General features: G+C 36.3%; 3 protein-coding genes and 2 long non-coding RNA genes across 6 annotated transcripts; 4 read left to right on the top strand and 1 right to left on the bottom strand.

Moving 5' to 3' along the window:
• Positions 1 to 5,488: 5,488 nt before the first annotated feature.
• Positions 5,489 to 9,570, bottom strand: LOC113314214. Of its 2 annotated transcripts, none has more exons than XM_026562991.1 (5): positions 9,443 to 9,570; positions 7,655 to 7,924; positions 7,163 to 7,363; positions 6,869 to 7,069; positions 5,489 to 6,752 (listed from the first exon to the last, which is right to left on the bottom strand). In XM_026562991.1, the coding sequence occupies exons 1-5, from the start codon at positions 9,557 to 9,559 to the stop codon at positions 5,628 to 5,630; spliced, it is 1,914 nt and encodes a 637-aa protein (XP_026418776.1). In that variant the 5' UTR covers positions 9,560 to 9,570; the 3' UTR covers positions 5,489 to 5,627. The 2 variants fall into 2 exon arrangements, with proteins under 2 accessions (XP_026418776.1, XP_026418774.1); XM_026562989.1 differs by lacking the exon at positions 9,443 to 9,570 and adding an exon at positions 8,420 to 8,636.
• Positions 9,571 to 17,312: 7,742 nt separating this feature from the next.
• LOC113311518 lies at positions 17,313 to 18,641 on the top strand. The gene has a single exon (XM_026560349.1). The coding sequence runs from the start codon at positions 17,313 to 17,315 to the stop codon at positions 18,639 to 18,641; it is 1,329 nt and encodes a 442-aa protein (XP_026416134.1).
• A 96-nt stretch (positions 18,642 to 18,737) lies between these two features.
• On the top strand, positions 18,738 to 20,900 carry LOC113311517. The gene is made up of 4 exons (XM_026560348.1): positions 18,738 to 19,076; positions 19,163 to 19,221; positions 19,434 to 20,262; positions 20,682 to 20,900. The coding sequence occupies exons 1-4, from the start codon at positions 18,738 to 18,740 to the stop codon at positions 20,898 to 20,900; spliced, it is 1,446 nt and encodes a 481-aa protein (XP_026416133.1).
• A 21,769-nt stretch (positions 20,901 to 42,669) lies between these two features.
• LOC113309660 lies at positions 42,670 to 43,472 on the top strand. The gene is made up of 3 exons (XR_003340703.1): positions 42,670 to 42,732; positions 43,187 to 43,365; positions 43,462 to 43,472. It is a non-coding gene; the product is annotated as an uncharacterized LOC113309660 (long non-coding RNA).
• Positions 43,473 to 43,755: 283 nt separating this feature from the next.
• LOC113307868 lies at positions 43,756 to 44,738 on the top strand. The gene is made up of 3 exons (XR_003339357.1): positions 43,756 to 43,871; positions 43,962 to 44,100; positions 44,378 to 44,738. It is a non-coding gene; the product is annotated as an uncharacterized LOC113307868 (long non-coding RNA).
• Positions 44,739 to 55,064: the final 10,326 nt, after the last annotated feature.

Here is a 55,064-nt window from a genome sequence, read left to right as displayed (position 1 = left end):
CTAGTGTTTGTTCGTGAACGGGTTCGTATTGGTGATATTCGTGTCTTGCACATCCCTTCTGAACATCAATATGCTGATATTTTTACTAAGGGTCTTCCAAGACAATTATTTATTAATTTTCGTTCTAGTCTTAGCGTTTGTTCCTCTCCCGCTCAGACTAAGGGGGTGTAATAGAAGATACTTTGCATTATTTACGGTCACAGGATATTCTCCTTAATTGACCAAAACCATAATAATATATACGGCCATTATCTCTCGAAAGGGGGAAGGGTGTTTTACCAAAATTCTGACATATTCTTTGTTCTTATCCGACTCAACTGTATCTGATTCAATATGTCTGATTCTGACTCAGCACATCTGACTCGAAAATGATCAAATGATAATTTCAGGTTAAAGTTTGAATCTGGTGAATGAGTCAGATTATGAGCTGAATTAGACTTCGAGTCGTGCATTAGGAAATAATTTGAGTCGGACCTCGGCCGTGCATATTTGTGTTCTTATTCCAGTCAGGTTCCAAGTCAGATTCAGACATTGCAGCCGCTATGTTAACATCCTCAAAAATGGCACCCATTTTGAGGATGCTCGGTGTTTGGATGGACATTGCACCATAGATGAGTGCAGCAAGCACTGGGTGAGTATTTTGGAAAGTTGCATTGATCTTTGATAATTCTAATATTTGTCAAACTAACAGTTACAGACACCTCAAGACTGATTCAGATATTAACATGAAACATCATAATATAGGATTTACAATCATACTAATATGCGAGTTTCCATCCCTGACGGGCGCATATGTTACTAGCCTACTGCACTGCGCTATTCATTCTAGTTCCTACTGCTTTTTTTCTTACCATTTATGTACAAAAAGTTGGTCAAAATAACTGGTAAAGGAGAAGCTTCATTTTTGTGTTACTAACCTGCAAAGCATTTTCTAACCTCAACAAAACAAATTCCTTAAGACAGGTTCAGACAAGAAAATGTTCTTCTGTGTCGTCGTTGTACGAATAGCTTCTCGCTCAGACAGCGACGGAGCCAAAGCGATACAAATGGTGTATGATATTGATTATATTTGTATAATTTATTCAACTTCAATTGAAGTTGTACTACAATCAAAGTCAGTAAATTGAAGTATCAATATAATCAGTAAACTGACTTTGATAGTAGTAAAACTTCAATTTATTGAAAATGGTTGTTTCACCACTAAAGTTGATGATGATAAATGTGTTTTGTGTGATGATGATGTGCCTGAAATGATTGAAAAGTGTTGAATAGATTGTATTGCTTTGTGTGCATGTAAATTCAGAAATTAATTGAGTAATTTTTGTTTTTATGATCTTATAAAACCTAATTGTAGGGTGGGAATTCATCAAAATTTCTAGTAATTACTCCGAGTTACTGTTAATCGTGTTCATACATTTTAATTGGCCCCTCATGCTTTGTGAATGTGTCTTTAGTTTCTCTGGAAAAAATGAATTAGCTCATGTTCATTGTTTTTTGGTACTTGGCGAAACTATCATTTTGAGGGGTCTCGGCCGTTTGCATTTGTTTCAGTGTGCTGAGCGAGCTATCCGTCCCTTATGTACTATATGGTTGATCTCTTCCACGACCGACCCTATGTATTTATGTTTGTTGTTCCATGAATGCAGTGTGCCTGGCTTTGCTTTCTACCTGCACACATGACTAATACTGGGGTTGTAGACAAGAAATTTCGTCCTTTAGATCTAGGCAATTTTCCTCCCTGGCATATCACTGTTACTATTAGTGATGGGGAGACACGTCGTATCAACATCCCATGTCCTGAGAACAATGTGATTGGTCTTCCTTGCCTTTTTTCAGGTAATAGCTGGCCGTTATGAAGGATTGCTGCGTATGGTGCAGGGTATGAGAGATGTCATTACTAACATAGTTCAAGATTTAGCTCGATGCCAGCAGGATGCAACTCAGTTTTTGGCAGGATGCAACTTGCTTTCGCCAGGATGCAAAACGTTACTATCATGAGCTTGAGGAGTTGAAGTCCAGAATGGGTGGTAAGGTGGTGGTTTATTGGGACTTAATGGTATGTGCCTCCCTTTGGATTTTGTTGCAGATTTAATTTATTGCGGCCTTTTTAGACCTTTTTCCGCAAAATAGCACAACTGCTAGTTCTGTACAGTGGTGGCCAAAATCAGAACAGGGTAGTGATTTACCTTTAAATCCCAAAAAATAAGATGACTTAGTCCACCGGTTCAAGAATTCAGTCCACCAAGAAACCAAGCCCATTTTTTTTTCTATCTATCTCATATTTCCAGTGGTATAATCAATCTGAAAGGCCGAAAGATATTGGATCCGGATCACCCTGCTACCATTTAAATTACTCGAATTTTATGGGAAAGGTTGAATAATTTGGGTCTTTAACATCAACTTTTTGTCACTCTTGACATAGCAAATCTAGATTTTGTTTCATGGATGAATTGAGCACGGCAGGTTGTTAATCATCTTAAGATAGGAAGCTAAAAGGTATTTGTATAGAGTCGTCAGTACTCGAGTATACGAAATTAAAAGGTACTTATATCTAGTCGTCAGTTACGCGAGTACCTGCATTGTAAGTGGCAAGGCTTATAACGATTTTGCAAGATATATTCTACGCGAGTGCTGTAATTCCATATTCATCATACCGGTGCATTTATAAACTATCGTTAGGTCTTGTGCAAGGAATTTGCGTTCAATTTTCCGTGTTAGCTATTCATAAAAACAACTAGACATGCACTGGTTTAGGCGTGTCATTTTTTTTTAGCCACCCTCAGTTTGAAATTTTGGCTCCGCCACTGGTTCTGCACAGTACTGCAGAAACTAGTTCAGTTCTCATTCATTCCTTTCCCCTCCGCTCAGACACAAATACACACTCAGATATATTCTCGTTTTTGCAATCTAATTCTTCCGGACTTCACAAAAACTGTGGTCGTTTTGCTATCTCTCTTATTTTTTCCAGGCTGAACCAATCATATTTTTCTTCCACATTTTGCAGGCTCCTGTGTCTCCATCAAAAAAGAGGAAAGTGAAGACAGAGGAATCTGGCCCTTGTGAAACACCAGCAGTTTTTATTGAGAAACATGAGCATCTACCTCTACGAAAATCGAACGATAGGCCTGCCATCCCTGTTAAACTGGTACAGGAATCTGTTGAGATTATTAGTCCCACATTGTTGGGTTATCTTAGATCCTGCGGTTTATAATCTCTTAGGGCCTCTCCACTCATAACCAATTAGTTTTGAGTTGGATGCCCGTATTCTAACCGTTATAAAAAACAATATGGATGCGTCGTATGACTTACCCCTTACTAGAGTGAAATGTTCGCGACGCCAAGATATCCCCACAAATGCATCACTAATTTGTTCCGGGGTGAAAATGGAGAAGGTTGAATCTGTTGCAGGGGTTGTGCCTGTCAGGGAATCTGTTGATGCTACAATGACATCTACCTCCGCCAATTGCCTAACTGCTGACTGCACATCAACTATATCAACTTCTACAGATATGTCTCCTCCCCTCGCAGAGTCCACAAGTGTTTCTAGTCGAGTGGAAGACGAAGAGTTTGAATATGTGGAGAATTTCAAGATCCCAAAAGTGTATGCAGATTTGTACAAGAAAATCTTTAGTAAGTATGGGCATATGGCGACTACGAAGGTCATAAAGTCCAATGATGCTATACTACTTGCAGCTGTTACTAGCTTGTTAAAGATTGCCCGTACAATGGCACGGGGTGCAGATTTGAGTGAAGCACTGCTAGAAAGTTGGGAAGGAGACATCAAAGATGCAGAGACCTTGCAATTCAATGTTAAGTGGGTTCGTGAGAAATTGAACAGACTTAAGATCTATTTGAAGTTATCTTTAAGGATATACGAAGAACTTGAAAGGCGTGAACAAGTATTGGATAAAGAACAGGCGAAGTATGGTGGTCTGATTTCAAGAAAAGGCAAACTGGAGACTGAACTTGTAGAGGTGAAGATTAGTATACGGAAATCTGAAGCGAAAATTTCATCTGAGCGCAGGGGCGGAGCCAGAAACTATGAGGTGGGGGTGCCAAATTTGCCGTGGGATGCAACAAAAATATTTTAGAGGGTGCAAAAGAGTAAAAATGGGCTTATGTATAAACTTTTTTTTTCTTGTTGGGCCTATATTAGGCTTTGGAGCCCGCTCAGCAGGGTGCAACTGCCCACCCTTATAATGGGCTGGTTCCGCCCCTGGTCTGGGACTCTAGGGTGAACAACCCACTAATGGGTCTGACTTGTAATTTGAAACTGACTCGATTTGAGTTAGATATTTTTTTTAGCTTCCTTTGTGTCTTATTTGCGGTCTGACTCAACTTATACATCTGACTCGGAGGAGTCTGGGTCAAGTATCATTTTCTACCTAACTCATAGGCACATATTGAGGGTGGAGCCAAGATTTCTGAAATGGGGGTGCAACTATTCTTCTTGTGGTTGCAAAAAAGAATTAAGGTGTGCAAAAGAGTAAAGAAATGCTCGTAAATGCCAATGTTCTGAAAATCGGCCCGGACATCAAACCGGAAAAACTACTGGGTCGGGGTCAAACGGTTTAACCAGTGGTTCAACTCGGGTTCACTGGGTCACATAAATATAAGTTTTTGTCGATGCTTTGTTGTTTAAATGAATTATATATTATTTATTTGTTTAATCATTACCAAAAAACAATTGGCTCACTGGTCAGGGTATCTTGAAGGAGTAATAGATCATGGGATCAACTCTCCCTGCTCACATAAAATCATTTTGCGACAAAAGAAACGAATCAACCCATTCAAGAACCGTATAGACTCGGCTGGATCAAGGGTCAACCCGGACGGGTCACCAGATTTTCACAAAACAAAACGGTTTCTTGAAAATTTACTGGTCATTGACGGCCCAACCCGGAAAAGTGACTGATCATCGGTTTAATGGGTTGACGGCCCGGTTTTCAGAACACTGGTAAATACTCCTAAAATAAATATTTTAGGGAGTAGCAAAAAAAAAATTATTGGGTAGGCTTTGGAGCCAGCTGGTCAGGGGTGCAAAAAATTATTGGGTAGGCTTTGGAGCCAGCTGGTCAGAGGTGCAAGTGCACACCCTTGCAATGGGCTGGCTCCGCCGGTGCGCATGTCTGGTTCAACTCAAAAAGTTTTCTATAACTCTACTATTCAGTAATTTCTAAGTAAATCCAAACTTGATGAGCTAGATTCACATAAATCAGACGAGTCACAAAAAACAAACAACCCGAATGTATCTTGATTGATCTTGAGTATACTAATTGAAAATATTTTGTGCCACAAACCAATTTATGGGCCACAGGGTGCACATAAGCAGGTTTATGGGAGTTTCACCTCATAGGGAATGCATGTTGTTTACTGTACAACAATCACGCACTTATGTGACTTTAACACTCAGATGTGTGATTTCTATGCAACACAGTGACAAGTTCAAAAGACGACTCCAGTCTCAGACATGATAAAACTATTTCACGTTTACTCATATTATTTAGCATTTACAATCACAATAAGTTACTGTATCGGCAAACAAATTCCGATGCCTGACGATTTTACCAACATACTACAGAGGCATCTACAATCATTTTGTTAACCATCCAGCAGAATATGTATAATCAACTAAACAAGTTCCCCAGAATAGGTTCATACAAGAATGTGTTCTTCTGCGCAATCTTTTCTTGGATAGCTTCTCTCTGGGCTGCAATCTTTGCTTCAGATTTTCTTAAATTGATCTTCACCTCTGAAATTTCAGAATCGAGTTCGTCTTTTCTTGAATAAAGACCAACATACTTCGCCTGTGTTGCATCCAATACTAGTTCACGGCTTTCGACTTCTTTATCTATCCTTAAAGCCAACTTCCAATAGATTTTAACTCTATTAAATGTCTCACGAAGCCACTTAACATTAAACTGCAAGGTCTCAGCATCTTTGATGTCTCCTTCCCAACTTTCTAGCAATGCTTCACTCAAATCCACACCCCGTGCAGTTTCCATTGTACGGGCGATCTTTAACAAGCTAGTAACAGCTGCAAGTAGTATAGCATCATTGGACTTGATGACCTTCTTAGTCGCAATATGCCCATACTTATTGTAGATCTTCTTATACAAAACTGCGTACTCTTTTGGGATGTTGAAGTTCTCCACATATGCAAACCATTCATCTCCCACTTGACCAGAAACACTTGTGGACTCTACAACGGGATGAGTACTAATATCTGTACCAGTCGAACTAGTTAATGCTGTGGAGTCGATATTCAGGCAATTGGCAGAGGTAGAAGTCATTGTAGCATCAACAGGTTCCTCGACGAGCATAACCCCTGCAGTGGATTCAATATGGGGAGGAGTGATATCTATAGGAGTTGAACTAGCTAATGTTGCAGAGTCAGCAGTTGGGCAATTGGCGGTGGTAGAGGTTATTGTAGCTTCAACAGGTTCCCCAACGGACCCAAACCCTGCAGTGGATTCAACCTTCTCAGTTTGCACGTCAGAACAAGATAGTGCTGCACCTGTAGGAAAACCTTCGCCCCGCGCACGCTTCACACTAGGAAGGGGCAAGTCATCCGTCTCATCCATATCCTCTCCTATAACAGATTCCTGGACCAGGGGAACAGGGGTGACAGGCTTTTCATTGCATATTGGTGGAGGCAGGTGCTCAGGTTTCTCAATACAAGCTGTCTTTGTTTCACAAGGCACAGATTCCTCTGCACTAATTTTCCTCTTTTTCGATGGAGAAACTGAAGCCTGAAAAATGCGGAAAAAGAATTTGATTGGATGAGCAACGGACTATTTGCAAATGTGACTTTGTAGGTTAGCGGTAAGCAAAATTGTAAACTAAAACTATAGGAAAGAGAATATACCATCACTTCCTGAGGAACCGTCATATCACCACCCATGGTGGACTTCAACTCCTGAATTTCAAGGCGGTAGCGATTCACAATATCCTCCCAATAACTAGCAGTATTCTTCTGGTATCGATCTAAGTCCGAAAACTGATTGGTTATGATGCAGGTCATTCCGCTTACCATACATAGTAAAGCTTTATAGTTGCTCGCAATCACCTGAAAAATGAAATTAAAAAAGTTGCAGGTTTAGGATAATACAAGTACAGGAGAAGGGGAAAAGCTCTAAAACACAATGGAAGAAATTCATACTTCAGGAACATCCAAACCAAGGGGGAGACCAATAACATGTGTACCCTCTGAGTAAGGGATATCGATATGACGATTCTCCCCACCAGGAAGAGTAACAGTGAGCTGCCAAGGAGGAAACATGCCGAGATCTAAAGGACGGGAATTATTGTTTACAATCCCATGATTCATCATCTGAGCAGGAGGAAAGGAAGGCCAGGCACCCTGAATTCAAGGAAAAATGGACGCAAGTAACAATGTTAAAGGTCATGGAAGATATCAACATATAGTACATACGGAATAGCTGAACACAACATGCTAAAACCAATGCAAACCCTGAATAATAGAAGTTTTATCGAGTACAACAAAAGAAATGAATACAAGATTATTAAATTTTTTCGAGAAAAAATAAAGATACATTCACAGAGCAAAAGACAGGTTAATATGAAGTATGAACTGAAAATTATGAATGTGTTAACAATAACTCAGAGTAGTAACTAGAGAATGTTTACTTACTTGAGCCGGGGGTAGTGGTCTCACAGCTAGAGAATGGTTATTTACTTGAGCCGGGGATGGTGATCTCATAGCTATAGAATGGTTATTTACTGGAGCCGATGGTGGTGCCCACCCCTGATTTACTGGAACCTGGGATGGTGGTCTAATAGCTAGAGAATGGTTATTTACTTGAGCCAGTGGTGGTGCCCATCCCTGTTCGAAGTGTGGAAGAGCTCCACTTGGTGGCCGCATCTGCAAACATGGATCTGTTGGACTCATCATTCCATTGCTCTGAAAGACAGACCAAAGGATGAATAATAGAATCCAAATTTAGAAAACATAAAGGTCCAACATTAAGTAAACACCCAAGGACAAATTTCCTAATCAAATTCATGATATAACATGCACATTTTTAGAAATCCCACAGAAATCAACCTGCAGTTCCAAAGGATCATCTTCATACAAGAACTATTCCAAAACTTCAGTTTTAAATTCCGAATCCGTTTAACCGATAATATCAACTTCATACAAAACCCTACACAAGCTCAAAACCCCCTCTCTATTCAAGCTATAGGATTAAATCCAAATTACAAATCCATCAAACGGATCACTTCAACTACAAACGAATGCAAATTCACAAAAAATCAATTTCAGGCATGCACAAACTTGGATTATCATCCAACAATTTAGTATAAGATTAAAATCATATAATGAATCCGGTCTCAATCAAAAATTAATCTATCCAGAAACAAAAACAAAAAACCCTAAGAATAACAACATTCTCACCTGATTAGGTTTTGAATGAGAGATGTTTCCAGTCCATGGTGCTGGGAAACGTTCAGCAGAAAAGGTATAGTGAGATTGGGTTGGTGGTACTGGTGGTGGTAGTGATGATGGTGGCGGTGGTGGTGTTGATGGTGGTGGGTGTGGTGGTGGGACTGGTGCCCAGCAGTAGGGAGAGTTTTCTCTCTGCATAATTTTCTTTTTCTTTTCCTTCCGACGATTTTTCTTTTTTTTCATAAGACTACAGCGCACAACCCCCTTTTAACAGGAGATAATTCTAATCCACGAGAAAATAAAGAACCGGCCGAGTATATATATAGGAATAGTGGGAATTGCAATTAGCAGCAAATAAGGAAAGTACTTAAAGTCATGGTCTGACTCAGTTTCCTATTCTTAATCCAACCCAATTCTTCTACTCCTAAAAACGCCCACATCTTCTCTGTACAACTTATGGGCTATCTTACTTGGTGGTACACACACTTGACGCGTAGGTTCACGGACCAGCAATCTCCTCCATTCTCATCCTCCTTAGGCATAACCGAGTCGATAAACAACAGATCCAACGCTACACATAATGTGAAGAATATGGATATATTTATACTCCATGTGATGTGATGGCCCTATTGAAGTCTAAGTAGGTAATGATATATCACTAGTTATTGCAAATAAATGCAGCGCCTACTCGCGCTATGCTGAATATCCTTTACATCCAAATCAACACAGCGGCCTAGTAAATGCACCCATCCAATTTAACACAACTACAACAAATATGCTCCTTTCTTGGAGAAGTCAGATGAGGAATGTAAATTACACTATGTGCTAGAGGGCTCAACGCACTGAAAAACCAACACGCAAGACCGAGTCTGACCTAATAACCGTTTTATGGCATGCATACCATTTGATTACGAGCTATGTTTGTTTACAAGAAACACCATATATAGATATAGACACTCATTCATAGTCATATACTAGTACAAAAACACTCAATTTGTAAGTAGTAACCAGACATCGGTTGTTGTTATCTACCTGAGTTGCTGCTGCTGCTAGTGGTCTCATATAAAACAGCGGCGTTCCCTGTTTGAAATTCAAAACTGCAACATTCGGCAGCTGCATCTGAGAACATGTATCTGTTGGACCCATCATCCAATTACTCGATCCAAATTTACAAATTCAGAAAATACACAAAGTTAAATATAAACAAACACCCAATTTCCAATTTCCTACTTCAATTTACTGTAAAACCCATATCACAAACACGCTAAACAACTGATTTGTAAGTTGCTCACACTATCTCAAGATTTCAACTTCACAGATAATCAATGGTTTCAACTGAAACACCAACACCCATTCCCGAAACATCAATTTCACAGACAATTCCCCAAACATGACATCTTTTTCCTACATTTTTTTTTTCTAAATAAAAAAGGTGAGATTTTTTATTTTAATTTTGCAATAAAATTACTCAAGAAGCAAGAGTTTTTACCTGATTAGGGCTTGAATTGAAGATCTTTCATTCAATTCCTAGGACTGAAAGAAGAAAAGGGCCGGTGACGTTGTTCCTGTGGTTGTCGTGATGGTGGTGGTTGTGGTGGGATCCGAAATGGAGCCCTATTTCTCTGCATTTGTGTCAAGAAAGGGAGTTGGTTGAAATGGTGAGTAGAGCTCATCATCATCATCCTTAGTAGGAGATGATGAAACATAAGATTGTGGGTTTAGGACCTGGTGGCGGAGAAAAAGAAGAACAAAGAAGGTGGAATTTGAGGCGGTGGAGATGGAGGAAGCAGTGGTGGTGGTACTATTTCTTTGGAATCCATTTTGGTAAAGTTGGCGGGGAAATCGAAATGGTCCGTTTCTGTTTAGGTGAGTGTGGTTGCTGGTTCGAATCTCACCTCATCAAAGCTACATTACGAAGAGAATAAAGAGCAAAAGTTTTATTAAAGGCAAACTGCTTAGAATTCTCAAGATATCACAACAAGGTGCTTATTCATGTTGTTAAATTTCAGCACCAACAGATAAAAAGAACAAAATTTCAGCAGACAATCTAGTTTTTTTTTGGGTTTCAACTGTGTAGACGGAAAGACTAATAGAATAGCTGATCAATTGGCAAAGAAAGGAAAGAGAAGCGACATCACAACCTCTTGGACAGATCAAGCTCCTAGTTTTTTAATTTCAACAATAGCTTTTCACACAGTCAAAGGTTATGAAATATGCAATTTAAACAACTTTCTTATAACAATTTCTGAAGGGATTAATCTAACAGATTAAGTCACCGGAAATACTACTTATTCTGAGTTGGTAAATGATGAGACTGAATCAATATGATTATCAGCCTCTGCTCTCTATCACTATATATCTATTTTAAAAAAAAAAACAGCACCAACAAAAACTTACACGCAATACCATCCAAAATGAAATACAACTTTTATAAAAAAAATTTATCTAGAATTATCTCAAAATAAATGAGTTCTTACATAGCAGGCAAGCGAGCAACAAGCTGCGCCGCAAGCCCTTTTTGATTTGCAAAGCCTATCCTTTTATCAGTTTTTTTTTTTTTTTTTTGACTACCAATATTTCTTTTTTTAGGGCTATGTTTTAGTTGCTGGTAAATTAAAACATATAGAATCGAAAAACTTACTTAAAAGATTCTCAATATTTCGGTTTGGGATCACCTTAGGTATCAAGGAATATCTTTAACAATTAAGAATAAGATTTGTGCACAAATTCAAATTATGTCGACATCCATATCTTTCCTATCTCAGCAAACCCTAATTCCAAACTCACACAAAACTAAGAAGTAGTATGTGAATGAGATTTGGTTTTGCCTTTGGGACCGGTTCTACCATGAAACCTAACATAGGTTAAGTTTTGGTTCAACCAAGTCTCCAACATAGGCAGGGATCGGTTCCACCTTGTATCCTAACATAAGTTAAGAAATCAGTCATACCAATTTCTGAAATGGGTAGGAATCGGTTCCACCATGGATCGGTCCCAAAATAAGTTTTGGTGATACCAACTTCCCAAAATGTTTAAGGATCGGTTATTCCATGGTTCCTAACATAACTTAAGAATTGGTATTACCAGCTTAATATAGGTAAGGACCGGTTCTACCTAGACTCTCAATCTAAGTTTAAGAATCGGTTATACCAGCTTCCCAATATAGATAAGGATCAGTTCTACCTTGACTCTCAACATAAGTTTAAAAATCGGTTCTACCACATATCCTACCATAGGTATGATTCGGTCATAAAATATATTCATGAGAAACCGGACCAACATACCTATTGGTTTTCTTTCGATTACGAAACAAGTTCGTATATGTACTTTCTTTAAACAAATGTTATAAAAAAATTGTTTCCTAGGATGAAATCACACATATATCCCATACACAAAATCAAGTAACAAGTTGCATAGATTATGTTGATATCGTACTTACGAAGTTCAAAAGATAAGTGTTTTAGTTCGTAAATCGATATACTTCCTTGACACTTTGATCGTAATAATATGGCCAAGTCTAATGCTAGAGTTTCGTAAATATATAACTTCACGTATTATGTTTTCAATCAAATATGAGTTGAAAGTTACATTAGGAATAGAAACAAGATCAATTCAATATTACTAACCTCAAGTGAAAGAATGATGTCTTCATTATAGTCGATACTTCTTCACATTCTTCAGGTCTTCAGAGTAATACTTCTAAGTCTCAACATTCCTAGACTTTCAAGTCTAACCCAAACTAAGTTGACTCCAGTTTTTAATCAAGCGAATCTAGAAGAGTTTTCCTACTGAAATATGACAACCAACCTTTACATACCAACGCTTGGTGGGTTCAACTGAGCTATGCTCTAACACATTATTTCGTCCTATGATAACAAGAACTCCTAGTTTCAAATGAGTTTCATGTGGTCCTTGAACCTTCTCCAATTGTAGCTAACTTCCTTCCTTGCACAATTAAGTGCAAACTCACTTCTTTTGGATGATTCACCTAATGAGAGACAAATACAAAAAAACAAGCGTAATATACAATAATTTGCAAGATTATATGCAATTACTAGCATCGAATTGACATTAAATATATGAAATATGCACTTATCGGATGAGGATTCCCCAACATCCAATTCCTCACTACAATCTCTCATTTCTCCCAAAATCGTTCTTGTTCTACTCTCTATCACTTAACACAAAATCAAAATCTAAAGTTTAATCTTAACAAACTTGGGAGATACTCAGGGATAAATTAGCCATTACCAAAATTATTCGGATAAAGGGTTCTTCAAATTACTTCATAATAATTTGGAGTCCCTTTAACACTTGTCCTGGGTGTAAATAATAAAATTTTTGGGTATATTTAGTAATTCTTCAGGGTTCATTTATCGACTCTTCCAGGTGCTTTTAACACTTTTTCGGTGTACCTTTAGTAATTTTCTCTGGGGTGTAAATATCACTTTTTGAGCAACTTTTTCTGCAAGAGTTTATTTCTCCAAAAACACCAACACACACATAAAACACCATAATAAGTACAAAAACAAGCATTATCAATATATAGATTTGAGATAATTAAGACACAAAAATATGTCTATGAGTGCCTTCAGTTAAAATCCTACTTTCAATGTCATGTTAGGTTTTGTTTTCCAGGTCTTCCGAGGTGTTTCACTTGACGAACCGTGATGGCTTCGTTTGAGACTTTGGTCTTGGCTATTATCGAGTGGGTCCGAACACTATTGGTGAAGTTTTTGATTAGTTCATGTCGTTTTCGGATGATGACGTAGCTATAAGTTAGTCGGATCACATACCGTAGCTTAAGACAACTTTAGGAACATAAAAGGACTATTCAGACCGAATTGTAAAGATGAATGCGGACTGAAATCGTCAAGACTAATTAATACTTACTACCTCTGGTACACAGACATCACGTGTTGATTGTAGTTTTTCTAGGTCACTTCAAGCTAATATCATGTTGATAGACATACTTACGCGCTCCCCAGGTATTAAACTCTATTTTCGGATGTTATACATACTTAGTTTGAGATTGGGTACAAAATCTTACCCAATCTCAAATCTCATATGATTCCACATTTTTATCATACCTTGCCGATTAGTACTAATCGTTATCTTTTTAGATTAAATATTGTGACGACTTTTCATTTCTGAAAGTACCATTTATATATAGGGTCGTCACGGTATTCATCCTTATATTTTGACGACTATAATTTAGTCGGCAGGTTATGAAGTTAATACGTTGCCGACTAATCATGCATTTGTAAACACCTTTCTCTATATGTCAAAAATATTATAGTCGACACTATGATTTATTATTAGCCTGCCGACTATTTGTGGTCGTTATCTAGCAACATTGTCGACCCTACCGACTTTTCATACTTTCAGTTTCAGAAGTGTGCATTTCTTCTCAAATTTTCAGTATGAAATCACTCATCAACTTTATAATCCAATTTTTATAACTGTTCGGGTAGTGTGGTTGCATTCCCGTCACAAACAAAAATCTCAAAAAAAAATAAAAATCTCAAAAATCTTCTCACATAATCCATGAGTTCAATCTAACTAAAATCCGATTTCAAAATTTTAATCAACTAATTAACCAACTAAGTTAATTAACCTAATCAGTTTTATTAGTTAAGTAAGGTTAAATTAGCCATTTTTGAAAATATAAGTCCAGCATTGAGTTTTACCTCTAAATGACCGGACTTTGTCTTATTAGGTATACACCAATCCGACAAGGCTCTTTAGAACGTTAGCCTTGCTCCTAGATTTCCTATGGAGTCTTTCGCATTAGGCTGGCCGCTGGCGTCTGGCCTTGCTTTCTTATAAAAAGCCGGAAGTAGAAGGGCTTCAAATAATAAAAGGGTTAGAACTTAGAAGTAGTACTAGGTATCACCCGGCCTACGGCCGGGCTCAACCTCTTCGCGGCTAGATGGTTGATAGAGTTAACTGGGACGATTATGGAGTTTCCATCTGTAAACAGTAGTTCAACAGTAATTCATTATAATCTCAAAAAAAACCTAACGTACCACACCAATCAACAGAATTGTCTGATCTCCAAATTAAACAAAAGAATCAAAGTTGTGATACACACACTGAATTTTCTTCCATAGAAGTTGCCAAATAGCCAAACAACTCAAATATATTTACTATATTTTCGGTATTACTTTAAACTAAAAATATGAGACAACCCCTGTACCTCGACAAAGAATCCACGAATGAGATTAAAGATATGCCTCTGGTATGTTTCCCTATTAAGAATAAGGATCCCTATAACCAAAATGTCGAGAGCTTCTGTCTCCTCGTTTCAACAAAACTTTTTCCAAAAACCTTAGTATTTCCTTAGATCTTAGTATTCTTTAGATTAGATTTTAGATTTCCTTAGGGTTCTTGTTTTTCCTATTTCATTTCCTTTACCATTCCTTCCAACAATGAATTCAGAAAAGCGTTTTATACAAATAGATCGAATTTTTTTTAGATTTTCTTGTTCTTCAAAATCACCTTATTCACCAATAACTTTTTCAGAATTTTTTTCCAGTTGATCTTCTCATGGATCTCTTTCTTTCAATCTTGCCAAAAAGTTGCAGGAAATATTTTTTGAAGTTGCCAAAAATGGTGATGCTGGGAAATCACATTGGAAAGTTGAAGAACAAGGATTTTGGTTCATGGTGAATAACCATCAAAATGAACAAGGATGTTATCTGCATATTCATCTCTCTCAACTAAACTCAAGAAAACGCCCAACCTTCTTTTATGTTCCATCGGGACCAGTTTTTGAAGGTTGGTTTCCAATGGCTACTGCATTGGAAAGTTTAATTCAATTTTCGTTTACCATTAACCGAGCTACACCAATTCTTAAACCAAATCTTCCAAAACCTCCTACTCAGAAAGTTACCTATGCTCAAATCCTAAAAACCAAACCCAACAACACTTTTAAACCACAGGCTATTCCTATTCCTTCATCTCTCCCAAAGCAATCTTTCAATTACCCGAATCCATCCAAAAAATATTTTAGCTCACCTTTTCAATGTGACAAGTTCTCTGCTCGTCATTCGATCTCTATTAAAAATGCTAGAGAGGGTGAATATTTACAGATTTCTGCTTTGGATTCGAACATTATTGGCTCCTGGCAGAATGCTTTTGTACTATCTGCACCATCCTTGTTCAGTTCATGGTCTCAGGTTTTGAAATCTCTGGATCAAATTTTAGGTTTCAACACTACGTTGTTACTTATTAATTCTTCACAAGCTGTATTCTATGTTCATGATCTTTCTAGGGGTCAGAATTTACTGTTTTCTTTTGTTCATGACAACTTGTTATTTACAAGTAAATAGATGGAGTTCAGATTTTTGGGTTACTAAAACTACTGCTACAAGTACAGAGTTTAAGATTGAAATCCATGGAATTCCGTATCAACTATGGTCATCAGATCTTATGCACGCAGTGGGAAAAATATGTGGTGAGGTGTTATGTATGGATCCTACAACTCTAAATCTTGCAGACTTAACTGCAATGAAGATGAAGATCAGAAACAAGCATGGCATCAATTTTATACCTAGATCGGTGAAGATACACACCAAGCAGGGTATTTACACAGCTTTCATCACGGTGGTTAACAGGTGAATAGTTCGATCAAGGAATCATCAAATGTTCATGATCATCATGCAAAGGTCAAGCGTCCACCTACATCACGTAATTGGAGGAGTAAAAAGCGCCAGAAATTTGTTCAAGTATTTACTCCGCCTACACCGGCTTCTGTTACGGGGATTTTACAAAATTTAAATTTGAACTCGAGAAAGTCAGCTCATCATGGTAAGCGGGAAAAAAGGATTAGTAAAAGGAAATATTCTTTACAATTAAAGGCACATAGGCAAGACATCAATCAGCAATCAGTTAACACAATCCAAACACAACCTTCAAGCCAACCAATTCAACCCATCACCGAGATACCCATTCCTAATTCAACCCATAGCAACGTCTCAAACAATTTTTTCCCCCAAAAACCTAGTCCAACCCAAATCCCAAATATCCCCGTTTCTCCAAAAGAATCTGATAGTGCGACAGATATGGATATTGATGTTTTATCATCTCCATCAAAACCAGCCTTCCAACTTGTTTTAGAGGAGTTTCAATATTCATCACCACCAAGTTCTCACTCCGAGAATATCACATCATCGCAATTTATTCATTCTTTCTTACAACATTATCACCCACCAATTCCGACATCCTTGGCACCATCCATAAATATACATTCTCTTCTACCTAAGCCTATCTCTTTGCCACCTCTACTACCAAATCCTATTCCCTTATCTTCATCCAGCTACAAAGTCCCACTTTTGTTGTACCGTCTTGGGTTGTTGACGAAGTTAGTAGACTATTCATGTACGATCTTAGCTTGGGTATTAAGCTAGACTGCATGCCTAATCATTCCAAGAGTTTTTTTTTCTGAATATGGTTTCGTCTGAGGGTCCAGTGCTCAAAAATAAAAACATACTGCCATCAAAAGTAACAATTTGTATTCAGAAGAATTTTGTTGTACAAACTTTTTGCTGTGATACTTCTCATTCAACGTTATCTTTAAGAGAACCAAAAGAGAGATCTCCCCCTCTTCTCGGTTTTATGGATACTTTCATTATAAACATTGATGATAGTATAGAAGAGAAAGGATGCCTGCTCACGGAGGACATTAGCTCTTCATCCACACCAACTTATCCACCTGGATTTGAGCCTGTCATGGATGAAGAACTTTCAGATGACGCTAGTTCTCCTAATGTTTCAAATGGTGTTTACCTAAGAGGTTATTGTCTGAATGGAAAACACTTGGAGTAACACCTTCTTCTGCTGGTTGTTCTGCTACCAAGTCTAAAAGAAGAGCTGTGGGTTTACCTGTTTCCAAATGAATATGCAGATTCTTTCTTGGAATGTTAGAGGATTGTGTTCTAGAGATAGAAGAGTTGTTGTGAAGAAAGTAATACAACTTTATAAGGCTCACATCATCATTCTTCAAGAGACTAAGATGATGCACTGCACAGATTTTGATATTCAACAACTTTGTGGAAGTAATAACTTTAGGTGGACTTTCCAACAATCTGTTGGTAGTTCAGGAAGAATGATCATTTTGTGGAATAAGGATATTTTGGTTGTGAATGACTCCCTTGTAGGTGATTATACTCTCTCTATTGCTTGTACAGACATAGCAGATGGTTTCCAATGGATCTTAACTAATGTGTATGGTCCTAATAAACATCAAGAAAGATGTTGTTTTTGGGAAGAACTAGATAATGTGTGTAGATTATGGGATCTTCCTAGGTGTATTAGAGGGGATTTTAACACAGTTCTTTGTTGTGGTGAGAAAAAGAACTGCTCTAAAGTAACCAAGAGTATGAAGAGTTTTGCTAGCTTCATTGAGAAACATGAGCTAATTGATCTTCCTCTCAAAGGTGCTAGGTATACTTGGTCCAACAATCAATCTGTTCCTATCATGTGTAGGCTTGATAGATTTTTGCTCTCTCCTTCCTTTGAACTCAAATTTCCTCTTGCCTCTCAACTTGCAAAACCTAGACCAACTTCTGATCATATTCCTTTAATTCTTGATCTCTCTGATCCTTCTTGGGGACCTAGCCCGTTTAGATTTGAGATTCTTTGGTTTTTGGAAAATGGTTTTGTGGAAATATTGGAAAATTGGTGGAACTCTTTCTGTTTTGTAGGTACACCCAGTGAGATTTTTTGGTTAAAGCTAAAAGAACTGAAAGGTTTACTCAAGGTGTGGAACAAAGATACTTTTGGCCGTACAACAACCAAACTACAGAATATTTTGTCTGACATTCAAGTGATAGACAGTGTTTCTGAAAGTGTTTGCTTGTCACAAGATCAAGTCAATGCAAAGATTAGTCTACAAGCTGACTTTGAGAAAGTGACTCTTATGGAGGAGACTGCTTGGAGGATTAAATCAAAATCTAAGTGGATCAAAGAAGGAGATAGGAACACTGCTCATTTCATGAGAATTGCTGCTGCAAAAAGGAGGTACAACAGAATTAGACAATTGTACATCGATGGAGTTATGATATCTGACAAAACAATTTTGCAGGAACATATTGTAGCCTTTTATAGAACTTTATTCACTGAAGATATGCTCATAAGACCTGAATTAGAGGGAATTAATTTTGATCAAATCAACTCTGAAGAGGCAACCATTCTTGAGAGTAATTTTACTGAAGATGAAATTTATTGAGCAATCAAAGATTTGGGCAATGATAAAGCTCCTGGTCCAGATGGTTACCTTATTTTGTTCTTCTTCAATTGTTGGAAGTTCTTGAAACATGACTTAATGGCAGTAGTGCATGAGTTTTGTACAAGTGGAAGAATAGACACAAGGCATAATTCAACTTTTATTGCATTGGTTCCTAAAAGAGATAGTATTGAAACCATAAAAGATTGTAGGCCTATATGTTTGCTAACTAGTGTTTACAAAATTATATCAAAAGTTCTTGCTACAAGATTAAGCTTAGTTATGGATAAACTTATCTCACCGATGCAGTGTGCTTACATTCAAGGAAGACAAATTATAGATGGTACTCTCATAGCTAATGATATGGTAGATTCAAGAATAACCTCAGGTGTTCCTGGATTAATATGCAAAATTGATCTAGAGAAGGCATTTGACAGAGTTAGTTGGGTTTTTTTGGAAAAGATGTTAAAAAAGATGGGTTTTGGTGATCAATGATGTAAATGGTTGAGATTTTGTTACTCCAGCTTCTTTCTCTGTTCTTATTAATAGAACTTCTTTTGGGCACTTCACTAGCTCTAGAGAGGTAAGACAAGGAGATCCTCTATCTCTTCTTCTCTTCAACATTCCAATGGAGGGATTTTCTAGGTATTTAGACAGAGTTGCTGAATGAGTCAGTTCAATGGCTTTTCAAATGTGCAAAATGGAATTGTCATCAATAATCTTCATTATGCAGATGACACAATCTTTTTTCTAAATTATTCAAGAGATGAAAATAATTTTTTTTCTTCCTTGAAGTGCTTTGAAAATAAACACAGCAAAGACAAGAATTATTCCAATTGGGGATTGTCAAGACTTACAAGCTTGGGCAATGGAGTTAGGTTGCATTACTGATAAGCTTCCTTTTATATATTTGGGTATGCCACTTGGAGCTAAAGTAAATTACAAAGCTATATGGGATCCTATTCTCAACAAATTTTATGCCAGGCTTTCTCATTTGAGCAAAATTTCAGTTTCCAAGGGAGGTAAACTCACAATACTGAAAACTATTTTTTCTTCTCTTCCTCTTTACTACTTCTCTCTTTTTAAAGCTTCAGTCTCGGTCATAAATCGACTTGAAAAGAAAATGAGAAATTTCTTATGGGGTAGTTCTAAAACTTCTCATTTGGTAAAATGGAGTTTGGTGCTTGCTGATAAGAGTAGAGGAGGTTTAGGTGTTTTAAATTTGAGGAAAATGAACATTGCATTACTTGCAAAGTGGGTCTGGAGATTTGGTATGGAGAAAGATCAGCTTTGGTGCAGGATAATAGCTGAGAAACATTTCTCTATGTCTTCTTATTGGTTACCTGGTAGAGTAACAAATTCTTCTGGTATTTCTTGTTGGAAAATTATTGTTGAAACCAGTCAGCTGATCAAATTGAATGTTGCTATTAATATTCACTCCGGTTCAAGGGTTTCTTTCTGGTTTGACAAATGGAGTGGAGATGAGTCTTTATGTACTTCTTTTCCTGAATTGTTCAGATTAGCTAAAGATAAATATAGTTCAGTTGCTGGTCATATTTCTAATGGAAGTTGGGCTTTTGATTTTAAAAGAAGATTGCTGGAAGATGAAGTTATTAAGTTTGCGGTTTACTTCTTAGGATTGGTTCCACACCTCCAACTATGAATGGCTCACCATATACAAGAAGATGGACTTTGGGAAATAATGGAGTGTTCTCCGTTAAAACACTTTATTCTCAGTTGATTAAGTCAGATGGTGTTACCGATTTTCCTTTCAAGTTTGTATGGAACTGCAAAATACCACCAAAAGTTTGCTTCCTAGTTTGGTGTGCAGTGCATAGCAGACTCAACACCAAAGATATGCTTTTGCATAAGGGAATGGTACTAGACATTGACTGTGTTATGTGTGGAAACTTTGAAGAGTCTGCAAATCACCTTCTTCTTCATTGCAAGGTGGCTCATAAGTTGTGGTTAGACTTAATTCCATATAGTTGGTGATGGGTAACTCTTTATTCTCTGTATGATTTGGTTCATATTTGGCAGCAGGTTTACAATTCAGTTTACTGGAACATGATCCCAGCAGCTATAGTCTGGGTCATTTGGGTAGAACGAAATGCACGCACTTTTGAAGAGAAGCACATTTTCAAAACTGATTTGGATTTAATCATAGAAGCCAAATCATTGGTAACTTCCTGGGCAAGAGCTTTTGGTCATCAAAATGTTACGGTAGCTGACAATTGGGATGCAAATTTTCACCAAATGTAATTTAACTTTTTCAGTTTTCTTTTACTACTCCTTGTAGCTTTTTTTGTAAATTCTTCTTCTATTAATAAAGTCTCTCTCGTTCTATCAAAAAAAAAGATTAAAGATATGCCTCTAGGCCTCTTCGCATTTTTGGTCACGATCTAAAGTGAAGAAATGAGTACACCAGTATAAATAGCATGAATATAAACCAATAAGCACTACACATCCAATAAAATAACTTATTAAGAAGGGTTTTGAGAAACACATGATAACTTACTTAATCCAAGAACAACTTCCTCCTTAGCTACTTGCATATATTACGTACAGTTTTAAACAACAAAGATGAATTGTTAACAATCAAAACGTATTGAAAAGGTAATCGATGCACATTGACATAAATAAAACTAAGAAACAACAAAAGAATTTTAGTATCCTTTTCAGATTCATATTTGAATATTTGATCAAAGGATCAAAGTTGACTCATAGTGCATCGTTAATCAATGGTTCATTGGGCATGTTTTGGAATGGACAGTTTCAAAAGGTGAATCCATTTTGTTTAGTTTTTTACGGAGAGAGAAAGGTGTAGGGGTTAAATATCGCACCCATATGTATCATGCGAAAGGGTACCAATATGATGGAGCGAGCTGAGATCGCAGGTAGCATATCCTGGATGACGGAATCAATGACGTCATGAATTCACGAGTAAAGTGTGAGGCCAGTGCGAAGTTCAATAGAACGTGCGAGAAGATCTCATACATGGGTGCGAACACATCGCACGTCAGATCCGAAAATAGGGGCTTTATTAGATGTCCTCCACTATGTAAACTACTATATATAGGACCAACCACCCTTGTGTTGAGAGGGAGATCTTTTTGAGAGTTGAGATAGAACTATAGGAGAGATAAAGTTATTTACTCCCAAAATTAGGGTTTTATCTTCTTATTTCTTGTATTGATTTATAAACTTAATAAGATTCATAAATGTGTTCTTCAGGATGAATTCCTAGTTTGTTATATAGATTATTTAAGGGGTGTAGTAGTGAGGTTTATCACTACTACATTTGGGCGCTAGAATACAGCTCGGGGAAGAGATTACACCTGTTTGTAAAAGTTTTAAATTGATTTTTCGAAGATTTCTTATATTCTTGTTTTTGTTAAAGATTTTTGGTTGTTTTCGCTAAGTTTTGGTTTACAAAACAAATAAGTTCATAAGTTTGTTCTTGAGCAGTTGATGATTTCTAACCTTTGGAATAATCATAAGGATTCATCATAATATCTCAAGATCCGTTATTCCGCGGTTGTGAGTGATTCCCTAAGAAAATCCTAACAACTGGTATCAGATCTCGGGTTAGAGCTTTAGGTTCTATCGTAATACGATTGGAGTGGGAGTTATGGGTGATAATAACGAAAGTACGGTAGCTAGGGTTAAAGTTTTTAATGGGAAGAACTTTGCGTTTTGGAAGTCTCTGATGGAAGACTACCTATATGAGAAAGACCTTGCTGATCCATTGGGTGAAGTTGTGAAAAAGGGAGAACGCAAAGATGATGAATGGACAACTCTTGATCGCAAGTGTGTAGCCGTGATCCGTAGATGTCTAACGGAGGAAGTCTACAATAATGTACAACTGGAAACTAGTACGAAGGATCTTATGAATAAACTTGAAAAGTTGTATCAAAAGTCATCAGCCTCGGGGAAGATTATGTTGGGTGAATAATTATTTAATCTGAAGATGCAAGAAGGCGAAGCGATTTCAGCACATCTTGGGAAGTTTAAATCAATTATTTCTCAATTTTCAAAAGTTAGTATTACTTTTGATGATGAAGTTCAAGCTTTACGGTTGTTGTCGTCATTACCAAAGAGTTGGGAGACTGCAAGGACAACCATTACCAATTCTGCAGGGAGCAAGAAGTTGAATCTTGATGATGTGCAACAAAGGTTAATTGCTGAAGAGGAGAGAATAATAGAACAAGGTTATGGTTCTAGTACTTCAAGCTCGTCCTTAAGTATGCAAGAAGAATATAGAGGAATGAGTTCAAATAGGAACAACAACAAAAAATCCATAAGGAAGTCTAGAGGAAAGTCTAGGGGGATATCTCAATCCCGGACTAGAGGTGTTGTTGAGCGTTGGGCGTGCAAGAAAGTAGGACACTACAAGCGCGATTGTTCGGAAAACAAAGGTGCTAATAATAGCGGAAACAAAGGTAATCAAGAAGAGGTCAACGTAGTTGCATATGCGGAACCGGTGAACGTCCTTGTTGATAACAAGAATGTGATTACGGAAGGGTTTCTACTACTCTCTGAGGACAAGCAAGATGAGTCATGGATTATAGACTCGGGAGCTTCTTTCCACGCGACAGGTGATAAGAGTATTATGATCTCTTATAAAGAAGTATACTATGGCCAAGTATTCTTGGGTGACGGTGAAGCATGCGACATTATCGGTTTGGGTGATGTGATCTTGAAAGTCAATGGTTCGACATGGAAATTAAAGGATGTGCGACACGTTACAAATTTGAAGAAAAACTTGGTGTCTGTGGGCCATGTTTGTGATGAGGACTGTGAAGTTATGTTAACGAAACACAATTGGAAAGTGGAGAAAGGAGTTATGGTATTAGCTAGAGGAGTTAGAGTCAATACTCTATACCGGATTTCATATGGAACTACTTTAGCAGTGGCTAGTAGTGGTGAAGACACTAACTTATGGCATAGAAGATTAGGGCACATGAGTGAGAAGAACATGAAGATTCTATGTTCGGGAGGATATCTACCAAAGGTGAAGTCTGTTGATATGAGTTTTTGTGAAGACCGTGTTCTTGGAAAGCAAAATCGGGTTAGCTCAGCAGAGGAGGAAGAGACTTGAGAAGTGCAAAACTTGATTTGGTTCATATCGATGTATGGGGACCAACTGATGTTGCATCTCATAGCAGATTCCATTATTATGTCACCTTTATTGATGATCACTCAAGGAAGGTGTGGATTTACTTCATGAAGAATAAGTTCGAGGTGTATGAAGTTTTTAAGAAGTGGAAAGCTTTGGTTGAAACAAAAACTGGTCTGAAGTTGAATTTTCTAAGGTCAGACAACGATGATGAGTATGACAAAACAGAATTCTTACAGTTATGTGCTACTAATGGAATTCGTTTGGAGAGGACAGTTCCAAGGACGCCATAGGAAAATGGAGTAGCAGAACGAATGAATTGGACGTTGAATGCACGTTCTAAGTGCATGACCGTCACTGCCAAAAACCAGTAGTTGCCGAACTCATCTTCTCCCATGTCATAACCATTACGCATTTTCGTTTTCTTCATTGACCATATGTTAACGAATGTTCTTTCTTGTTCCGTATCTACACGAAAAACAGATAATTAAGTACCCTCTCAACAACTTAAGAGTAAAAATATCCTTGCGCGAGTAAACTGATGGCAGTGAAATCAGTATGAATTTCTCATCTGCCAAATCAAAAGCCAGAATTTTATGTTTCTTGATCTCTATCCAATGAAGGGCTCCGTTTGCACAGAATTAGTGAAGGTTTACAAATCTAAATTTTATTACTAATATATAAACAAATTTTAGTCTTCCAGCTCTGCCTGATTTATGTGTCACTCATAAGAAGAATGCAAAACCAAAGCTAGGTTTCCCAAAAAGGAATTAATCTGTTAAAAACATGTGTTAAAGGAAATGTCATCAAAAGTAGCTCTCACATGTTGCTTTGATCTCCCAATACACCACCATCCCTTTTGCTGTTATCTCCGACAGCCGCTACGTTAATTAGACGTTGATTAAATCTTGTTCTTTTTAAGGTTTCTGGTTACATTCGTTTTAGGGTTTTGTAATCTTGTGAGCGAGAAAGTAAATAAGAATATAATAAACAAAAAGAAGTTGAAGGAATCTATTTATATTATAAAATCCGGATCTGTCCACCTAAAACTAATCGGGCAAGAGGACCATTACTAACAACATGCATGTATATGCCTGTAGCTAAAGGTGTAATATTTCCAAAGAAATATTACCAAAAACATGAACTATGGTTTAGTCCCAAATCCCATCAAAATATACTAGTTAGTCCTAGTCCATTCAACTAGGTACAAATTAGTCATTTTTCATGGAAAATACACAAATAACCTTCATGTTTACAATTTAGTCCAAAGTGACTCATGATGATGTCAGCAGTTTTAAATAATAAAAAAATAAAATAAAATCAATTTATCTTTCGAATCGTTTGTCCAAAATTCGCAAACTTTATATATTCGGAAAGCTGTTTACGAGAGCTACAAAAAGAGTATCCATATGACTCTATAATTCTCATTTTTTAAAAATTTAGTTTACATTGGCGTACAAACTTGTAGACATATATAAAATACAACCTGTTTACAACCGAAATTCACCAGCTCCAACGTTCAACCACTCTTTACCCTTCTACTGCAAACAACTACAGCACCTCAACCATTCAGCTCAAATTTTTTATCCGTTTCTGTAGCTTTCCAATCTTAGTTGCACTTTTCTACAACAACACCACCCATCCAACAACAATATAAATTCTGCTCCTCAGTACCACCAACATCACACATTTCAGATTTCATCTTTGCAATTCCATCGGCATTTGATATTTATTCACCTGATCACCACTTCAGAGTTCTACCATTTCAATAGCACCAATTACTCAGCTGCACCATTCCTTATACTAGAACGTAGAAGCAAACCCATTCTTCCAAATTTCCCATAGCATCACCTGCAGTTGCTTCATATCCAGCTGCAGCTCATCCATACCCTGTAAGTGCTCAGCCAACAACAATACACAACGCTTCTTCATTTCGTTACCATCTTAGTCACTGCAGACTCTAAATCACACAAAGTAACAGTACTTTCTCCATCTCATATTCATAAAATCAACAGTTATAACACCCTTGAAATCTCAGTAACACCATCTTCACTTGTGTACAACTATGTACACAAGTGACAATTTTCCTTCTGATTGAAGTTGAACTTTCAAAAGATTCAGTAGGATTGGAAACTGCAATTGCTAGAGCACCTGTTCCATGTCATTAATTGTAGTCATTTATTTGTGACCAAAAGCAAGGGAAGTTGATGTTACGATGCCTACCGCCAAGCCAAACTAGTTCCAGACTGAAACACACAACTCTTTGGAAGTAATAAAATGACAGTCATATTTTATTACTCATCAGTGGTGCCTACCGCCAAGCCAAACTAGCTCCGAATTGTAGAGATATGCCCAGCCTTAAAAAAGAAAATAAAGTGCACAGAAATGTACACTTGAATTACAGGTTCTCTAATACGTACTCATGTAATTTTGTCACATGTGCACAAAAATGTAGACTTATATTACATGTGTACTAATATGTACACATGTAATTTTTGTCATATGTTACTATGTAAAAATGTCATATATCTGCACATAGATGAAAAACTGTTTAATAAGGATGTTTTTACCTGATTTCCCTATAAGTCACAACCCAGGAATCTTCACAAGGATTTGATTGTACTCTGGTCTTGATGTCTGCATTCCGATCAATACAACAACACGCATAAGAAACTGAATGATTCACATGCCTATGTTGTACAATTGCATATTCAGGAATGTAATGACAACCAACTTCCGTATTACATTCTTGGGTTATATAACTAACAAATGCCGCTTCAAAAGTGTGCATCATGAGATGTACAACTATACCCGCACTGAAAACTAACATGAGTACTATTATGTACACATTAAGAAAACAGGTGTACAACCATGTACACACGAAAAATCAACATGTGTACAATTGTATACTTATTTCTAGAATCATTCTTTACGACTATATAGGGGCTCATTATGTCCAAATGCAACTGTAAGAAGAGTGAAGTACAAAATGAATGAAATTGCAATGTCATAATGTGTATTGTTCCCTGCAGTATACGTAATTTTGCAATTTATATAGAAATGAAACTCTCCAATGAATATTACCGGCTGAGAATCAGACATATTGTTGACTTCCTCCGACGAAAACATGTTAAGATAATCTAAACTAACTAATGCAAGTCTAATGATGTCGTGAAACCTACGTTCATTTCCGTGTAAATTCTTAGCAAATCAATTATTGGGTAGGAAGTTGTCGGCACATCCCTTCACCAAGATTGAAAAGAATGGAATCAAATACATTTCATACATAATCAATATGTGTACAATTATGTACACATAACGATCAAAATGTGTACAACTATGTACACATTAACAATCAATATGTGTACAAGTATATGCACACTAATTTATTGATGATCTTTACACATAAAAAAGAATACAAACCATGCAGAAGTGAGTACGGATTCATGGATGAAAATGTGCATAAAGTAACACACCCTTAATGATCATTGTGTGTACGAAATTTTAACGATTCCTAAAGAAAAACTAGAATAATACCTCATAAATTTTCCTAGACTTTAAGAAATTACCGTATAGACCACAAACATCTATTAAAGAGCGCCAAGTGTACATATTAGGACCACATATGCAATCAAAGCATGGACCAAATCCTTTTTATTCCCGAATTCCAGAATGGCCAGAGTGAATAATATCTAAGCCCGTGGGAGAAGGCATGCATATCTGCAAAGTAACATTTTGGAAACACAGGTACATACATAAAATACAGAACTACTAACAAATTATCTAGGCAAGCCCATTCTTACTTTCTGTAAAAATATTTCTGAAAGCATTAAAGAGTCCAACCTAGTATAAGTGTTTGTGACTGAACAGCTGGAAAACGAGATAGGCTCCATAAGCCACCAGCACTATGCAGCAGTTGAATCTTGAAAGCGCCAGTTCTGACTTCCCATCGTGCCTCAGTATGTGTAAATAAGTACATCTTGTTAGCCCTTATACGATAAAAACAATGCACATAAATATTTCACTAGTCTTTATCCTTTCAAAAGATTATCCTCATGGATTTCACAAGGAAAATAATAAATGGTTAGAGAGGCTACATGTAAAGAAGTTACCTTGCCAAGCATCATTGTTCTACAATGCAACTTTTTCTTACTGCTGATAATTTTACCTACATAAAGAAAATGTATGAAATCACGACAAGCCAAGATGGGATGAAAGAAAATATAAGATTTTGCATATCCACAATTTAAAATACGTCTCTATTAATTTATGGAATTTTCAAAAAGAGGCTATGCAACAGATGTCAAATCTTAAATTATTATGTGTTTGTGTTATATGGATATCATAAGATACAAAAAATATTCAAACGCTTGTGGAAGTCTTAATGAAACCATACGAATGGACATAGTTATCTAGACTCAGCATATGCACTCATTAGAAATCAACAAGTGTATAATCATGTGAACATTTACGATCAACGAGTGTACAACTACGTGCACATTAACGATCAACAAGTGTATAATTATGTAACCAACATGTGTACAAATATGTACACCTTAGTTATTTGCACAAGCATAATATTATGGGGTTATTTTTTTCACATGTGCACCTATGCAAGCATAAGCTGAAGACACCGTTTCACATGTGCACCAGTTTGTACACCCTAGTTTTTTATGCTCATTTTTCCACATGTGCACCAGTTTGTACACCCTAGATCAAGAATCCAACATAACATACAAAACACAAGCGATTATAAGAGGTGCATATAAAAGTTTACATCACAGTTAAGGGCAAAAAGAAACCAATATAATTACAGTTATATGGACTTGGTGAGAGGAAAATGGTGAGCTGCAATGGTAATCGTGATCCAATTTTTTCCTCCACCCTAAAGAAACCGATATTATCATCAGTATAAGTTTGTTCGATAAAAAGGTTCCATATTGAAATAAAATAGAAGCAAAGATACTTGATAGAAGTTGTTTTAATTAATACATACCCTAACTAAGGAAGCTAAATTAAATTGGAATCATATTAATAATCAACATGTGTACAGTTATGTACATATTAACGATCAACACGTGTACATTTTTGTACATATTATTAATTAACATGTATACAATTATGTACACATGAACTAAAAGGGCGTGGAAGTTATATTGAATCGTTATGCTATAACTAAAATTGTGAAATTAATGTATGTTGGTTTACATAGTCTCCCCATGGGCTAAAATCTTGCTAAATGAAGGGTAACTAAAACAAGTGCCCTGAGCCTGTCGGTTAATATTTTCCTATAATAATGATAACTCAGACTACAATAAAAAGGAATAAGAAAGACGATGTCGGTAATAGAGCACAATATGACAAACATTATTTCATAATCCAAAATGAAAACGTGGAACAAAGGGGGATGTACACCTTATCATTATTAATTTTGCATAACTACTTTATAAACATTACGAACACTAGATAATAGTTAGCTACTACACGACTTAAGAACTGACCGGTTTTTCAAATTAGTTTGATGAGGGATACTGCTTGTTGCGGACAACCACTTTTCTCTCGTTGCCAAATAATCTTCCATGCGGTTCTTGTATATGAGATTCTCCTCTATTCATTTAATAACCTACAAAAGTGCAGCAAAAGCTTTATTACGGAGACACCGAAGGAGGGAGATATATTGGCGTGTACATAGTAACAAGTCATGTACAACTGAATATCTTCTGTCAAGAGTGATTGAAGTTGTGTAATTGATATCATATATTTTGTTTACTAAAATAGTTAGCGTTGATATACGTTAGAGTCAATCAAGGGTCAATCATCTTAATTATAATTGATTCCCTAGATATTGTATCTCCCTGTAAATATAAATAGAGGTTCTTACCTCTCTGTATTATTATCAAAGAAACTCAATTCTTGATGGTCCAGAGCAGGAACATCTGATCTTAAGTTGTTTGATCAAATTCCTGTGGGAAACTTTTTTTTATCATTTTTTTTCCTCTTTCGTCTTTTGATTATGGAAGGAGAACAAAGTCCTAATGCTTTAAGCCCTACTAGGAAGTCAACTTAAATTTCTTTGGATACTGCTTCTTATCATGATCCATTTTTTGTCCATCCATCGGACAACCCAAATGTTGTTCTTTGTATCCCTCCATTAAACGGTGATAACTTTGCATCGAACCAAACACATTGAGATAGACTGCCATTTTGTTCGTGAGAAGATCCAAAGGAAACTTATCAGTCCACGTCATATCGCTTCCGCTACACAACTCGCTGATGTCTTTACGAAGCCTCTTGGTGCAAACCAGTTCACGAAGTTAGTAAGCAAGTTGGGCGTTTGTCAAATTTCTGCACCCGCTCCAACTTGAGGGGGAGTATTGGCGTGTACATAGTAACAAGTCATGTACAGCTGCATATCTTATGTCAAGAGTGATTGAAGTTTTGTAATTGATATTATATATTTTGTTTACTAAAATAGTTAGCATTAATATACGTTAGAGTCAATCAAGGGTCAATCATTTTAATTATAATTGATTCCCTAGATATTGTATCTCCCTGTAAATATAAATAGAGGTTCTTACCTCTCTGTATTATTATCAAAGAAACTCAATTCTTGAAGATAGAGATAGAGTGAGAGCACCTGATTCACATCCATTTCCTTATCCAGGCATTTCAAGGCCATGACAATCAAATCCAACGTCACCTGACGTTCCCTGCTCAGGTCCCTATGTTTATAGATAACGTATCTGCAACAAGCATGAGACTATTGTATATGTGATCTTTTTAGCAAAGCAATTTAAGATGATATGCAGACGCTTTACATTTTAATATATCAGTCTCTAGTAACACGATGACACCTAAAAGCAAAAACATGATCCACAAACCAAAACAATAAAAGTAAAAATCAAAACCCATACCGAATCAATGGTCAGAGACACTAAAAAAGACCATTATTGAAACACAAACACAGATTGTTCAAGAAGAATTCCTCAACCTCGAATCAATTGAACACAAAGGAAAGACATATATATAAACACAATTGGCAGAGATGAGGTTGTAGTGTTTTTCTAACCCATGTCATCTGTCCTTCCCTGCATCAATTCAACATTCCACATTCATAAACAAAACCAAAACCAATCGTAATCCGTTCTCTAACCACTTAACTGTAATATATCAATAAATAAAACTGTGAATTAATGTGCACTCCCGTAGGTCGATTAAGTCCACTGATTAGTCAACCCCACTAGTAGTCCATGACAAATTCCCCTCCATATCCCGTGTACTCTATAGTATGAAATCTTAGTATACAATTCAAGCTATTTCCACTCCCGTTTCTAGTGATCTTAATTACCTAACCTAGATTTATAGCGTATGCAAATTCCAACACGCCCATTAATTATCCAATTAAGCACTTAGCCACTCATATATAATTCTTTCTTTTAGCCCAAAATTAGTCATCCAAGCAACAGTGTCAGGTCTGACGCCAATTTGTGAACAATGTAATGTAAAGATGATAACTAAGCTCATTTCCCACTTCATAAAATTAAGAATAATTGCCTAATTATCAATGTATTCCATCTTAGAAATTATATATAAAATTTTATCTCTGCAAATTATTACGTCAATGATCAGTGATCAATCTATCTCTAACAACAAAATATTAAATAACCACTTACTGAATCAAAAAAACATTACAGTTTGGTAAAATTCAAACAAAACAAAAAAAATTAAGTGATGGAATATTTAAGAATATTGAACCTATTTAACAAGAGAATCGGCAATTTGGAAATATTTACAAAATGTAGAAGAATGGAGAAAGAAAGATGGAATTTGTTAGATCATTATCTTTAGTTCTCGGAATCATCGAACAAGAGCTCAAAGAATCAAACTAAACCCCAAGATTTTCTGAAAAAAATGGAAAAATAGGATCTGGAATTACCTGAGATCTGGTAGATTTCGTGGAGATATTCGATGATCTGACTTAGATCTCATATACAAACTAAAATTGTTAAAAAGCTCCGGATAATCGAGCCGAAACGCGAAGAATAACTAAACCTAAATCATTTTCGTTGCAGAGCTTTGTTGTCACAGAACGATGAAGAAATGAATTAGATGCGTCACTGTATTCCTGGTTTCTACATGAAGCTCAGTTTTGTCATAAAAAAAATAAATTTTGGACTAAATCGTTCAAATACGGACCAACTCGTTTGGGATTTGGTAAATTTGGATTAGAGAGTACCAGGCTTGAGAGGGGTGGACTAGAGCGTCCAAAACCCATTAAAAATGGAACTAAATGTTAATTTCTACAACTTTTATTTGTGCATCTTAGATTCTTTTGTGCACGTGATAATGAGATATTTTCTTCCAAAATGCACCTTATTTGTGATGTATCTACTATTCTTTTTTTTTGAAACATCGAATGTGTTAATTATGTTGGTATATATGCTTAACTATAAGAAAGTACACCTACAACAATATCGGTTTGTAATAGGTCGCCTACTCGCCTTCATCACTTGAACACGTTCGACTGCCATCACTAATGCACCACCCGGTCCACCCCCTAATTACCTTAAAAAATATGTTATTCACAACGACAACGATTAATAAAGATGGAACAAGTTCTTGCTTCATCTCGCCAATGACGTGCACTAATCATTTTTATAAATGTCGTCCATACTAGCTAGCAGATTTTTTTTTTTTTTTTTGCTGTTTTAACGACTTCATCTCGCCAATGACGTACCTTGCTCCGGTGTAAGTTCTTGCGTCATGATTATTAGGAAATCGCTATTCGATTAAGGTTTCGAACAAGTTTAATAACGATTAATTAACCATAAAATCATTCTCCGTATTGCAGACCGACATTTTACAGAATTTACAAGAAAAAAACAGCAGAAGGGTTCCAATCTGTACCATATGTGGTTGCACTATTCAGTTCAATACTGATGCAACTTTGGTTAACTTACCTGACTAGCTCGTTCTATGAGTTACTGCTGGTTCTATGACTTACTGCATATGACTAAAAAAAATTGACAAGACAACAGAGCCACAGAACTTTTTAAATTGTATAAGCAGAAATTGATCATGAATTGGACATCAGAAAATTTGAGAAAGGAAAGTCTTGCAGTCAATTGATTACAAAGAAAAACTTCTCAAAAAGAACAAAAAACACCAAGTAAATCAGGCAGATAGTATAAACACTTAGCAGAAGCAACTAACATCACCTATGCAAGGGGTATAAGTGATTGCGCAAAGCTGTGAACTTCATCTCCCAAACACCACTTCATCAGAAAAGCTGTAAACAAAGTTTGCTCTGAATGTATGTATAAGCCCCATGTGTACGCATGCACATACACACAATTACACTCTTCTTTTGGACTTTTCCCCCAATGCTTTGAGCGAAACAAGACTATTTCGTGAACATTGTAGTATCTGAATCATCCCAAAGTTTTGTCGAAGTTGTAGTTTTCAGATCATAACAATAGAGAACTCCGTTAAGCCATAGCAGAACTTGATTTCTCTTCGTAACTGCAAATGGATGATATGAGCCTTCTAACGACCTACAACACTTTCCATTAGTCTTACCCCACGGTATACTGAATTCTTCATTCCAACTCCAATAATTGTCGAATTCACCTTCTCCCATATCATAAGTACTAGATTTTGCCAGTGCTACGCACCGGACATCTTTTTTTTAACCATATAGTATGGGGGTGTGATGTGGTTTCGCCTCGTCACGTCGTGTATTTTTGATTTTGTGTTAAATTTGTAATTGGGTGTGGCTCGGCTTCGCCTCGCCCCGTTTCTTAGTATTTTTGATTTGGTTTGGTTCGGCTTCGCCTCGCCCCGTCATTTATTTTGAGTTGGACAACATTAGCCTGGTGATAATGGTGGACCTGAAAGACAGGGTTTACATACATAGTTACAACTGCTTGATGACATTTTTGCTCGAGCAGCCTCCTCTTCTCTACTTCAGTTGATCCTTCGTGTATTGCCTGCTTTGTCTTCCTGCATGTATCATGATTTTAACACTTTTGTTGTTATACAATAAAACATATAGGAAAATTAGTGATGATTAACTAATTATTATCTAAGACATTTCAACCATGCAAAAACATAAAATTGCTACCCTTAATTTCTTGGCCAATGCTCGTTATGTAAATCTGAATAATAGAACGCTCGATACACTAAAGTGACTGCCAGATCATTACGTGACCAAAAAATATATATATGACGCCGGAATCATGTAAAATTTTAGCCTACTCAAATAAGAATACCATATGTGGGAGTCGAACCGCACATCTACATGGTTGAGAACCATGTGCTCTTCCATTTGAGCTAAAATAGCAAGTAATCAATATAGAAGAAAAAGAATTTAAAGAAAAGATTGTTACCTGAGCTAGTATTTGATATGTAATGTTCACAATGGAAAGCTAACACAAAGAAGATTGGAGCAAAATGAACCATTAGCAACCTGTAATGGTGTCGCTTCTATTCCTTTTCCCTTTTCCTGACATCCGCCTTCTTCCTTAGCATAGGTGGTACCTCCAATATGCAAAACATTTTATTAAGTTCACTGCTCACAGAGAGAGTAATGCTGCCATCTAGTATCAAGTAATCAGAGTCAGTAAACTTGAAGATGATAAGAACTCATAACAACATCATCAACAACCTAAAATTCGACATATATTAGTTAGACAACCATAATAAACTCCAAATCTCTAAGCAAACAAAACGGATACACCACAAAGGCACGAACAAACAAACAAAAACAAAACGGATACACCACAATATATGCTTATTAAATTTTGTTAAAGTATCTAAGAAACGAAAATCAGATTATCAAAAATACAAAGTCACATTATCAAAGATAAAAACTTTACTCTTAACCAAATAAGCTTTCAGGTTCGTTTGAGGGATCGCAAATGATTTGTTGGTAAAATACCACTCATCAACAATAATTGACTAATTGAGGACTTCCCAAGGCCACTGCTGAGATTATGATCTCACTCATTGATTGATATTTTCAAATAGACCCTGTGTTTTATGTCAGATGTATCCATGAATAACACTCCATGGGCTACTGATCTTTCTTTTCATGTATTGTGAACATTAACCCAAAAGGCCAAAAGACACTTGCTTAATCATGTCCTCAAAAAAAAATGTAGCATAAAAACTGAGTGGATTTGTTTGAGATTCACTCAGACGTTTCTCGACCGCGTCGGTTCAGTTAATGACCACAACTAAACTCCTAGTGCCATGAAAATTCCAATACATGCTTTAGTAAAACTTTTTGTTAAACTTAATGCTTTAGTAAAACTGTAGCATGTGATAAAGCCATCTTTAGCATTTTATTTCCTGCCAAAATCACCACACCTGCAAAATGATATTCAAACTATATATTTGTAATGGTGATCCAAAAGTGATCACCAACCATTTAAATTCTCCATGAAGTTGACTTGAATTTAAACTAATATTGCATCAGTCCAGAGAATGGTATTTGACCTTAAAGGTTACAGAATCACTAATTTATGAAGTTAATTCTCACACTCCATGAAAATGCATCACTAAATCTAAGTCTTGCATTCAATAAGCACATAACACAAAGCCACATGACGTCCTTTTTATTTAACTGCAGTATAAGTAAAGTTATTTATGAAGATGCTAATTTAAACTCACAGTCCTAATTTTCAATACCATACCTAAGGTTTCTCTTGATTACATAAGCATGCCAATTGAAGAGAATTGTTTTGCTAGCCAATACCATTATAGCTAGGAAATTTTACACGAATTGAACTTATTAAAGAGAACCGGCTTTACTACATGCACACATGAAGAGAAATAAAAGCAGTTTTCAAAGATATGATAAAGGAACTACATATTCTTATGGAACCAAGAAAGTGTTAGTAAGTTAGCACACTATAAACGAAGGATAAGAAGGCAGACATTATTAAAGGTTGAGACCTTGCCTACTCTATCACCAAATTGTGTCAACAACCAAAAAAAATTTCTTCCTGTACTCCAGAACAATGACTTTCGACTCCAGCTTCCATTAACATTCAACCCCATCACCAACTCAAGACATTTTGGAAATAAAAGATATAAACACATCCATGGTATAACTTATATCAGCACCAAACACATAAACTATGATGGAAACCATTGATACAAAATCTTCTACATGGAAAATAAATCAGCAGCCAATTCGTGATACAACTGTCACATTTAATTCAAGAGTGGAGTGGATGTTATATATAAAATGATAATGAATCGATGATATAAAAAATAAGCAAAGTAAAGGAGCCAAAGATGGAATACTAACTATTAAACAGGTGAATCTATTCTGCAGTAAGCATTTCAAGGCATAGGGGTACCTCAGGATAAAGCAACCATTTCGATCAAAATCACAATTAACTTCAAAATTGGTTGTCATAGAATGTCGTCTTGCTAGATAAAATACATGGTCGGTACTGAAAGGTACCTATAATTTTCCCAATCTCTGAGATTGGGATTGGTTGTCAGAGAATGTCGTCTTGAATATGTTAGAGTATGGTGTTTCCCAATCTCTTATCTCTATAATATCCTTGTGTAATGCTGTAATTATGTAAAATCTGAGTATGAATTAGTAAAAGATTATGCATTGCTGAAACAATTGCGATTGAACAACCAACCAACTTCAGGGCATATATGAAATCCTTATATACTAAAGAAACTCCAAAATCGAGAGATTTGCCAAGACCAAACAAATATCGAATATTAAGAATGCAAAAACTTTAAGGTACCACGTTCTTGAGCCACCACACTATTTCCAACAAAAAATGGAGCATATGAACCAATGTCCCTTAATTATTAGGGAACAAACTGATAATACAACGTTGACTTAAAACTACCCTGAAAATAGTGAAGTTTAATAAGTATTACGCTTCATTGGCAATCATAAAAGTTATAAATATTACGCTTCACTGGTAATCACAAAATATCTTATAAATAGACGCAGGATATAAGAAACTTACAATTCAAAGAAGTTGTACACCTCTTTGTCCCGACCAATCTCTGTAAACCTCATGTCAAAGGACTTATGATCTCTGTTGTGATATTCATATTGAAACAATCCATCCGTGGGGCTAAGGGAATCTCAATTGCACAACAAAAAGGGAACTTAGCATAGAGAAAGAGGACTTGCTACAATATTGAAAACAATACATATATCTGACACTACCCCTGAGAGGCTGAGAGTTTATATAAGATTAGAATAAAAGAAATTCTTAGTCTTAATCTCAGCTCAACACCAGATTCAATGGACGCAACCTCTCGTTCTGTGAATTTGGAGATTATCAATTAGTATGCTCTGGTAGCAACACCAACAAAAACTCTGCAACCACCACTGATTCCAACTCAACCTAACTGCACTTCACCCATTCACCAAAGCAAGCTCCATTTTCCTCTTCTCAGTTCTTCAAACACGAAAGACCAAGCTCACAGCTGAAGTAAGATTTTTTCCCGATAATACATCAGAAAGCAAAAAATTAACAGCGTTCATAGATTCAATCGTACAGTAATTACAGCAAGAGAAGCAACACTAATGGGTGAAAACCAAAACCCTAACCCTAGATTATTTTATACCTGTTTTTATCTATCAAATTCGATTTGAAATCAAAAATTGAAGGAAGAGATTGATTGATTTTACCTTGATTATAACTTCAAACCAAAAAAAAAAAACTAAGAACTTTTAATACTTTAGCGTTTCTGCGCAAGAATCCGATTACAACAACCCTAAAAAGCATACCCTGGCTAGTTGCTTTTCTTTTCTTTGTATCATCATATCCATGAAGAAAGCATATCCTAGGGTTTGTTTTTAGGGTTCATTTTTTTTTCAATGTTTTATGAGGGTAACAGAAAAGGGTTTCGTATGGGTTTTTTTTTTGGTTTTATGTTTTGCGCCCGAAATTTATGTGGGAGTTCCTCTTTTTTCTCTCCTTTGAGGAAAAGTGAAACAGAGCAATTCTGTGAGAGGATGACGGTCACCAAGTGATGGGATGACGGTCACCAAGTGATGGGAGTTCCTCTTAACATATTCTCCAGTGATGGGATTACATATATAAGTGGGATCATACACCAAGTGATGATCGACCGAGAAACAAACCAACCCGTTGCATGAACCAACCAAATTGGACCAACAGTATGTAGGGGAAGTAGGATGATTATCAAACTTGGAAAGTGTCTTGTAAGAGTAGTTTCCATGCATATCAATATCATCATACTGTTGTCCTCCATGGCGGAGTACACGATTTTTCTTAATAAATCTCTGCGTCTGGACCAGAAATAGAAGACCTAATTTAGTATTCCTCAGTAGATCACGCCAGTGTTTACAAACTAATTTGAAGTTGATATTTGATTTGTGAGGTAAGGATAGTAATATGTCTAAGATGATATCTTTGGGTAGTTTCTCCATCTTATTAATCCTGTACACAACTAGTACTACAAGAAAACCTGGCTTAAGCGACCAAAATCTCAGCAAGAGCCCATAATTTTAGTCACTTTAAGGGTTTAAGCATCCAAAGTTGCAACTGCCATAAAGTTTGGCGGCTACAAACCTGTGTCATCTAATATCTAGCCACGACCGAATGTGTTTGCTAGCTACATCACTCTTTCAGGTCATCTACAGCAGCTTGAAAAGTGCTCAGGTTGCTATTCACTTTGAGGCACCGACTCCTAGCAACTCAAAAATGAATCGGTTGGTACAACCTCTCTGAGCAACCAAGTTTAAGCGGCCACCACATGTTCAAAAGAGAAGTCAATTTTGGAGGTAGGCATTTGAAACCGATAATGATCTCATTTTAGTTTCTTATTGGTTAGATTAGTGTCATACGGATCATGGTTGTTATCTTAGTTTACTATTAGGGGTGCACAATGGTCTGTCGGTCCGGTTTTTAGGCAACACCATTGATCAAACCGTATACACCTCGGTTTTCAATTTAAAAACTGCCAGTGAACTGTTGATGGATCGGTTGCGTTTGAAACCGATCCCAGTCCGCTCGGTCATTTTTCTGGCTACTACTGTTTTAACTGGTTCCAAATGAGAAAAAAAAAACAAACAAAAGAAACCAAAAAACTATCCGACAACATGAAATAGATCTCGGAGCTTTACTGAAACCTTGAAAATTTAAAACTATATCGATAATTCCTCCGGTCAAAAAATCTGTGGAACTTGGTCAATTATGCCGATTAACGCATCAGTTCTCATCTTGGTGAAAAATAGAAATCAGCTTGGCCAAGGTGAAATTTTTGGTCTCGGATAAATTAAGTGAACTAAATGGATATTTGAGTTGACTTAATAGTCAACCATATAAACGCATGGAATCCAAGAAAAATCGAGTAACTTTGAATAAAATTGATTAATAACGGTGAAATTCGTTTGAAGTTAATAGGCAATAATACAATTATACCCATGGAATCCAAGAAAAATCGTGTGGAGCGAGCGATGTTGGATAAGGTTAATATATAACAGGTGAAATTGACTAAAGAGTATGGACATTCGGCTAAAATTATCAATAACATGAGAAGCCGATATAATCCAAGAGAAAGTGGGTGAGGTCGACCGACATAAAGTAAAACTGACAGATAAAAAAAGAAATTAAGTGTACTAAATGAAAATTCGATTTGATTTGATAGTTAATCATATAAACCCATTGACTCCAGGAGCAATCGAGTGATGTCGAGTGATATTGAATAAAATTGATTGATAACATGTGAAATTGACTATAGTCAATCGGCGCATACAGTTAAAATGATGAATAATTAGAAGAAAACCGATATATCTAATTGAAAATGAATGCGGCAACCAAATTTGGTAAGATTGACCGATAACAAATAAAATTAAATGAAGTTGATGGAAATTTGATTTGAATTAATTGGTAACCTTATAATTAAACCAATGGGAATCTAAGAGAAATTGAGTAAGGCCGAGAGAGATTGGATAACATTAATATATAACGGATGAAACCTTTTTCCGGCGACTTCGAAAAAGAAAGTGGCTCCAAGATTGAAACCTGGCCGGGAGTGGACTACTATAAGTCGGAAATTATGTAAGAACGTACCAGTGTACAATATGCCAGAACATGATATTACTTCAAGACTTCTTGACGATATGTATACACGGTATCCATAACCAACTGTTACCATTAGTATGCATGCCCTTTTTATCTGAGTTCGGGACTTACTGGCGATATATATATACACGGTATACATACTATTTTGATATGACTTCGCGAACTTTCAAGAGCACGTACGCACACAGGTATGTACACTTTTTGGATATGATTTCACAACTTCCAAAGGTAACCATACTCGGTACGCATACCTGGTTGACCTGACATAGTTCGGAAGCGTAAGTGCAAAGGCAGAAGTACATGAAGTACCTAAGGTTAAGCATACTTGTTGTGCAAACCTTGACCATGGATATAGTTCACTTTTGCTATATGTCTCACACACACTTCTAAGAAAAATTGTATGCCAGAACATGGTTTATTTAACGTTTCAGGATATATTCCGAAGGAATCTTACCTGTAAATGGATGAATTCATCGTTCGTACGAAGTATATGGACTTATAGTAGTCCACTCACGGCCAGGTTACGATCTCAGAACCAAGGTATGCGTACAATATGCCAGAACATGGTTTGTTTGACTTTTCAGGGTATATTCCGAAGGAATCTTATCTGTAAATTGATGAATTCATCGTTCGTACGAAGTAGATGCACTTATAGTAGTCCACTCACGACAAGGTTACGATCTCGAAGCCAAGGTATGCGTACAATATGCCAGAACATGGTTTGTTTAACGTTTCAGGGTATATTCCGAAGGAATCTTACCTGTAAATGGATGAATTCATCGTTCGTACGAAGTAGATGGACTTATAGTAGTTCACTCACGGCCAGGTTACGATCGTATGCGTACAATATGCCAGAACCTTGCCGAAGCTTCTTGGTTCACAGTTTGTATTCCGTTATACTACATTTGAAGTTCGAATCAACACTGAGCTTCATATTTATCGATTTAGATGATGTATCATGATAAGTTTGAAGTCAGAACCCTCCCAGAGCTTCTTGGCTCATAGTTTGTATGTTGTTATACCACATTTGAAGTTCGAATCAAAACTGAACTTCATATTTATCGATTTCGATGATGTATCATGCTATGTTTGAATTCGGAAACCCTCCCAGAGGTTCTTGGCTCATAGTTTGTATGTTGTTATACCACATTTGGATTTCACATCAACACTGAGCTTCATATTTATCGATTTTGATGATGTATCCAGCTAAGTTTGAGGTCTGAACCATCATGAATTTCGTGGTCCATCTCTAGTAATCTTATAACCTGAGTTTACCAAGAACTAAAGTTACTTCATGACCTATATGACTTGTAAAAATTACTTCATGACTAGTCGAAATTCAAACCCGAAGCACAAAGAGAAAGCACAAAAACACAAAGAGAAAGCACAAAAAAATACACCAATTATCCAATTCATTTTTAATTTTCCCGATTCATTCTTATACATTTTTTGGATTTTTTTATATCAGAATGTCGAAAACAATGTTCTAAATTTATTTATATTTTTTTTAGATTTTTTTTTCATGTTAAAGGTTGATAATTAAACCGAAAACATGAGTTCGTATTAACACAAAAGAAACACAAATGTGTTTCAATCCGTATGAGCATCACAAATAAAATATCAACCGTCAGATTGTTTTCTCAATCCGTATGTCTGGATCCAACGAACTCCGTCCATCACTTTCATTCACCCACCAAACCCACCCAACCACTCGAACTCTATCTGTTTTGCTCTATCTTCATCTTCTCTGCTCTTCGTCTCCTCCATAGATTGATGACCGGCGGCATTACTTGAGAAAATATAATTCACTCAACCCATCTTTTACTCATCATCGCCGTCTCCTCTCCCCCTCTTCACCTGCTTCTTTGAAACTCATTTTCTCTTCTTATTCTCTCTTTTTCTTTCTTCTTTTTCGTTCTTATTTTTTTCTTCAGTTGAAAATCGAGAGGTCAAATTGAGGTATGGCTTGAAGAAATTTATATCGTGAGGATATATAAAAGAAGCATGAGTTGGTGTTTCTGCTAATTATGAAGAATAGGATTGAGTCCTGTTATGAATCGAGAACTAGGGTTTCCTCAGTGAATCGGTAATTGAGTTAGAAATTGAGAAATTAAAGTGGGTTTGGTGAACACAGTATGATGAGGAAGAATTAGTGATTGATGTGTGAGTGTTAATGAAGATTAGAGAAGCTAGGGTTTCTGTTCTTTCCCAACATAGATATTAGGGTTCTTGGATGTAATTGAATCAAGTGACTGAAACTGAAATTGAGGTTTTAGGGGAAAGATTAGAGATGGGAATGTTTGATTTGAAAAATTTGAGGCCGTGGTGGTGGTAGAGGCAGAGGAGGCAGCAAAGAAGGAGGTCGTGGTGGTGGTGGAATGGAAGGTGGTAGTAAAGTGATTGAGTACAATATCTAGAATCCTTTTAGATCAAAGCTTGCTGCTGCTGTACTTGGTGGTGTTGACAATCTGATTTCTCCAGATTTGCTGAAACAGATACTCAAGATCAGCTAAATTAATCAATCAGTGGTGGGAGAACAACATACTTCAATTCAATTAAAGCAACATAATGATTTATCTTATCAAAACAATTGCATCACTTCTACTTGCGCCTTTGCCTGTATCAGAATAGCTATTATCACAACTACATGCCGAACCGCAGCGGACATCAATTCCATTAGCGGCATCATACCTGTAAACCCTCTTCCATTTCAATGATCGAGCTTGATTTGAACATTTTTCTTCAATAAATCTTTCAAGCAAACAAGTGACGAAATCAGAAGACTAATTGCACTTTGAGCATCAACTGTCGGTGGTCTTGGACGGTGCTCTCTGCTCCAACAATCAAATAGACATCAAACCTGCAGTTTCAGGTATATAGAAATAACACTACAACTCTAGATGCAATTGTTGATTATACTTCTATGAATTTCATTTTATCTATGGGATTCCAAATCCTAAAAAGCAATCAGAATTCCCAAATTCTTGAATAGTGTAAAGCTTTTGAAGGTTGGATCTTGTCTATCTCTTGGATTTATTAGCTAAACTGGGTCTGGAAACAATAATTGGTTTTTGTAATGTTATAATCATGATGTTTGTTTCTCCTTCTCAAGTAGAATGGAGCTGATTGTTATTCTTTTAGGTATTTTAGTTATTCTTTTTTTCTATTTGGGTGTAACATCTTATTGGTGTTTGAGGGGCTTTCTCTTTTGATCATGTCATTAATATTCTGCTTATAGGGAATAGTCTAGTTATTAATAACATTCTACTGGTACAACATTTCTGTGATGTTAATAATATCATTGCATTGGACATCAACTATTGCAGGATTGACGGGGGGAAATTGTAAGCTACAATTCAATGGCATTATGACTCCTATCAAAAAAATTGGATGTATAATTCTACCACTACCGCTTCCGGCGGCCGCCTCTTACACTTATCACTATTACCACAAATACCACCAGCATCACAACTCCCATCAGCAACATCTATAGATGCTCAAAGAAGTAGAAATCAAAACTAGTGCTTAATTTTCTTTTTAGTGTTGCCTTTGGATACATATATTTTTCATCCTTGTTAATACAACTTTGTTAAGTTTACAGGATTAGGTTGATGCTCATGCTGTAGAAGTTGAAAGGCCCCCTCAACACCAAATTGGAAGCAAGAGGAGAATCATGTTTGGATTTCGAGGGTGTTCTCTGCTTATTTTTAATAGTCAAATAAATATAAATTTCTTCGATTGATCTAAACACCAAACTAATTGCAGTTTCAGGTATATGGAAATAACATTACAACTCTAAATACAATTATTTCAGTTTCAGTATTATACTACAAGTGTTGATTAACATCTTTTGTGTGCTTACAATATTGTGTTTTTGTCATTGATAGGCCATACCAACAGATTTGAATTGCAAGATCCAGTTCTTGACTGTTTGAACTCGAGCATCCAGTGCATGTTGTCTTAGAGTATTAGCTTAACTGATACAAGGGTTCATGTTCGCCCAGAAGAGAGGTACAAATAAAAACTAATTGCTAGATTTTTCTTGCCTCTGGGTTGATTTGTTTTTCAAATGAACTGCTTCTAACTAAAAATGGAATGCAGGATGGTTGATGCTCATGCTGTGGAAGATGATGTAGATTTAGAGGGAAATCAAGTTTGACTTTGAGGATTCTATCTGTTTAATGTCATAAGCCAAATACAAGTTGGTTAACTTAATCGAAACACCAAACTGTTGTTTAAGGTAAGAAGAAATATCAGTACAACTCTAAATCCTATATTTTCAGTTTCAATAATGAAGTTGAGTTCTGGGCTTTCCTTAAACTAAATATATCTGTAGATTTTGAACTATGAATTGTTTCAATTCATGCTAGGATTTTTTTTATCTAATGTTTGGATATTGCGGCATTTGATGTCCATTGATATTCAGTGAAAGAAGTCACAACATACAAACACGGAAACACCCACCACTATTAGACGTCTAGTCTGTTTATTTTGCATCTTATTTGGCTTCTCCGCAGGAACAGGATAGCTGAGGGAAAATGTACATGTGTGTCTTGTTAATCATCTAAAGCTGGGTCGTAACTGTCTCAGTGTTCTTAAATGGTGTTTCAACCTCCTAGTGGTTGGCGAGGGTGAACTGCTTATTGCAGTCTAGTGTATTTCTTGTATGTAACCATCTAATTAAGCTATCACTCTAATTGAATTAAGCTTTAGTTATGTATCATATGTGCTAGCCACCTAAACTTGTTGTGAGGAACATATCAGAGACTACTTCAATAATGTACTTTACTTTTCAAGCTTCCAATTATCCCTTGATCAGGTTCTAACTAGACTCCAGTGGCGGCAATCTTGGCTACTTTTATAAATGGATGCAAATGCCAGGTGAAAATTGCTAAGTTCTTTGTTTGTTTTTCTGTTTAATGATTGTTATTAGTGATGGAGAAGTCCCACCCATGTACTTTTTGCTGCCATTATACCAGCTGTGATGGTAGCTGCTCTATATTTTTTTGACCACAGTATTGCTTCTCAAATAGCACAGCAGAAGGAATTCAATGGGTCTTCTATTGCAGGGGAAGATTTGTTGTTGATGTTCTGTTCATGGTACTTCTGGTGATGAAGAAATGGATGGCATGACTAGTGCTGGTTGTGTATGCTGTAGGCTTTTGGTTTGAGGTTATTGCACTGAATTGCTGAGAGCTTCGCACAGGTGGAATGGCTGAATAAGTTGCATCTAGAGACTCACAACAAGAGAAGATGATGGCGTGCTGAGCAGCTGAGGATTGTTGGTGCTGATTCTGCAGTAGCTAGGATTGTTGGGTATCCTTCTACTTTTGCAGCCTAAACTTTGACAACAAAGCCAGATCTAGAAAATACGGTATCAGGTCGCAACAGTATGAATCTTAGTGAGTTTCAGAAGAAGCATGATGTAGCCTTCAAAGCTTTAAGTATTTGGTAAGAAGAAGCATGATGTAGCCTTCGAACTTAAAGTATGTTAAAGAGCTTGTAATTTTTTTTTTTAAAGAAATGAGATTGTATTTTCATTTAATTTTTGTAAAATGAGATTGTAATTTTCCTGATTAACAATTGATGTTGTAAATTGAATTTAATGATAATAAATTAAATTAATTTTGCATTTAGTTTGTTCGGTATTTTCTTTTTGTGTTAATTATGATTTCATTTTTTATTCAGCCGAGTCAAAATTGGTCGGAAGCCTTTAAACGAACCGGAACATTCTGTGTAATGATCAACTAATTTTAGACAAACTCAAAGGTTATAGCAACTAATTTAAGACAAGTTGAAAGTTTGTACCGACTAAAATCTTGTACATCCAATACCCTTGAGCAACTTATTATTAGTCAGTTAAGTTGCTCTAAACCTTTGTCAACGTAACATATTACTCGCTAAGATGGTTGAAATAAATTTAGAACAACTCACTCTAGGATAATTGGAATAAACTGAAAGCAAGCATATTAATTAATCGTTGATGGTAGTTGAAACATTCTTAGAGCGAGTGCCTAGCTGCTCTAGACCTATAGAGATCCCACCTTTTGCAACTCAAGAGCGAGAGCCAAATTAAATCGCTCTAAGGGTTACTGCGACTTAATATGGGCTTTTGCAACCAAAACTGCCTGGTTGCTTCATCCAGTTTTTCTTGTAGCGTAGCGAAGAAGCTTGCAAATTCTATATAAACAAACTTGGCTAGCTAGGTTTCCTAAGAAAGGAGATATCATCAAATTTATATATACAAACTTGGCTAGCTAGGTTTCCTAAAAAAGGAGATATCATAAAAAGTTGCTGTCACCGTTTGGATTTCCCACTTGTCTTGCTGATATTGCTTGCAACCGGCAGTCACCGAATAAAATCCTAGATTAGTTATTTGGACGGTTTCTTATTAGGTTAACTAGTGTCTTGCCCGTGCGTTGCACGAGGATAAGCTGATGTATCTCGATCTTTTTTCTCTATATTATTTGTGCTGAAAATGTAGAGATTGAAGAGTATCAGACATCTGATAGAACCCACATAGACAAAAGGCCAATCTTTAAGTATTTGACAATTGACGCATAATTATTGTTTGGCACTATTAAGTATTGGCATTTCGAATGTTACATGATTCCCCACCTCCTTCTCATTAACTACTCAAATAATGAAATAACTACGAAAAAACAATTACTTTATATTCAATTGAAAGTAATTGAATTCAACATTTTGCGACTACATGGAAATTTTCCTCACCTTCTATATCAGTGTTTACAAAGTTGCTTCTTAGTAAATAAACTTGGCAGGAAAGTGTATATAGATTCTATCTGTACACATTGCAAACGGTTTCCCCTATTGTTGATGTATTTTCAACCCAGATCCACCATCTTTGATGTTTTCTGACGTCCCCATTATCATCATAACCACCTCGACCGCTATCACCGCTAAAATAACCAAAAACAAAGAGACCAGGTTATGGAAATTTCAAGAAATGTACCGCAACTGATAATGTCATATACTCTATTTAAGTAACAAAGTGTTTTATCATGTTCTAAACTCAACATTGTAAAACATTAGAAGAACAATACCTTGTTGAATTGATTTGATGCATAAAGATTAGTCACCAACCAATATTAATCTTTGTAACACGCGCACACACACAGATAAAAGTAGACTTAGTCAATTGGATTGGATGATGGCAGTAGTAGATTACAATTGGGAGAGGAAAAGAGGCAGTAGTTTATTACGGTTATGAGAAATAGATTATGGTTTTTTATATTAGATAAAAAGTAAGTGTGAGGTGATTAGGGTTTTGTATATTGAGAAAAAGATTAAGGCTTATTAGAAAAGTTATCTAAAATTTGTAAATCAGTAGAATCTGAATTCAACATTACCAAACCCATAGAACTCCCTCATGTCCTTTCCTGCTTTAATCCTTCGAAGTAGAATACCCGATGGATGCACCTCTTACGCCATGATATCTTCTGCAATCAATCTCGCCTCCACTTTAAAACACCATATTATCACAAAAATAAATAAATTATAGTGACAGAACTGGATGTTGAAATTTTGACCCATTCATGCTTCTTTCTCACAAAGTATTTGTCATTCTTCTCTATCTCAATGAATTTAATTGGGCGAAAATCCAAGGGGCGCCTTTTACAGCATAGACAATTGTGATGGATATTTATAGCGGTAGGGTGTCCAATATTTGTGAAGTGCCTGAGTGCAGTGATACGAAAAATATTTCTTTATCCTATCACTGCCACTGTCGAGCATTTGCACATTATTCTATTTTCCTTGGGCTTGATCCTTCTAGACCTGATTCAGTTATTAGATCTTTATGTTTAGGAAACCTAACTATGCGGTGGACGTTGCAGCATAAAGGAGTTAGCACATTCCACTCAGGAAGATTATTATCAAAAAAAAAAAAAATCAAAAAAGTACGCCTACATCATCTAGTATGGGCATTAGTAGTTTAGTACATGTACATACACTATCTAGGTGTCTTGGTTTCTATCGGACCCTTACCTATACAAAATCAGGAAACCAAAAAAGTATAAATAAACCAATTTATCTATTCACTGTACCACTAAAAAAAATTCATTTCTATACCTCCTCTAGTTTATCCCTGTAATGTACTTCCTTTCCCAAATTTCTTCACCTTAAACTCAATTTCAATCAATTAATTGAAACCCACTACTTTAAACACCTTAAACTAATCTCTAAAAGTTGGTAAAAGTTCAGAACTTGACAACACAATTGAATTCTTCGGTAGCTCAACTCTTAATATGCGCTGCTATCTTCCTATTAGCCTTTCGGATCTCACTCCAAGTTAATATTTAGCATTTATTCCTACAAATATAATGCCAAATAGGCAGAGGAAACCTAGCTTTTGGTAAACCATAAGGTAATATAGTAGATCATCATTGGTATTCTGAGATTGAGATGCAAAACATTTTGGAGTAACCAAACACCAGTATGCTACTCTCGCTTTATCACGGAAGGATTCAATAGAGCCATAATTATAAAATCATCTCGGTTAAAGAAAGATCATTTAACCATCTCGATTATGGTTAAGCAATCATCTTTCTAGAGTCTTATCATCCAAAACATACCCATAAGGTGTAGTTTGTAAACTACTAAGATGTTTTTTAGGTTAATAAAGATAATATGCTTTTCTTTATCAGGCATTTAACACTTTCTTAGGTTAATCATACAGGTGCAACCGGGATTAACACAATAACAGTAGAATGCTTGAAGACATCTGAAAAAATACCTGCTCATGAGCGAATTTGAAATCCTCCATCTCCATATTTAGGGAACGGAATATCTGCATTTCCATGCAATTCAGGCAATGGCTTGTTCTCTACAATCGCTAACCATTTCTCCTGTAAAAAAAAAAGGTAAAATCAGCAGAATTGTGGATCGAAACAAACTTACCTAACAGAAGAAACACACATGATAAAAATGGTGACAACAACATATAAAGAACATAAATAGTTCGGAGAAAAAGGTTCAACCCATGTCTTGCATTCTAAGAATTTGATTCTAATACTAGTGATCGGCCCATAAACTTCATTTCTCGTTTCACAAATGCATGTATATTTCCTTTTGCAAGCATGCTTGCCAAACATGATGCAGCTTCCACACTGTTCTAACTTACCCTTGTTCTGCGAATGGTAGAAAACCATAAAGGACTATCCTGGTGCATTATTACATGCATCACCAGTTTCCGAGTCTTTTCCTGATGGAAGGCATGCCTTGGAGTCGCAAAAAGCCCTCACAGCCTATTTCCATCTTCCTTGTTTAACTTAGGCATTACTGGAAGCACTCGCTGATCTTGCATGTGCCAAGGGTACATCAGTCGAACTAATTCCTACTAGCATTTGCATCATCCTTATGTTCCAAATGGCTTATAAAAGTTTTGCTAACTTTCATACTAACAAAGCTTACTTTCCAGATCATTCTCAATGCACAATTGGTGCATGCCTGCATCGTATGACTCGATAGGAAGGATGAGCATCCAAAGAAAGGAATGCAATTTTCCTCATCAAGTATAGAAAAAATCATCTCTTGCATCGCTTTGCATAGCTAAATGATATGAGTTATCATAGTGTTGTTATCACCTCACAGTTAGATGATATGATCGAGCGACAAGGTGCTAGTCCATCAATGATGCCAATCATTTCGACTGCCTACGTAACCTCACAGAAAAGGAATCAAGTACATACTGTAATTCATCACGTCGGGATAAATAACTAAAGCCAACTCGTTTTGTAACGCCAAATCCAAGCAATAGCCTATTCTGTATAGGTAATTTAATCATTTGCATATGATGTGAAAAAATGTACATCACTGGCCTTTCCTTTGTGTTGCACCATGGTGGTGTATTATTAGTATGTAGCGTCGCAATGATGATGCCTAAGCATCATAAAGCTCTCTTGACTAGGCCACTCGCCACAATGATGTCTCCGCATCATATAGGCTTTTCTATCATTCCCATTTAATACACCTCAACAAACTTCCCATCCATATATATTTGACATTTCTACAAATAAAAACCGGGGAAAAATTTACATGCTTTCTTTACCATAAATGGCGTTATCATGTATCACTGAATAATCCGCCATGGTAGTGCATTAACAAGTTTTGGTCCGTAGGAAAAGTTGACCGTTTCACCATGACAGCGCAACAGTTCCCTCAGCCAGCCACCCGCTGACGCGGGACACCATAATGGCGCAATATTGGCACTTAAACAATATAACTCGCGTGTCACACCATATTATGGTGCGATATCTCTCTTGGATTGCCACTCACTAGCTCATGCATCACGATAGTGTGATATTTACACTTGTAAAATGTTCCCACGTTATGCACCATGATAGTGCAACTTCCGTCTTGGGCCAAAATTCCCTGAACATGCAACATGTTGAATACATATAACAAGGCTAATGAAAAATTAAGTTGAAGCTTCAACTCTTAGATGAAGAAAGAGGGGAACTTTCGCATCTACTTCACATGCTAGGACCCTCCAACTCTTGGATACGAGGATAACTCAATATCTTGCAGTGGAAATATATTACATGGGAAAAGATGTTTATGCCTGCCTTATGAAACATACTGCATGTGGTGGATAATCCACTTAAGAAAATGTGTTTAAATGTTCAGTGTAGTTTATGTAATATTAGGCAGGAAATAGTGGATCATCTTATCATCCATTGTTTCTTGTCAAGGACATATGCCCCATTTCATGGTTGTACTTTCGCTGGTCTCATACTCTCTGAGTTTACTGTATCCAATTTATTAGTTCTTATCTGACAACGAAGGTTGTAGTTGCAGGAAATCCCACAACTAACACCCAATTACTAATTTCTAGATCTAAACTTATTTAACATGAAATTGAAGATAAAGATAATGGAAATGTAAAGTAAGAAACAAGATTTACGTGGTTCGATCAATGTGATCTACATCCACGGGGTTATGGTTCACTATGATTGTTGAAATTACATTTGGGTTACATTGAGACTCCATTAATGAGTATTTGGAGTTCTAGGTTGATGAAAGAAGAAGAAGGAGATAATAATAATACAAATTCTGTTTTCTCTCTCTACAAATGTGTCCTCTCTTGTCATCATACTTTCTCTCTCCTTCCTTTCTCTTTATATAGGTGTTTACATAATGGATGACAGCTAAGATGTAGTGGAGTACAACTAATATTGCCCCTATTTTCGTGCGAACTTCTTCCTTATACCTGTTCTAAGTTCTCTCGCACTTGTGCTACGTTCTCGCATGATCTTGATGCTGATAATGACGCACACTTGATATGTTGTGCGATATTTTGATCCTACATTTTGCCTATTTTTTCTTGAATATCGCTTGAAGAGCGATCTTTAAGGAAAAATCCACCTTGTTGTAGTTGTTGGTGCGAGATGCGTGATGTTGGAGTAGCCTTTGATATTTGTTGAAGTATGTACTTGCCTCTATTCTTTTGTGAAGTTCCGAAGCTTTGAGAAGTATATATGAAGTATCATTTCGAAGTATACGAAGTATGAAGTATCCTTGAAGAAGTATAAGAAGTACTAATCCTCGAGATATAAGAAGTATTGTGAATCAATCATGCGAAACTATTGCTCCACGTTCTTTGCCTCATGCTATGCTGTAAATAAGAATTTAGATTAGTATTCAAATTTTCTTTTATCAATAATTTTCATTTATATGCTATTTCAAACCGTTTTTGTTTGTTTTGATTTCCTTTGTACGACTTGTTTCGTCTCATTTGATAAATATCTTTCATGGAAATGATCATAATGAGGTCTTATGCAGCCTTTGTAAAGGTCTTACTAGCCTGTCTATGAGGTCTTATTTTGCCCCCTACTTCTCTCCATGTTAAATACCGTATCATTTGAAGCAAAGCAAATATTCAAGAGAAATATTAATAAATTGTAATTCTGGAATCTTTGTAATTGTGCGATTGTATCGCATTTTGTAAACCAAATCAGAAACTTTTTATTTTCTCTAAGTAAAGTAAAATGTTCAAGGAAGTGTTATTTAGCTTTCATGTGATTTGATGTCGTTGTCAATCTCGCGCGAGAAATATATTGCATGAAGTATAAATGTCGCATAACAAAAATAGACGCGAGAGGCAAGAATTGATCCCGCGACCTGCTACTTGGATTGTATCGCTCCAACTGTTCCAACCCTCCTATGCGAAATAATCACCAACTCTCTTATGTGCGAAATAATCACCAACTCTCTTCTGTGCGAACAGTGCTAACCCTCTGCGAAGTAATCAAATACCAACGTGCATGAAGTATAAATGTCGCATAGCAAAAATAAACGCGAGAGGAAAGAATTGATCCCGCGACCTGCTACTTGCATTGTATCGCTCCAACTGTTCCAACCCTCCTATGCGAAATAATCACTAACTCTCTTATGTGCGAAATAATCACCAACTCTCTTATGTGCGAACCGTGCTAACCCTCTGCGAAGTAATCAAATACCAACGTGCGAACCCTCAAATACCAACGTGTGAATCCTCTCATGCGAAGTGATTGATGACCGCACAACTATACTGCCTCTCCTGTGCGAGCTAACTATGCGAAATAATTGATGGCCGAACAGCAAAAAGAAGTGCAAGGGGCAAGACTTGAACTCTTGCAATCCTGCCTCTTCACCAATTGTTCTAACACCCTTGTGCGAAATTAACGCATAACGGTTTTTACTAATTCTCATATTTTCCCTTGGCACTTCATCAAAAATGTGCGAAAATACCGCGCTAAGGAAGAATCGAACGCGTGACCTATGGATTTCCCTCTCCAACTCGAACCATCTGTGCTAATTTTCGCTTGTGATAGAATCCACAGAGATTCCCTCTTATCCTGATTTTCGCCTTCTTTCACTTCCTTCAACGATTTGCCTCTTCCTCTTTCTCCTGAACATGAAAATCTTCCATGAAACTTTGGTTTTTTCCTCTGAATTTTGTAGATCTAATAAGATTTGTTGCAGGTAGGATAAAATCCTTTACTCCCTCGCTATTTCTAGCGCCAAAAATGTAGTTGCAGGAAATCCCACAACTAACACCCCATTACTAATTTCTAGATCTAAACTTATTTAACATGAAAATGAAGATAAAGATAATGGAAATGTAAAATAAGACACAAGATTTACGTGGTTCGATCATTGTGATCTATATCCACGGGGTTAGGGTTCACTATGATTGTTTAAATTACATTTGGATTACATTGAGACTTCATTAATGAGTATTTGGAGCTCTAAGTTGATGAAGGAAGAAGAAGGAGATAATAATACAAATTATGTTTTCTCTCTCTAAAAATGTGTCCTCTCTTGTCATCATACTTTCTCTCATTCCTTTCTCTTTATATAGCTAAGATGTAGTGGAGTACAACTAATATTGTCTCTATTTTCGTGCTAACTTCTGCCTTATACATGTGCTAAGTTCTCTCGCACTTGTGCTACGTACTCACATGGTCTTGATGTTGATAATGACGCACACTTAATATGTTGTGTGATATTTTGATCCTACAAAAATAAGTAAAAAAATGGTCATCGATCAACTGGGGACAACTAGGAAAAAATATTTGGACTTTGATTCCCTTTGTAATCTTGTTGGAATCATGGTATTAATGGAATAAGAGGACGATAAAGAAAAAAAGAGTAAGTGAAAGAGGGACAATTATCAATGAAGTTAAAAACTAAACAGTAGACACACAACAAGATGAATGACTATTGCACTACAGTGGCAAACGTTCTTAAAAGGGCATTTTTATTATAAATTTTCACTTTTTTACGATGGTAAAATAGAGAGACTCTCTACCTCCCCCTTCTCTCCACTCCTATCCTCTCCTTTCTTCTCGCGAAATATCTTGTTTCAGTCAAAAATCCTACTTCACTTATTGTCTCCCTGTTTAGATTTGGTATTTAAGACCAGATCTGAGCTGGTTAGTACAGTCAGGGTTTGCTCGTCCTTTTTTTATACTGTAGTATCATTTCTTCTCGAACAAGTAGAAGCTGATTCTAATGTTAAGATAGTAGCAATGATGGTTAGATCTCACCCCTGATCAGTATCTTCAAAGCTTCTTGTGATGTTTTATTTCTTTGGGGATCCTTTTGCTTCATTGGAGCAAAGATACGATTCGCTACTATGTGTTTTGGGTTGAAGTGTTTTGTATATGGTGATGTTGTTGTTTTCCAGATGCAGTTAACCTAGATATTACTTTCTTAATTTTTGTAGAAGGGTTGCAAATTCTGCTCATGTGTTGTATATCTATCTTTCATGTTCTTCCTTAATCAATCAACATCTATCGAATTGATATCATCAACTCAGGTACCTGTTCAACATGATGGAAAAAGGGACCCCTATTTCTTGTTGGTGGTTCATCTTGAAAAATGAAGCTTTAAGGTTGTGCATTTTGAGTGATGGGGGATCTATTTAAAATGGCGGCGGAGTTAAATTTATGGTATAGGAAAAATATGTCGAGTTTATTCTCCTTTGGGGCTAGGGTTTTCCATTTTGTTGGACTCTGACAACCATATGTATATGAGCTTTGTATTTCTTGGGCCTTGTATTTTTTTCAATAGGTTAGGGTTTTTCTGTTGGGTTTCCTTGTATTTGAATGGGAAGATTTTACTTAGATTTTGTACTTCATACCAAAAAATAATAATCTTTTAATCAAAATTTTAGTTTCCTCATTTAATTGGGGGCTGGTAACGAGGAAAAGTTAAATCATTTAGAAGGAAATACTAAAAACCCTTAGCCTTATATTGGAAAATTGCCCTTTTAAGTATGGTTAATCTAATTTTATATTATTAGTGGTCAAATTGTTTTTAGTTTTTTTTTATTCGTTCTACATAAGTTTATATCAAAAATCGTCAAGGTATTGGATTACGATTAGAACGACTTTTCATCATTAAATAAACGATTGTGAATATTTTCATGGAAAATCATTACGGTCTATAAATTTATACCATGGTCATTGAATTTTTTCTTCGGTGCATGATCTATATATTAAAACCACGATGATTTTTCATGACATTGTCTACTTTAAAATTCGAAAACTCGGGATGATTAAATTTTAGAACAACGATAACTGTATTGGAAAATTTGATGGGTCCATTTTTATTCCAAAATTGATAAGAATCGTCTTGAAAACACAAATATCCTCCCAAATTCGCAATTAGGGTCGTCATGCATGGTCGATAAATTCT

This window comes from Papaver somniferum, chromosome 9 (assembly GCF_003573695.1).
Source record: "Papaver somniferum cultivar HN1 chromosome 9, ASM357369v1, whole genome shotgun sequence".
In the NCBI taxonomy this organism is placed as follows: Eukaryota; Viridiplantae; Streptophyta; class Magnoliopsida; order Ranunculales; family Papaveraceae; genus Papaver; species Papaver somniferum.
Note: the sequence above shows the minus strand (reverse complement) of the source record. Positions and strands in the feature narration are given on the sequence as shown.

Coding starts and splice junctions, on each gene's coding strand:
- LOC113314214 (XM_026562989.1), bottom strand. CDS start 8,608: ATGCAGAGAGAAAACTCTCCCTACTGCTGGGCACCAGTCCCACCACCA. Junction 7,925..8,419: donor CTCATTCAAAACCTAATCAG/GTGAGAATGTTG, acceptor TCTGTCTTTCAG/AGCAATGGAATGATGAGTCC. Junction 7,364..7,654: donor GACCACTACCCCCGGCTCAA/GTAAGTAAACAT, acceptor CCTTGAATTCAG/GGTGCCTGGCCTTCCTTTCC.
- LOC113311518 (XM_026560349.1), top strand. CDS start 17,313: ATGCAGATTCTTTCTTGGAATGTTAGAGGATTGTGTTCTAGAGATAGA.
- LOC113311517 (XM_026560348.1), top strand. CDS start 18,738: ATGGCAGTAGTGCATGAGTTTTGTACAAGTGGAAGAATAGACACAAGG. Junction 19,222..19,433: donor ACTTCACTAGCTCTAGAGAG/GTAAGACAAGGA, acceptor TCTTCCTTGAAG/TGCTTTGAAAATAAACACAG. Junction 20,263..20,681: donor ATGAAGTTATTAAGTTTGCG/GTTTACTTCTTA, acceptor ATTTGGCAGCAG/GTTTACAATTCAGTTTACTG.